The sequence below is a fragment of the Callospermophilus lateralis genome, unplaced genomic scaffold, assembly GCF_048772815.1.
Source record: "Callospermophilus lateralis isolate mCalLat2 unplaced genomic scaffold, mCalLat2.hap1 Scaffold_312, whole genome shotgun sequence".
NCBI classification, from domain to species: Eukaryota; Metazoa; Chordata; class Mammalia; order Rodentia; family Sciuridae; genus Callospermophilus; species Callospermophilus lateralis.
In genome coordinates, this window is record NW_027513736.1 from 1,400,287 (window position 1) to 1,472,375 (window position 72,089).

Genomic DNA, 72,089 nt, shown 5'->3' on the forward strand with positions numbered 1-72,089 from the left:
TCTGGTGAATGCTTGGCCCAATAAACCACTCTTAGTTTAGACAAACAGAATTGAGCAGTGATCTGATCTCCACCATTAATTTGTGTTCAGCCTAATCAAACCACTAGTACATGTAGCCAATCAGAAGTTATCCCTGCTCTGAAACTCAAGAAACTGAAATCCATATCCTAGCTCTACCAGTTCTACTCATTCAAGAAATATATCTTAGCTGATGTGGTTCCTAGTATGCATTGTAGATCTAGTAAAAAATAATTTTCCAGAAACTAGAAGCATATTATTGGTTACAAATGTATATCCACTGACAAACATGTATATATAATACAGTTTTTAAAAAAGCTAGCATTTTCAGAGTTAATTCATTCACTGAGTAACATCCCCAGCACTGTTTTGTATTTCACTTAGAGGCAGAGTTGCTTAACTCCTTGTTATGTATTTGAACTCAGGGTGCTTCTTCTCAGCCTCCAGATCTGCTGGGATTGCAGGCATGTGCTACTGAAGCTGGCCCCAAATTTATTTTCATTTACCAGTAAAATATCTGTGGGTAGTTCTGACTGAAGCACAGCTGACTTTAGGAATTAGTGTCTTTTCATCTCTCACTTCCCATTTTATTTTCTGGCCTCCCCTGAACCCATAAGTTGGCAATAAGCTTTCCATTTTCAATTCCTACAGTTATTTTGGGGCCTCTGGAACAGTCTGTCTGGATGAGCTAAAAACAATTTGGAAGAGCCTCTTGTTCAGGGGGATTCATGCTATGACTTTTTGGGCTGAGTATCCTGTGTAACTCACCCCACATGGGGTGGAATGCAGAAGGGAAATCCCCAGAAACAACACAAGCAACCTCTGGAAGAAGAGAAAACAAACACTGGAGACAGATAACAGATCAGACTCCCTTCTGATCTTCAGGGGAGTCATTGTCTATACTGTACAGCTGAGAAGTCTATCTATGTCAGTTTTTGACACTGTCCAAGCACTCAGGGTTCAGGACATCCCCATCTCATAGATGAGGAGACCAGGGCTCAGAGGGAGTTAAACTTTCTGTCCAAGGCCACTGGCCTTGAAAATGATAGGCCTGAATATGAAGAGAAATCCAGACTGTTGTAAATAAGTCTTGACTTTCCAGCTCACTGCTAGTCTCCCTCAAGTATAATAAGTTTATCATTGACATAGAGGAGGAAGAAGGGAAGCAGGAAGGATAAAGATTCCCTGAGAGAACTTCACAAAGACCCTGTGCTGGTAAGTTTGTTGCTGAGCTCGAGAGGCTTTCTGCCTACCAATATCTTCTAGTGGTTGATACACATATTTATTTCCACATCACCTTTGCAATTTTGGCATTACTACTGTTTTTGGTTTACTTATATTTCTTAAGTCAACTTGCCTGTTATACTTACAGAAATGTCCTCAAAACCTTAAGTGTTTCTGGCAATTTTAAATCAAAATGAGTAATGCTTGCCTATAATAAAAATTAGCTTTAAAATCTCATAGAAGTATTAAATGAAAGGCTAGCCATCTGTTCACCATTCAGTATCATGCCACAACAGAGGTGGAATCCTCAGACTCAGTTTGGTAAATTAGAGCAACCAAGTCACACCAGAACACAAATTACACCTAGGCTCTTTCTCTGCATGCAGTTTTCCATTCCTGATATCTCCTCTGCACTCTGAGAGCAAGGCTAAGGACATAGCAGCCCCTTTAAAACAGGATGCCAGGTTGTTCTACCATAGATGTGTCCAAGTCTCCATACCTCATCCTAAGGCTCTAGGTTCTGGCCACTTCACTCCTAGTTTCTAAACACATACTTTTATAGGTGTATAAATTTAATCAGAGGCCTTGGTTTCTTCCAGCACTTTTTTTGCAAGAACATTGAATTATGTTATAACTCCCATTTTACCTTTTCTGTGATTATTGCTTTAAGTGCCCTGGGAAGAAGACACCAGATTTGTATAGTATGCCCTTGAAGCAAAGCAGTGCTATGCTGTGCAGTTTTCCCACTTTCCTTCTGCCTACCTGCTGTTCAAATATGTCTGAAACCATTTCCAGGGGAAGACAGAGAGGTCACCAACTCCCAAAGCATGAAGGGTCTTTGAGAGAAGGGAGCAAATACCAGTCACTGTGTAGAGAAGAAAGTCAATTCTAAGGGATCTGTTCTAGCCATCTCACACAAACCTCTGTGACAGAACTTTATTGGATCAATATCTTCTGACTCCAGGCACAAGGTTTTCTTTTATTAAACTGAGATTATTTCTATCCCAAATGATTGATCTTCTAGCTCCAAGGACAGAGCATGCAAACTTCTCATTCTAAAATTGTCTAGTTTCTATGGAACAGCCATGTTGTAATAATGACTTTCTCTCACCTAAGAGATGAACCACATGACATCCTACAGGCCAATGATCCTATAAAAATGAAATTTTTTAAAAATGGAAAAATCAAAAAGATTCTAGAGACCCCCAATACACCTTGCCCTCATTCTGAAGACTCCAAGATTTTTATCCTGTGAATGGAGAAGGCTTTGTGTGACTGCTTAAACCAGAGGCTGCACATAAACTACATTACTCTGTCTCAGAAAGCAACATGAAGTCATTGTGTCTTCAAAATGGCAGGTTGTGGCATGAAATATTTTCTCTCACAGTTGGCCACTTAGCTCCCTTCTGCTCAACCCTGTTTCACAACTGGGTTTCAGTCTGGCCTCCTCTGACTCCTCTCTCAGTGCTTGCAGGGGTCTCCCTGGGGGTTATGCATCCTACCTGCTTAGACTCAGCCCAACTACACCAGAAAGACAGTTGTGTAGGGGTGAGAGGTACAAAGAGACTAAGGAGAAGAGGTCCAAACAATTTAAGGACAGAGCTTCTCCCCAAAACATAGAATTCCAAGAAAGTGTGGTCTTCTTGAAAAGGGATGAAAGAGAACAGAAATCATTCCCCAAACAAGAAGAGTTCCTCTATACTCACTTCTCATTATATTGTTTTAGTAAGATGTTTATAATATACAGATTATTTTCAGAATAGCTAAATCTATGAGGACCCCAATTATCCAAGATACCAACATGGCTGGGTAACTATGGTTCAAATGTTCTACAAGCTCTTATGCAGACCTAAGAATGATGGTTTAAAAATATGGATGGTTCAATTCAGATAATGTTCATATGGAAAGAAAGAAAGAAAGACAGAAGAAAAAATAGTTAATTGCATGTGTGATAAGATTACTACTGTGCTAATTGATGTTGCATTTCTTGAGAAAGATGTTTCAATCATTGTACAACTATAGTGGTCCTAGTGAACTTCTGAGCCAGTGCTTAGAAATATAGAAATATATGACCCAAGTATAATCCCTGTTTCCACTCAGAGACTCAGAGTGGACTGGAACACCCAACTCTGGCCTGCATGCCCTACACATCTGTCCCTTAGAATTAATGCTAGGAAACTCAGCTCATCCAGGTGTGCCAAGCCTGTCCTGATGCATAGGAGGTGTCACACCAAAAAAAAAAAAATGGCACTGAGTTTTGCAGAGTACATGTGATCTTGAGTAATATTTTTCTAAAATTTAATGCTTGGAGTGGACATTCATATGAGAATAAATAGGTCAGTGTTGCTTGGGGGTTGAGCTCTGACCCTGACCTCAGGGGGTTTACAATTCAGGGTGATTATTCACAGGTTGACTCTACCTCTTGCCCCTTCTACAGGATTGTAAGAGACCTGAAGGTCATTAGTACCTGCCAAGTTGCATGGCCACAGTTCTCTGTGTCTTTTTCTCTATCTTTTTCTGTGATTTCTACCTTTTTCAGCAGAATCCCACAGGGAGTTTCTTCATCAGCACTGCGCAAGATCATATGTTGACATGCTGCTTGTTAACACTGGGATAAAACTGGAGCTTTGGTCCCTTTACTTGTTGGGGCTGCTACATGTACTGGCCAGAAAATACTAGGGGAGTGTGGGCCATGTCTGCCATGACCAAGAGTCTGTGCCAGCATTAAGCTCATCTCTTGGACCAATGTGCCCAAAAGAAGTGGCTACATTAATTTAACCTCAAAAATTCAAGAGATTATTTACCTCAAGTTGTGATTCCCAGAGATACATGGCACACCATAGCTGGAAGGATCTTGGGCACATTGTGACCATCTCACCATGGCTTAGCTAAGGAACAGGTCTTTGATGAAATGGCCCATCCCTCTTCCCAAGATCTGAGGACCAGGCCTGATTTCCATTTACCTACACTTCATTGGGAAAGATGTGGTTTTTGGCTCCAGTATGTTTCATTTCTTTCTTGCTCCCTCCTCTCTTTTTTCTTCCCTCCCCATATGTATTTTTTCTCATAATCATGGGCAACATAACTGTGTACAAGTCATCGTTGGACTCATGATCATGTGACTTAAGCTTCCCAGGCAATCCTTCAAGTGAAATCTTGTCCCCACTTTATAAATAAAGCAAAACTGCTCCCAGAATATCATGGATGTTGTTACTGAGAAGCAAATGTCAAAAACATTGAGAAGTCAACATCTCTAGCAATTAGACAAATGCAAATTAAAACTACACTGAGATATCATCTCATTCTAACTATAATGCCAATTATCAAGAATATAAATGAAAACAAATTTTGGTGAGGATGTGGGGGAAAGAAAACACTAAAAAATTGTGGTAGACTGCAAATTTGTGTAACCTCTCTAGAATGCAGAATGGAGATAAAAAAAACCCAATAGGATATAAACCTGCTTTGAACCAATTATCACATTCCTTGGCATAACTACAAAGGATTTAATATCATCATACTACAGTGACACAGCCACACCAATGTTTATAGCAACCAAATTCATAATAGCTAAGCTATGGGACCAAGCTATATGCCTATCAACAGATAATTAATAGAGAAATTGTTGTATATACACACACAATAAAATATTCCTCAGCCATAAAGGAGAATGACTATATGACATTGCCAGTAAATAAATGGATATGGAGACTGATATGCTAAGTGGAAAAAAGAGAATTCCAAAGAACAATAGGTGAAATGATTTTGCTGGCATGTCCAGGCTAAACCACAATAAATGAGGGAGGGAAAGTGGGGAAGTTCAGTAGATAATCCAAAGAAGTACTCAAGATAGGTAGAGTAGATAGGAATATAAATGACAGTAGAATAAATCTAACATATATTAGATTGTATGTTTATAAAAATATATAAATAAATTACACCATCATATCCACCCACAGCAATGAGATTCATAATTAGAATGATTATGAATCATTTTTTAAATAAACACATCTTTATTTATTTATTTTATTTTATTTTATTTTTTGTGGTGCTGAGGATCGAACGCAGTTCTTCACATGTGTGAGCCAAAAACTTTACAGATGAGCTATAGGCCAAGCCTGAAATAATTGTGAATCATAAATAGGAATTCCTATGCTTGTTTAATTTTACCAAAATTAATTCTATGTCATATTTAATAAGAAGAACAACTAAAATAACATAAATTTAAAAATAATTAATAGGAACATAGAAAGAAATTGACAGCATCATAGCCTGATGGTGAAATGTCTTTAAGTTTATTCCAGAATTCTCTGAATCTTTCCCCAAGTGGAGTTTGCAAAGTTGTTCAGATCTGAAAATAAGGTAGAAGTTTAGGATGCTGCAAAGAGAGCAGAAGGGACTGCACCCCTGCTGCATTCGTATACAGGTGAAGGGATCCAAGGAAGCAGGTAATCTGAAGGCAGCTCATGTTTAACTAGGGCAGAGAGGAGCAGGGTACCATGATCAAGAGTTTGTGCTTGCATTAAGCTCAGCTATTTATTCATTGGCACGTGTATGGAGTTATTTATAGAATTAGAAAAATCTGGAATCAGTTTTTCTGGATTCACAATGAAAGCCAAATATTCTTTTTTTTTCCTTGCAGAGAGAGACCCTTGACCCTCTTTTAACAATAAGTCTTGTCTGTGTGATTTTTTTGCACCCTGATATTTGGGGAGCAAGATACAGAACACTGTTTTGATCAGATCTGCTCTGTTTGCATCAAAACAAGCAGGCAGAGGTGAGAAGTTAATAATGTTATTTTTTTTCTTTGTAAAGTTCAGAGTGTCCAGCTGCAATTATGGATGCACCCCTGGGAAGAGTATTTTTGACTTTTGTAGGTAGGCAGGTGAGTGCCCAGGTCCCAAGATCCAGGTGAGTGGTGGGAGTCAGACAGAATTACCAGATTTGCCTTTGTCTGTGCAAATCTGCCATCAAGTGGCCATCACAGGTATTTCTCTCAAAAAATGCCTCACCAGAGAGCAAGGGAGCCCAGGGACAGCTGGGTTGTATAAATGTCTGGCCTCTCTTATGTCCCTTCTGTTCTGATCTTTTTTATTCTGTCTCCAGATTAAATGTAGAAAAAAATCAGGTCCTAATGTTGCCATGCAGGTCAAAGTCTACTCTAGGGCACCTGCCGAGCCTGCTGGAAGCCTTCACCAAAGTGAGCACACATCATTATCAGGGTTTGTTGGAGAATTAATATTTCTTTTCTGTTGCTACTGTTTTTGTTTTAGCTCCCTCCCCCAGGTAGCCCATGTATCAGTCAACTCCACTGAGCTTTTAGTCATTTTACAAGATGTATTTAGAACTTCCCAAGAGACTAAAAGACCACATCAATTTGTGTATTTTTACACAGATAAAAAAATAAAAATTCAGCAGTCTAAGGAATTCTTTGTGGTGGTCTTATTATACGAAGTGGCCAAGGTAATGAGACTTTGAAGAATCAACCTCAATTCTTCTGCAATTAATCAAATAGAACTTAGAACTCTGGTGAACAGGCACACACATTCCAGAGAGGGTGCATTATTCTGCTCATTTACATGGAGATGCACAAGATAAAAATATGTTTTTATGATGTATGAAAACCTTCCAGGGTTCTAGGCACAAAAATGTCCTGAGCATATTTACATGTTGTCTCACCTTCACACCAGGACCTATAACTATTTATCAGAAAGTATTTACAGGTAAAGGAGAGCAGTCCAGAGAAGAGCAATCCAGGCAAGTCCTCATCTTGGATCACAGCTGGAAAGTCTTTTGACCTTCCCCTTCTCTGTGTGTGTGTGGAGAAGGGCAGTAATTGCAGGCATCTGCAATGGCAGAATTAGGTTATATCAGGACATCTGTGGTAGGGTGGATATTTAAATATTGGATTCTACTTTTTCTACTGAAATAAATATCCAAAGGCCTTATTCTGTAATCCAATGTATGGAGGTCTATGCATACATTCATCTATTTCTAATCTGTGTATAAAAATTTTCAGTGGAAGTGTCACCTGTGGAAACAGCCATGATGGTTAGTGTTAATTGTTGTCCTACATGTAAGACAAACTCTTTTCAGAGCTTCTTGTAGACCATCAAAAAGCTACATTTTAATTCTGTCTCCTGTGGAAAGAGCAAGTGCACCACAAAACTTACAATGATATTTGTGGTCTGAGGTTAGCTGAGCCTTCTGGAGAATTGTCTCCACAGGAAAAACCTGGAGATAACCAGAATATGCCAGAACAAATACCCAAGATTGGGAATTCTCTAAACTTTTAGAACTTTACCACTTGAATGACCTACGTACCCTTTCCAAAATAATATGGAGTGTATTATTTCTCCTGACAATATAATAGGTGTGTTATTTAGATTACATACATGTAGAAATAACAGAAAAATCAATATCACATCATTCTCAGTATTTATTGGGCACTGAATATTTCTTTTGTGATGTTACTGTTTTTGTTTTAGTCACCTGCCTCAGGCAGGCCATGTACCAGTCAACTCCATTGGCCTCCTAGTTCTTTTATGAAGATTATATACAAACATCCTCACCCGAAAAGTTTTGACACAATGAAAAGTGAGAGTTACACTAAAGAAGGAGGTAAAATAGTACATATTTTGTATTACTGTGCCATATCACAAATCCACAAATCTCTATATCCCAATTGTGTAAGGAGCTGTGTTTTTGCATACTTTAAAAATATTCAAGTAAGAAATGTCTTTTGTTGTAGCAGGTCAGCTTTTCAATGCTGTTGAAAGGTGATGTGACCTAATTGAAAATTCATTCAGCCAGGGGCCAGGGACAGTGTATGTGCTTCCATTAGTTTCACAGGGCTGTTGTAAGAAAATGCACAGTTGGGGTTACATAGAAATTTATTTGTCCTAATTCTAGAATTGTATATCAAGGTAATTGCTGGAATAATTTCCACTGAGGTGCACTCTTTACCATGTAGATTGCCATCTTCTGTCTCCATGATTGTATGAAATTTTCATGGGTTTCTCTGTATTCTTAGAATTTAAATTACTCTAAACATTAAAGTTTGAGACACAATTGATTATACTTGCCAGGACCATTTGTATATTAAGTGTCCAAATTAAGACTACCAATGATTTGAAAAAAATATTCTCAATTAATAGTCCTAACTCAGTCTTTAATAAAGAGCTGTTTTGAGAATAACTAAGTCATTTTTCACCCAGTGCCTATTCTTCAGTGTGTTGCATACCCTGAAACTAAAAAAAAAAAAAAAACACTTGCCTTCTCTTTTTAGCCCATTGTTCTATTCTTCAACAGATGTATAGGTGTCATTCTTATCCACGAATTGTGTCTAGCTTCTAGTACTTGTTTGACCAGGCCTGTTCTTTACTTGTACAGCTGTGGGCTTTCCCTCCTTTTTTTTTTCTTTTTGATCTGTGTTGGATATAACTTTCTCTCGTGACAAAACGGTAATCACTGCTTATTTCTCTTTATTCTTTTATATTTTCATGACAGTTTTATTTACTTTTGTCTAATAGTAGCAATCTAATACACAATCTTAACGTTGTGATTAGTTAAGCATTATTTCAAGGCGTTCTTGCCTATCTCACATTCAAGATATTTGTATAATGCTAGACAGGTTTTCTTTATTTGGAGATTTAAGTGGTTAAAAAGAATATTTGGTATATATTTTAAAACTAGTTATATTTAATCTAAAGACAATATTCTTCATATAAAGTATTATAGATGATACTTTTCAAAAAAATCGTGAAATGATGTAAGCTTGGGGTAAAATATATTTATGCTGCCAAGAGGGTGCACTTATGTAAAGATTTATGAAGAATTAAGAAGAACCTTTTTTTGTTTTGTTTTTCAAAAGTGATACTTCTAAGACAATTTACTAAATAGACAAATCTTCTGAAATAGAAAATGAGGACAACCACCCCAATCACAATATCCTCAAAAAAAAAAAAAAAAAAACCCTGGGAATCAACCTAACAAAAGAGGTGAAAGATTAATAAAATGAAAACTACAGAACACTTAACAGAGAAATAGAAGATCTCAGATGATGGAAAAATATACCCTGATCATGGATAGGCAGAACTAACATCACCAAAATGGCGATATTACCCAAAGTTTTCTATAGGTTTAATGCAATGCCAATCAAAATCCCAATGGCATTTCTTGTAGAAATAGAGAAAGCAATCATGAAATTCATATGGAAAAATAAAAGACCCAGAATAGCAAAAGCAATTCTAAGCAGGAAGTGTGAATCAGGCGGTATAGCGATACCAGATTTCAAACTAATTACAGAGCAATAGTAACAAAAACAACATGGTACTGGTACCAAAACAGGCGGGTGGACCAATGGTACAGAATAGAGGAAACAAAAATCAATCCACAAAATTACAACTATCTTATATTTGATCAAAGGGCTAAAAGCATGCAATGGAGGAAGGATAGCATCTTCAACAAATGGTGCTGGGAAAACTGGAAATCCATATGCAACAAAATGAAACTGAATCCCTTTCTCTGACCATGCAAAACAGTTAACTCAAAATGGATCAAGGAGCTTGATATCAAATCAGAGACACAGCGTCTGATAGAAAAAAAAAAAAAAAAGTTGGCTCCGATCTACATACTGTGGGGTTGGGCTCCAAATTCCTCAATAGGACACCCATAGCACAAGAGTTAATAACTAGAATCAACAAATGGGACTTACTCAAACTAAAAAGTTTTTTCTCAGCAAAAGAAACAATAAGAGAGGTAAATAGGGAGCCTACATCCTGGGAACAAATCTTTACTCCTCACACTTTAGATAGAGCCATAATATCCAGAGTATACAAAGAACTTTAAAAAATTAAACAGAAGAAAACAAATAACCCAATCAACAAATGGGCCAAGTACCTGAACAGACACTTCTCAGAGGACATACAATCAATCAACAAGTACATGAAAAAATGCTTACCACCTCTGGCAGTCAGAGAAATGCAAATCAAAACCACCCTAAGATACCATCTCACTCCAGTAAGATTGGCAGCCATTATGAAGTCAAATAAGAACAAGTGCTGGCAAGGATGTGGGGAAAAGGGTACACTTGTACATTGCTGATGGGACTGCAAATTGGTGAGGCCAATTTGGAAAGCAGTATGGAGATTGCTTGGAAAGCTGTAAATGGAACCACCATTTGACCCAGCTCTTCCCCATCTCGGACTATTCCCTAAAGACCTTAAAAGAGCGTACTATAGGGATACTGCTACATCAATATTCATAGAAGCACAATTCACAATAGCTAGACTGTGGAACCAACCTAGATGCCCTTCAATAGGTGAATGGATAAAAAAATGTGGCATTTATACACAATGGAGTATTACTCTGCACTCAAAAACGACAAAATCATGGAATTTGCAGAGAAATGGATGGCATTAGAGCAGATTATGCTAAGTGAAGCTAGCCAACCCCCAGAATACAAATGCCAAATGTTTTCTTTGATATAAGGAGAGCAACTAAGAACAGAGCAGGGAGGAAGAGTATGAGAAGAAGATTAACATTAAACAGAGATGAGAGGTTGGAGGGAAAGGGAAAGAGAAGGGAAATTGAATTGAAATGTAAGGAGACCCTCATTGTTATACAAAATTACATATAAGAGGAAGTGAGGGGAAAGGGAAAAAACAAGGGAGAGAAATGAATTACAGTAGATGGGGTAGAGTGAGAAGGAGAGGAGGTGAGGGGAGGGGGGATAGTACAGATTAGGAAAGGCAACAGAACACAACAGACAATAGTATGGCAATAGGTAAAAAAGTGGATGTTTAACTGATGTGATTCTGCAATCTGTATATGGGGTAAAAATGGGAGTTCATAACCCACTTGAATCAAATGTATGAAATATGATATGTCAAGAACTATGTAATGTTTTGAATAATTAATAATAAAAATTTAAAAAAATAAATACAAATTCTAAAATTACTAATGACCTTAGAAATGTGATAAATGTTATCAGTTTTTTTTTTGTTTTATGAAAAGTAATTTAAATATTCACTTTATATTGATTTTAATCATAACAGATGCTTTTCAAGTTTGGGTGAAACAAGAAAAATGAAGAATCCATATCTCATTGTCTTAAAAAATTGTTAGGCTGAACAAATGGTAGCGCAGAGATTTATAGAACCATCCTGGAAGATACCACTCAGAGTTTTACATAAATGTTCCAGAAGTTTGCAGTGTTGAACACAGTATAATAGATAAAGGGGTCAGAATTGCTAGGGAGAAATTTGTACTAGGGATGGGAAAGTAGATTAAGTTAAGCTTCTTCTTAATTATTATCAATTGCAGCATAATTCATGGAGAAATAATCATTTTATCTTGATAGCAAATAAATCTGTATAAATTTATTAACTAGTGATCTAGCTTCATTTATAAGATAATGTTTATTCAAGAAGTGTGAAAGGGTATAAAATGAAATAACATTGCTTTATGAGATTTTTTTAATTTGCAGATTAACTCCAAAGAGTGCTTAATTTCTAATAATCTAATGAATAAAAATACTGTTAAGGCTTTTTTGTACCATCAAACAAATGGTAGAACATTGTGGTGGGTAGTTATTTTTTTAAAGAGATAAAATGAGAATGATTATGAATATTTACAGATCTGCCAAGCCATTTAGGTTTCTAGTGTCCACCAGAGTATCTGCCTACTTCTTGGCTGGCTTGGTTATGAAACATTTTCGAAAGCCCTTCACTATTATTTTACAAACAGCTTTCTAATTTTTTTCATACAAATCTTCATTAATTGCATTTTTGAAATTAATCATCCAGCTAAGGAAGGGAGTGTTACACTCACTACCCAGTGTATGTATGTATGTTTGTGTGTGTATGTGTGTGTGTGTGTTTGTTTTCAAAATTTTATTCAGAAGTGGGGTAAGAGTTTCAATTAAGTAATGGCCTCTTTCTACACCTGTTGTGCCTGGGATGCTTCAGGAATCCTTACTAATATTGCAGGTATGTCTTTATCTTTTCTATGCTGTGATTATTGTAAGCCAATAAATAGAATAAATATATCACAGATATGCCAAGTTTTATCTCACTTATAGTTGCCCATTGGGCATCTGTAGGCCTAAGTGAATAATCAGAGCTTTTTGACAAAAGCAGCTTTTAAGTCCCTTGATATGAGGAGAATTTGTGGCCATTTAGCAGAACTTGTCCCCATGGATTATCAATAGAATATGTATGATATAACATGATGGCATGACTTGGTAATAGGAATAAATGTAGTTTTACCTGATTTATTTATTTTTAATTATAAATTTCATAGATATTTAATTATACATAAAATTGTATACTTATATATTTATAATCTTGAATATATGTATATCTCTGTCTCTCTCTCAGACACATATATGTTTATAATATTGTCTTTAAATGCTCTGCAAACCACTAAAAAGTGAACTACAGGGTGGCAAAGGAGAGACCTTGAGATTTGGTGCCATAGTGGTTTCTGATTATCTCAGTGAAACCCCTATTCTTAGGTAGTCGATCTGAAGCCAATTGGATTTTTTTTTTTGGGAAAAATTAAGGTCAGCATAGTGAAGACAATAGCTGGAGATGATTTTTCTTATTGTGTAAAATGAGATAAAGGGAGACTTAGCCAGGTGTTAACATTTTTGGTCTCTGAGATGTGGGGAGAGTTCATTCCTGCAAATGCTTGTTTGTGGCTGCAGAAATATTTTTTCAATTACCATGTTTGCCCCCTACACCCTTGAGTTGATTTGTTAAAAGTAATATAGAAGCCCAATAATAATTTCTGGAGAGTAGGATGGGTGCTGGGGCAGGGCAAGGTATGAAAGTAGAAGATAGATAATTAGATATAATCACTGTGTACCATGCATTTGGAAATATTATGCTCAATTCCATTAACATATGCAATAAATATTTGTTAATTAAAAACAAATTAAAACTAATTATTCTATTTGATCAATGAAAGGTAGGCACTCAACATTGAGGGAGAGAGTATCCTTATGGTTTGTTTCCTGCTTGTAAAAATTGTCCCTGTCAATAACCTGTAAAGAGAACTAATTAAATAATTGGAGATTTCTTGGAAAGCTGAGAATAGAACCACCATTTGACCCATCTATTCCCCTTCTCATACTATATCCAATAGACCTACAAAGAGCATACACTACAGGGACAAAGCTGCATCAATGTTCATAGCAGCACAATTCACAATAGCTAGATTGTAGAACCCACCTCGATGCCCTTCACCAGATAAATGGATAAAAAAGGTGGCATTTATACACAATGGAATTTTACTCAGCACTAAAAAATAACAAAATCATGGCATTTGCAGGGAAATGGATGGCATTAGAGCAGATTATGCTAAGCAAAGTTAACCAATCCCTAAAAAACAAATGCCAAGTGTCTTCTCTGAAATAAGGGAGGTGACACAAAACTGAGTAGGGAGGAAGAGCATGAGAAGAAGATTACCATGAAACAAGGAAAAGAGGTGGGATGGAATGGGAGGGAGAAGAGCAATTGCATGGAAGATGGAGGAATATCTGAATGGTTTCACAAAATACATATTCTGACATATACGATGGTTTGAGGGGGAAGGGAAGAAAAAAAGAGAGATAAGTGTCACAGTAAAATGGGTAGAGAGAGGTGATGGGAGGGGAGGGAATGGGAGGGGGGATAGGGAGGGCTGAAGAATTCAACTGACACTAGGATTGCTATATGTATACACATGGATGTATAACCAATGTAATCCTGCAATCTGTACACATGGAAAAATGAGAATTAATACTCTATTTGAATCAGATGTGTGATATGTCAAGAACATTGTATTGTCTTGAGAAACTAATAAAAAAATAAAATTTAATTTAATCTTAAATAAAGCTATATATATCAGTTTGATTCAAGGTCAAATCTTTATTTTCTTGAACTGGGTGAGTTAATTCTCTCCATTGGGGGAAAAAAAAACTCATCTTTAAAACATTTTCAATATTTTCAAGGCAACAGTGCCACAAATAATCAAGGTCTTATATTAATGATATCAACTTGCTGTCAACAGAATTTGCAGGAAGCAAAAAATCAAGCCAAATGCAGGTAAAACACTGGAAACTATAAAAACAAATAAAAATAAACCAAAGTTTTTCTTGTTATCAATTTCTAATTTTATTACACTTTTTCTGAAAAGTTACTTGATATTATTTCAATTTTTAAACATGTGTTGAGACTTATTTTGGTGCCTATTATATGATCTATCTTGGAGAATGTTCCATGCACTGATGAGAAATATGTGTATTCAAGTTTTCACCAGACAGCTGGACCTGCTAGCATCTTGATCTTGTACATCCCAGTCTCCAGAACTATGAGAAATTAACATTATATTATTTGTTAAAAAATAATAATTTTGGAAGGAATAGTATGGATTTGAAATGCCTTGTTGTCACAGCATGATGAAATTACCTGATAGTCACTGAAATATTTAAAGTGCTACAGTCCATCCATTGTCAAAATAGTTTGTGCGATGTTCATTCTTTGGGAATATAATACTTTTTACTTATTCCTTCATTATTTGTTGAAATAAAGTCACTGAATCTGCCCATCCATAAAATGACAAGGATACTAAGCTCCACATGCAGGAGGGGATGCTATTATCCTGCATTGTTTTGCACTCTTCTATATAAAAGATTTGTCTGTTTCCATCACTTTTTATCAATGAAGTCAATTATGTTTTATCAGTAAATATATATTCATTTGTTGCTTTCACTTATAATTTACTGTAAAAGGTTTTTGTTTTATTGCTCATATTTTTCCAACATTCACTATTTCAGGATCTTTTACCTCAGTTCTTATGTCACTTTTCAGAAATCCACATATGGGACACCTTGGGAGAATCTCCTCCTACTCTTCCTTCTCTTCCTCCTTCATATGTTAAGGTTCATTTTTAATTTATCTTACCAGATATTGGAATCAGCAATTTCACCAGGGAAATATACACCTTTTTCTGGTATTTTTAGGGTAACTTGTGTAATTTTTCAGGCCCAATGCAAAGTGAAAACTTAGAGGGCCTTTCTAAAAGCAGGTGACCTGTGCCATTGAAATCATGCCACAGAAATCGAATTCTTTCTTATGTGATCTCTTCACATATCATGGTACACTTTGTCTTTTAATTGTCCTTTTTATTACAATATTTTAAATTATTAGCAACACTTCTAGCATTCATCTTTAAGGGTGCCATATCAATTCTAAATGCAAACTTACTAGCAAGTCACATTGTAGAGCTTGCACATACATGTTGTGTTTATTAATACCAAAAAAGTGAATATGTTACACAGAACCAGTGCAATAGTTTTTACTACACCTTGATAACTGTGAAAGTTTCTCTACCCGGTTTGTTAATGAGTTTGAAATAACTGGAAGAAAAGTGACTATGGTTTACTCTGCTTTCCCTAACCCTTTACATCCTCAGCTGGAGAGGTGGGCTAACACAGTGAGGTACCTTGAGTGACAAAGTTGTCTTTTTTCTGTATTTAAATCTAATTCTGGTTGGACATTAATGTGTAGTCTCCCTGGGTTTTATCACCCTCCCTTTTTTTATTTATGTGTGGTTAGGACACGGTCACATTGTACCCAACTCTCTCTTAGCTCCCATATTTCCTTGGCCCACTGGACTTCTACAATAATGAGAATGAAATCTCAGTGTACATGAGGTGGCCAATTGCGGTATACCTGCAGGTATACCTGCTGTGTTCATACTTGTGGTCCATTGTCTTTTTGGAATTTACTTATGAAAAGTAAGTAGTAATATTTAATCAATAAAAATTATGATAGCAATAGCAGAATATTCAATAAAGGACAGGTCCATTTTGAGCAGGAATCCTAACTGTGTAGAAAGAGTATCATGGGGCTAGGCCTCCTTTCTCTGCCTTCTGCCTCCTCCTCTGTCTCCATCATTTTTTCTTCCCTCCATCTCTTTCTTCCTTCATTCCTCCCTTGCACAATAGTAAGAACACTAAGTAGGATATATGTACTTTGAATAACTTTATAGTATAGTAAAGTGTAAGTATAGAAGTATTCTGCAAATATCTAGAAGTTGTTTATCTTATATTATTAAACTTTTATATCCATTGAAGATTAGCACCCGTTTTACCTGAACCAAATTTCTTTAGAAACAACATGCTTCTCTGTTTCCTTTTGTTTTTGCCACTAGGAATTGAACCCAAAACACTTAACCACTGAGCCACATCCCCAGATGTTTATTTATTTATTTATTTTTAATTTAGAGACACAGTCTCACTCAGTTGTTTGCTTAGGGCCTGGCTAACTTGATGAGGCTGGTTTTTAACTTGTGATCTTGCCACCTCAGCTTCTCAAACCACTGGTATTCAAGGTATGTCTCAGTGTGCCCAGCTTGTGTACTGGTTCTTCATATGGATTTTTGTGTATGTGTTTTAGACTTTATACTATTCTCAGGTGATGTGTAAGTAATTTCTCTCATTCTAACAGTTAAATATTTTCCCTATTCATGCATTATTGTGCTGTGCAGAAGCTTTTGGTTTAATGAAATTATACTTGTCTGTTTATGGTTCTGTCCCCTGTCCTTTTACTGTCATAGCCAAAGGACTATTTCCTAAAGCAATGTTGTAAAGTGTTTCCTCTGTGTTTTCTTTTATATTTTGCTCAAAAACTTATGCTCTTTTTTTTACTAATTTAGATTGAAAAATAGTAACTTCATTTGCTTTTGTGGTATAGCATGATATTTTGATACATGCAACAGTGTGTAGTGATCGAATCAGAGTAAAGATCATATTTGTCACCTTAGTAGGATGGGAAGATATTGGTAAATGGAACCCCAGTATTTTCTTCCAGGAATTTTACAGATTCACATCTCACTGTTATATTTATTTTTCTCTCTGACTTGATGTTTTGATATGGTGTAAGAAAAGTTTTGGTTTTCTTTCTTCCCCATGTGGATATAGAGTGTGCTCAGCACCATCTGTTAAGGAGGTTATCCTTTATCCACTGTGTATTATTGACCCCCTCCTCAAAGATGATTGTGAAGTGAATGTCTGGGCTTATTTTTGTTCTCTTTTCTGTACATTAGTCTGTACGTTGCCTTCTATTTCAGTACAACAGTGTTTTAATTTTTATAGTTTGCAATTTGTTTGATTCTACCTTGTTGGCATTTGTTACAATTATCTATACATAACAGTGTAGTGCATTGGCAAAGCATGCATAAATGGAGTATAACTTCACGTTTTTCTTGTTGTACATGATGTAGAATTACACCAGTCTTGTAATTGTATAAGCATGCAGGGTAATAATATCTGATCCATTTCATTATCCTTCAAAACCTCATACCTCTTTTCCTCCCTACTCTTCCCTCTATCTAATCCAAAGTGCATTTAATCTTTCCTAGTCCCTTTGATTGTGAATTAGCATCTGCACATCAGATAAAATATTCAGCGTTTGTAACTTTTCTGTTGGTTTATTTATCTTAGCATGGTATTCTCAAGTTCCATTCATTTGCTGGCAAGTAGCATAATTTCATTCTTTTTAGAGTTGAGTAATATTCCAAACATACATGCACACACACACACACACACACACACGTGTGTGTGTGTGTGTGTGTGTGTATGTATGTATGTATGTATATATATATATATATATATATATATATATATATATATATATATATATATATCACATTTTATTTGTCTATTCTTCTGTTGAAAGGTACCTAGGTTAGTTCCATAGTTTAGACATTGTGAATTGACCTACTCTACATTGATGTGGCCACCAGCAATGTATGAGTGTACTTTTTTTCCATATCTTCATGAACACTATTATTGCTTGTATTCTTGATAATTGCCATTATTACTTTATTCTAGTGAAATGAAGTATTGAAATAGTTTTGACTTGGATTTTTGTAATTGCTAAAGATGATGGTCTTTTTCATATGTTTTTGATCAATTGTATTTCTTTTGCTATGAAGTGTCTGTTCAGTTCCTTAGTCCATTTATTGATGGGTTATGTCTCTTTTTTGTCATTAAGTTTGTTGAGGTCTTTATATATCTTGGAGATTACTGCTCTATTTGATGGGTATGTGGTAAAGATTTATTTTTTCCATTCTGCAGGCTCTCCCTTCATGTAGTAGATTGTTTCCTTTGCAGAGAATAAGCTACTTAGTTTGAATTCATCCCATTTATTGATTCCTAATTTTACTGTTTGTGTTTTAGGAGTCTTGTTCAAGAATTCAGATCCTAAGCTAACATGTTGAGGATGTGGACTTTCTTTATTTTCTGTTAGGCACAGGGTCTCAGTTCTCATGTCTAAGTCTTTGATCTACTTTGAGTTGATTTTTTTGAGCAGAGTTTTAATTTCATCTTTCTACATATGGATTTTCAGTTTTCCCAGCATCAATTGTTGAAGAGGCTATCTTTTCTCCAATTTATGTTTTTTGGCATGTGTGTCTAGTATAGATTGGTCTACATGTCTTTTGATATATTTTTTTCAACTATTTCTCTGTACTATAGTTTAAGTTCTAATATTGTGATGCCTACCGATTCACTCATTTTATTGAGAACTGCTATGGCTATTGTGGCTCTCCTATTTTTTCAAATTAATTTTGTGTTTGCTTTTACTAGTTTTATGAAGAATGTCTTTGGGAGTTTAAAAGAAATTGCATTAAAGCTGTATAACTATTTTGTTAGAATGGCCATTTTGACTGATCATTCTGCCTTTCCAAGAAAATGGGACATCTTTACATCTGATGAGCACGCAGTTCCTCTACTCCAAGGTAGCGGCAGCAAGGAACAGGAGTTCATGAGGAAATTGTCGAGGCTCTGGAGGATTTGCACAAGCTGAACCAGCTTGGTGTGGCTACTTGAAGGAGAACCCTCTGGCAAGGAATCAGAGGCACTGCAACCTGCAGAGAGCTGCCCCTGGCGGAGGGCGCGCCAGAGGCACTGGTCTAAGCAAACCTGAGGAGCTATGCGGGTGGCGCCACTGGCGCTGGGGGCGCTGTAAGGCCCGCATTTGCTGTCTTGCACGTTCACTTCCCACCATGCTGCCCCTGGCGCACTGGGACCTGTATGCCTGGCTGCGCTTAAGGACAAGCCTCAGATGATGCCCCTTGTGCCAAGTTTGGTGAGAGCCGGCTGCCATCGCCCATCCGCATGGACTTTCAGGAACGCATCAAGGTGTATCCCAAGAGGCTGCTCAACAGCATCACAGCTTCCAAGTACCGAAAGCATAATCTGGAGCTCAACTCGTGCCTGGAGAAGAATGTGAAGATGCTCAAGAACCAGATCACGGAGGTGGCGTCCCATGTGAGCCTGTTGCGGGGGCAGGTGGCACATCACAAGCAGAAAGTCCTCAGTCACGTGAACAGTGGCTGCCAGCTTCTGCCCCAGCACCAGGTGCCCGCATACTGATCCTGAGCTTGGGGCGCATAGGTGACCTTCTTCTTGAGGGACGGGTTGGTGAGGGGGGGAGCTTGGGCTCCCTGTACTTGGAGAGGGTGTGGCCCTGGCAAATCCCTCCCCGAGGATGCCCAGGACTTGGAGAGGGCATAGTCCCCAGGGATATCCTGGGGGTGTCCAGAACTTGAAGAGGGCGCCCTAGGCTTTGACAAGCTGGACCCCCTGCTCCTTAGGGGTCAAGCACAGGTGCCCCCTTCACGCTGCCTCTATTCCCCCTCGAGCTGACTCTGTTGCCCACACTTCCCTGTGTTGCACAAACCTGAGCGCCCTGGCTGCTCCTGTGGAAGTGGGCTAATGTGGCTGCAGCCTCCAGCCTGCCTTTTCTTTTACTTTTTTTTTTTTTTTGCCTTTGAAAGAGAGAACAGAGTGTTAGATTTTGCGCTATTTATATTTCTAATAGGGAACAAATGGTTGTGTGTGCATGTGTGTTTTCCTGTATTTGTTTTTGAAAGAAATGGGAAGAAGAAGAAAAAAATACTATGCCTTTTCCTTGCTCTGGCTACCCCACTTCTGTCCTTTTGACATCCCTCCCCCCTGCCTTTTTCTTCTTTTGTTTTTGTTTTGCTGTGAGTCCACATTCCTATTTGTAATCCTTTGTTCTCCCAGTTTTCTGTTTTCAGTCTAAGTTTCCCTTGTGTTTAGGATAGACAGCTTTTATACTGTTAAGATATATCTCTACTATTCATAGTGTTCTAGTGTTTTGACCATGTATTTAGTCAAATGCTTTTCCTGCAATTATTGAAATAATTTTCTGATTCTTATCTTTACATCCATTTATTTAAAAAATGTTAATTTATTTCCATGTGTTGAACCAACCCTGCATCCCTGGGACAAACTCCACTGATCATGTTGTAATATCTTTTTAATATGATTTTGTATGTTGCTTGCCATAATTTTAATGAGAATTATTACATCTCTGTTCATCAGGAATACTGGTCTGAAATATTCTTTCCTTGATTTGTCTCAATCTGGTTTTTGCATCAGGTTGATATTAGTTTCATAGAGGGAGGTTAGAAGGTTTTGCTATTTTCCATTACATAAAATAATTTTAGAAGAATTGGTGTTCATTCTTTTTTCAACTTCTTGTAGAACTGGGCTGAGAATTCCTCTGATACTGGGTTTATCTTAATTGTTAGGCTTGTGATAAACACTTTCCGCAGTCTCTGGCTGGGCACAAATCACGAGTCTCCACCAGCTTGTAGATTCAAACAGCAATTCTTTATTCCCGACCTCACGCCGGCCTTCTACAAACACGTTCTGGGGAAATCCACGTTCTCTGCCCAAATCCACACCTGGGCTTCTGTCTCCCAAATATATCGTCTGACCCTAAGAACGCTAGAGGAACTCAGGCAGCAGGATACGCCCTATTCTAAATGGGGAACACCCTAATCTCCTATTATGCTAAACCAGGAACACCCTAAACACGGATCTGCCCTGGTCCTTGAGCAAGGTCACCTTTCAAGAGTCCTTCCACTAGACAGCATGGGAGTAAGCTGGCAAGGAAATTGTCATACCTACTTGGCTGATGGCTCCCAGCAAACACTGGCTTGGGAGAACTAATGTAGTACACTCACGACTTCATGCTTTAGAGGACAAATGACTACCCTAATATTAGCTTGCTTTGACAAATGTTAGTCATCAAAAAACAATATATTTTTATTTTTTTTGTTTTCCCCAGGAGAGGACACCTCCAAGACTCCATTTTTTTTTAAATCACATACGTGTATGTCTGTGTGTGTGTGTGTGTGTGTGTGTGTGCGTGTGTATCCACAGTTTTGTGGTCGCTTAGTAAAACTGCATTAAATAACACAGCCATGACTCCATTTTGGGTATTTTACTCAAGGTTTTTAGACCACATGTTAAATTTTTGATCCAAACAACACTTAAAGTAGCTATAATTTCTATCAGAGTCTCTACATGGAAGTATGAAATGATGGGATAAAATATTTTAACACTCTAACTCTCCAATATTATCAAATTTATTTCTAATGGAATTTAATGTTATTCATACTCTTGACATAATGCTCCCGAAATAAATGGAAAAAGCTTTGAAATTAAAAAAAAAAAAAAAAAAAAAAAAAAAAAAAAAACATGAGTATCAGTCAAGGGAAGTGACAGAGTTCCATAGGAGCAGGATGAAGATTATGAAATGCTTCTGAATTAAAAGCTAAGTTCCATGAGAAGTGGAATCAACATTTTTCATGTGTGTGTATGTGCATTGGGATAATTACTACACTAAAATATTTAGGTTTTTGTAAAGTAGGAGAATATAAGATACTATCACAGTGTTAAGGAATAGGGAAATAAGGAAGCACTATCATAAACATCATGCTGAATTTAGCTGGAAATCCAAATGTGAAGCCTAGACATGTTTTGTAGAAAGCCATAAAGTTAAGCAAATAGAACATCAGTTCTCTTTCTGCTGAGGACAGAGTAGAAGGCAATAGTTTACACACATATTTTTAATAAATTCAATAAAAATTTTTCATTTCAAGGACAACTAATAAACCAGGCTGTGGTAGAAGAAACTGTCAAGTTATACTTTTTAAACTGTCTTTCACACATCTATGATAAAGAAGGAAAAATGACTATTTCCCATGAATCAATTCAGTAATAACAGAAAGTCTTCTCAGATAAATGGCTACACTTTGATTAATGCTGCAGTATTCATTAACTCTGGTGCCTCATCTAGAATAGTCACTCAGTGCCTAAAAGACTCAGGGCTACAAAGTAGGTACCCAGGGCTTTGAGATTTCTTCAAGAAAAATTTTTTTTTTCCCAGCTTTGGCCATCCTGATATCAATATATGGAATCAGATATTTGGGGCAAAGTTGTACTCTGATGATCAAATTACCTTTCTCCTTTAAAATTACAAAAGAAAATTTATTGAAAATGCTTACTTTAAGAGTAAAGGAAGGAGAATAGGGAGAAGGAGAAGGGAGAGAAGGGGAGGGACTGGCGTCTGAAATGGAGTAAATATTTCCCATGCATGTATGATTATGTAAAAACAAACCCAAATATTATGTACAATAATACAAACAAGAAGTATATATGTAGGGGCTGAAGTTGAGACTCAGTAGTAGAGCACTTGCCTAGCATGGGTGTGGTACTAGGTTTTATTCTCAGCTCCACATAAAAAAAATGAATAAATAAAGATCCATCAAAAAAATAAATAAATGCTTACTTTACCTGAACACCCAAAGTCTGTTGTCATTCATTAAATGAATTTAAATTGTCTTTGAAAAACATTTTTTTAAAGTTTTCAGTGAACAAAATCATCCTTTGGTAGTTGAGTGAAAAAATCAGTAAAAATTCATTTGAAAGTTTAAATATTTTTCAAGAAGTGACAAAATAACTTTAAATTATCATAAACTTTTTTATTACAGAAAAGTCAGTAATGTGATAGAAAATATTTGTTTTTTATTGCTGTTGTCATGATTTTTTTTTATTTTTATTTTTGTTCTGTTCCTAGCAAAAAATGTAAGGCCTCTCACTATACCCCAGACATTGGTGTATAAGAACATAAATTTTTATAAACCCCAAACTAATGTTTCATGTGAGTGTGTATACTCTTACAAGATATTTTTTTCATGTTTTTCAATTGGAAACAATTTAGAGTAATGACACCCTATTTTGGATATGCCTCCCATAGAGATTTATTTTCCAAATGACAATTCTTTGAGAAGTAAACATGGAGAGTGAACTGAGACATCTTCTTTTAGAAAGAAATCAAGGAAGAGATGGAAAATAAGAAATAAGAAAAAACCAATGAAATGAGGAAGGAAGAAACTAGACAAGAGAGAAAGGAAAGAAGAAATTTGACTAATGGTTTTTCTTATTTGGGAATGAAGATAGGTTAAGGCACCTTCTTCCTGAGGGAGCCAGTTTTTCTTCCAATTTCCTCTTTCCATTGTAGTCTATCTTCTCATTCTCTCACTCTCATCATATTAAATATTTAGCAGATATACATTGTCATTATGAATCAATCTGTGCTTGAAGATAATTTCTTCAGAGTAATGACAGTCTACCTTAGCCATGAGGAGGTAGTTTAAGAACTGTGAAAAAAAAATCATCGATGCCAATCATGCAGGATTTTGTCTTTCCCATTCTAGAAACCAAAATGTGAAACTCTTTCCTGTTAACCTTGTCTGAGAAATGTAAGGGAAGGTCCTGACTGGCCCTGGTCATGTCCAACCCTACTAAATATTGTTGTTAGCATAATGGAACTTGATCTGGAAAGATATGACTCACAGACCATGTTATCTGTTTCTGGTAGGTTAGTGTTAGTAAATACCGTAGCTCAAAATTGCAAGATCTACATGGGAAGTGTTAAGTTATTTAAAAAAAAATGGAGAAAGATTATGGAGCTCTCAGTATCACCAAATACCTATTAATTATCTGATCAATAGGACTGTGTTTCTCAGTAATATCACCCACAATTTATCTGCCCCTTAATGTGTATCAGCAAACCCCTTTACTTGGACTATCTTCATTTATTTAAACAAGAGGTATATTGGGTGAGAAAAAGAAAGTAATCTCATTTTATAGGTAGCATATTGGAAGTTAGGTAGACTTAAAAAAATATATCAGATAATTTTCTCATAAATATGAGTTTAGTAAAATAAGTTTAGAACATCTTTTCCTTAGTATTTAATGAATTACTACCTATGGAGCAGAGTGATAAATAATTATTCTTATTGATGTATAAGCATCTTTTTAATGTAAGGTACTAGTTTAATCACTAAGGGCTTATGTTCACTGTTCTCTAAAAAGATAATAAAAATAGAAAAAAATCGATTTTTCTTGACTTTCTTATTGGAAAATATCAGCAACACTTCGCAGAAAAATATACAAAAAAAGATAAATAAAAGAAAAAGAAAAAAAGAAAGAAAGGAAAGAAGAAAAGAAAGAAGAAAGAGTTGTTGAAAATTATTAATTTTCAGTAGAAATTTTATTGTTGAGGGCCAGTCATAGGGCTGGACATGTTTGAGGCTAGGAAAATAACCAACCCTTCTTTGATTGTTTTAATAAACAAACTTTGTTTTAAGGAGAGTTGAATGAAGAAAAATGAATCACATAGTACCATGTTCCCATATGTCTTTCCTATCAGAGTTTCTACTATTTTTTTCTTTGTATATTTCTGAGAAACATTTGATGTAAGTACAAAATCAAAATATTTTGCCAATAGTGATGGTACTAAATAATTATTAATGGCAATAGATAGTTTAGTTATATATTAAAACATTAATTTTACAGTTTTTAAAGCATTGAGAAAGAATAATGTCAATTTTCACCATGATGGCATCTTACAGAGTAGATACACCATGCCAGAAGTCCCTGTTCTTAACCTCTTTAACATCTACTCTGCTTGATTTCTTGGCAATGTTTACCTTTTTTAATGTTTGACTTTTTCAGAATGTCATAAATTTGGAATTACACATATGTGGCATTTCAGACAATATATTCTTTCTGGCAGTATGTATTAATGATGCCTCCTTGTGTTTTCATGTTTGATAGTAAATTTCATTTTATTAAATTTTTTAGTGACCCTCCAGTGTTTGGATGTATCAAAGTGTTTACATTAATAACAGGCAAATGGCTACTGAAATCTCTCTTAGCTGCTTTCTTTCTTGGCAATCATAAGTGAAGAATCTGTGGATGTTTGTATGTGGATATAGCTTTCAATTCCATCGAATTAACACTGAGAAATACAATTAGTGGGCCATATTAAGTGTATATTGTGATTTTTAAGAAGCTATAAAGCTGCCTTCCAGAGTGGCTGTCCAATTTTTTTTTATCTCCACACAAATGTATGAGAGTTCCTTTTGTTCCCTATCTTTGCCAGCTCTTGATATTGTCAGGAATAAAATTTTATAAATTTTTATAAGTGTGTTTAATTTGTAATTCCTTTTTTTCTCCCAAAACTTATTTATTATACCCAACAATTAGAATAATGCCTGAATTTAACATGCACCAGCAAGAAAATTAGTAATCCATTATCTTGGATAATTGGGGATGAAGAAAATGTTGACATGCACCATAATTTTACCTTGAGAAAGCTTGTTTAAGACATGGCTTATGCATTGTTGTATCCTTGCAACTCAGCACAGGTGGGCAGATAATAAAGACATCCATAGAGTACAAGCCTGTTCAATAATTATAATATTTTTCTTATCACATTACACATTTATTGATCATCAGGCTGCTGAGCAATTTTATTTTATTTGGCACAGCTTTGTCAAAAGTCCTAGCTCAACAAACTACTCTGGGAATAGGTAAAACATACTCTTATTCAGTGTCCTTGGGTTCAGAGACAGAATAATATAGCCAGAATAGAAAGGAGGATGCTATTTTCTGGGAGCAAGAGATTAATACAGCTATTAATTTTTGGCACCATCAAATCAGATAATAGATAATGGTGGGAAAAGAAGGGGGGTCCCAATGTATAAGTTAAACCCAATAAAAAACAAACGTGCCTGTCATGGATAGAGAAATGACATGAAAAGAGCATTTGAATAGTCAACTTGGAGTAAATCTAAGCAAGATTCAAGTACTTTCAGTCTGTGTAGTGTGTCCTAAACATATCGAAGTAAAGCTAGTATTCAATCATACATCTTTATTGCCTTATTTTAACATTTCTCCAATTAAAAACGTTATATCTTTATTTTAAAATCTCATCTGCCAACTCATTTTCCACCAACTCAGAAAGCAGAAAACTTCTCTGGTTTCACAGCCTTTTCCTGAGGCGCTGCCTTTGTGGGACTCTTAGCAGCAGCCATTGCCATTTTTTTAAATGCCTGCTTAGATAATTATTATTATTATTATTATTATTATTATTATTATTATTATTATTATTATTATTATTATTTTGCTTCCTTGGCAGCCTAAGAGCTTGCTTTCATTGAGCCTTTTTAACTTCTGGTTTCTGATTCCTCTTGGCCATGATATCCGCAAGGGATGCACCAGTGATGGCCCTCTGAAATTTGGCTTCAAGTTGGGTTCTCTTCTTTTGAATTTCTTCTGACTGGCCTTTTTTATGCTTTCTTCTGTAGAGGACAGTACAGTTTAACTGCCAAAGATTCCTCTTGGATAGGAAAGCTGACTCACATTTTGCATTAAGAAATTGGAAAACCTTTCCTTCAGTCCTTGCATAGTGACTCCTGTATATGGATTATATCTGGTACCCACTAAAACTGCACAGCTTGAACTTCATGGCAGTGGCTGATTTGTAATTTCTTAATGACATATAATACTCAGCATCTTTTCCTATGCTTTCCGAATATATAGTTTGTTTTTCTGAGGAATATATTTATTTCTTTCATTCAATTTTAAAACAATTGCATTAGGGTAATACTGAAATACAATTAAGTATACATATATACTTCATACATTGTCATGTTTGCACATACCTATTTATCAGTGTAACAATGACCACAATCAAGTTTTTAACATTGATAGTTTATGCAGATGGTTCTTGGTGCCCTGTTGTATTTTTACCTCTTGTTTCCTCCTCCAAGGGGGGGGGGGCAAAATAAAACAAAAACAAAAAACAAAACAAAACAAACAAACAAACATAAAAACCTGACTGATTTTGTATTGTGATACATGATACAGTAAATTGGAAATCACACAAATTGTCAAAGCCTTAATATGCATAGATAGTAATCTTGGAACAATTAGTCACCCCTCAAACTTAGTTTACTCATCTGTAAGATCAGAAGTCTTCCAATCAGGACTCATGATGCTGGAAAAATAAGGACAAAGTGAATAATGAATCAAGAACACTGCCTGACATAGAGAAGGCTCTTGATTTCTGGTATTCAGTGTTACCATCCATGCTTTAGTTTGGTGATGCAGAGTACATGTGGGTGACTATAAATCCATAGTTTCTTTCTTTTTATTTTATTTTATTTGTTATTTTTAGATATGCATAATGATAGAATATATTTTGCCATATATTACATATATAGAATATAACTCATTGTATTTAGGATTCTACTTTTGTGGTTCTACATAATGAGGTTATTCTGGTCATGTGTTCAAATACAAGGATATGAAAGTTATGTTCAATTCCATAGTTCGTTTCTGCCACCTCTAGCTATAATTGTATAGACTTCAGTGTTTTAAAGATTTTTTTCCTTATTGGTGTTATTGAGGTTGAATTCTCATAAAAGAGCCCATCAAAAATAAGTTAAGTAGTGACATTTATACTTTTGTGGTATAATTACCACAATTATTTTGATTTAAACATTTTAATTACTGAGAATAAATTATATAATCAGTGAATCAACCACTCACTTAAATGCCTTCCAAGCCCCTGGCAACAAACTCTCTCTTTTCTAACTCTATGATTTCCAAATTTTGAGTATTTAATATAAATGTGGTAATAGCACATGTGAAATTTCATGTCTGATTTTGTCTACTTTTCTTAATATTTTTGAGATTTGTCAACATGGTCACTTGTATCAGTATTTCATTTTTATTGAAGAATAATATTCAAACAGATATATGGATGCTATATAGAGATATATATTTGTTTATATGAATACATATATACACAAGTGCTTATTCAGACAAGGATACATGTAAATACATAGACACATTTGTTTTCATTCTTAATGGAATTTTGGATTTTTATATATCTTCTAGTGGAAATGGTGATGTCATTGATATTCATGTTCAAGTGTTTTAAAATCTGTTTTCAGTTCATTTGAAAATGTAGCTAGAAATAAAATTGTAGGTCATGTGGTAATTCTGTTTAAAATTTTAATAATCATCAAATTCTTTTCTATACCTACTATACTCTTCTTTATATTCTTAACAGAAGTGTGTGTGGCTTCTAGTTGGTTCACATGGTGCCCAACACTTCTATTTTTCATGTAATGCCAGTATTCTCTTGTTCATGAAGTACTCTTTCATGGTATTTGTTGCATTTCTGTTGTTCAGTTTGTTGTTGTAGTGGTTTTGTATAGGGAAATGAACCTCTAAGGTGGTCCACCAATGAGATCCTCTTCTACCTGTTGTGTTCATAGAGTCTCACTAAGTTACCCAAGGTTTCCACAAACTTGCGATACTACTGCAGACTCCTGAATAGTTTTGATATAAGCATGTGCATATTAATAGACAAAAAAAGAAAAGCATCAATATTTCTCTAATATAATTTCTCTGAAAGAAATATCAGGAACTTTAATGCAGGAAGACAAAAAATAGACCAAATATAAATCTCTAAGATACAAAGTACATAAAAATTTACATAAAAAGTACATAAAACTTTATGACATGCAAATGGTGTAAGATACAGTGAAAATTAATGCAAATGTTGAAAAAACTGATCCAGATACAGAAAAAAATATCCACAATCTATTTGTTATCTATTTAGATAACATTGTTGTAATAAAAAAATTTAATTCTATTTCATTGATTTTTATGAGGTAAATTTTCTGAAATAGATAATATTATTTTAATAAGAGTGACAAAGTTGCTTTTGATCAGTTTAGTCAGAAGCAGACTTTTTTTCTCTATTTAATTTGCATAGATTTATTATTTGAGTGTCAGAATAGATCAGCATTAAAGGACTGAGCATGCCATCACCACTAATACCAAGCCTTTGAAGACATCTCAAGATGAGATAAGTTGCTCACACTATGCTTATTAACAGTAAGATAATGGAATTCAAATAATACTGGATGTCAAAACACATTATGGGCAGCAGAAGAGCATGAGTGGCTTTTTTTTCTGGGGAACTTTATGGAGAAAATCTGGAGCTTTGAAAAAACAAGATTGTTGTTTACATCAATGAAAGATTATTATTATGTATCTGCTTGAAAGAACCATAAGTCTCAAAACTAGAGATCACTGAATGCCATCAGTGGAAAAAAGAGGATCCTGTGCTTGTAGTTCAGGAGCAGAAAGGAGCAGGGTTCAGTGAGAAATAGAAGACCAGGCTGCATTTTATTTGGTCTGGCCACAGTATAAAAAAAAAACTGGATTGGCATAGGTGGAGATGGTGAGGATTAATAAGAAAACAATTAGCCACTGGATGGTATTTGTGGTTTTTAATTTGAAGCAGGCCAAATAGGAGCCACTGAGGTGGTGGTGATGGCCTAAAGCACACCCAGCATGTGGGTGGTGCAGGTGGAGAGTCCTCTCTTGACCTTGGCCAGGAAGAGAAGCACATTGCATTTGAACTGACATGAACTGTCCTACACTTCTTCAAAATCTGTAGATACCAAAAGTCCCATGTATAAGGAGCATGAGGATCTGTGTTAGAGCCATGTGGATGATTGGGAGGTCAGTAATCCTGGGTTTGGGTCCCACAAAGACAGTGACAATGTAAAGGCAAAGCAGAAATATGTCTTCTAAGATTCCAATGCCAGATTAAGGATAGAAGGTATTTCTTATGGAAATACAACTCAAATATTTGTTCATCTTTATCTGGATTCTTGGAAGAGAAATAGGAGTATTTGTTTGCAGCAGGATTTTTATTGACATGCTTTCAGTCAATCTATTACCCTCTATATAAAGCAGGATTTTATTCTTGATCTAAATTTCATGTCAAGAGCTTCAATGGTCTACCACAAAGAAAGCCCTTATTACAGCTCAAAAAGAAAAAAATGAAACAAAGAAAAGAAAATAAAAAGTAAGTAAAAAATAAATTTTAACTCAAACATACCTCATTCTTCAGAGTAATATTTTTGTTTACTTCTGTTTACCTCATGAAATTGCTCAGCTCTTACCCTTGTCTTTGAGCCTGTATACATTATGTTTTACTTTCTATCATGTTATATTATTTAATGGTCAGTATTTGTTTGATTTTCAATCTTCCCTGCAGATTTCTTAAAATTAAAGATGGTGTCTTATTTTGCTTGTATCTACAGTATCTGAAGTACTTTTGCTTACATAAAATTTATTTACCACAAACTGTGGATTTCATGTTTGGATAAGCAGAAATAGAAATATTGGGCTGGGGTTGTAGCTCAGTGGTTAAGTGCTTGCCTAGCAAGCATGAGGCACTGGTTTCAATCCTCAGAACCACATAAAAGTAAAATAAAGGTATTTTGTCTATCTACAAATAAAAATATTTTTTAAAATGAAATAGGAATCTTCTAGGGAAATGATCCGAACATGCCCATTTCCAAGTCTTTTTTTTTTAAATTTCAAGTGCTTAATTTAAAATTTACAATATTTTTTGTTCATCCACATGACCTTCATTTAAATCAGATCCTATCAAACTCAGAACCTATTAAATTCAAACTGTAACATTGCAGTTAGACTATGTATCACCAATAAAAAAGAACTGTCTCCAATAAACAAGTTTAAGAAAAATTGGAAAACTTATGTTTGTATGATGCTGGAATATTTGTCATATGACATTCCATATATGACTTCTCTAACATCATATTCATTGAGGCACTGAAACAACTGGGGTATTGTTTCTTCTTTACATAATCTGCCCCAAGTTTTCAAACTTAAAGTCACTCTTTTATCAATGACTGTATTTAGATTATTACTAACCAGTGTGAAAAACATCCCCACTCTTATGGTATAGTTACCATTTCCTTCTTCATCTAAATAAAAAAAAAATTCCTGAAGGTTTTGGTTTATGTACCTTCATGAATAGGCAAATGTGACTTGATCGAAACTGCACTTGGAAAATATTTTTGTTAAAACGACTTACTGAGAACACCATCAGTCAAGATTTGAAAGGAAAAAAGAAGAGAAAATAGTTCTCATGAAAAAAAATATATTTTCGCTAGGTTATTGTAAATTGCTCTTCTTCATTGCAGAAAATTTATTGAAATTATAATAAATCAATTTGTCATTTAAGTTTAAAAAGCATTTATATATTTAAAATAAGCAAGGAGCTGGGTTTGTCACTCAGTTGTAGCATGCTTGCCTAGTACTTGTTAGGCTCTGGGTTCAATCCTTGGCACAACATTAAAAAACTAATTAAGGGCTAGAGATGTGGTTCAAGCAGTAGCATGCTTGCCTGACATGCATGCAGCCCAGGTTCAATCCTCAGCACCACACACAAACAAAGATGTTGTGTCTGCCGAAAACTAAAAAATAAATAAATAAATTCTCTCTCTCTCTCTCTCTCTCTCTCTCTCTCTCTCTCTCTCCTCTCTCTCTCTTTAAAAACCAATTAAAGATATTTAAAAAAATAAAATAAGCATTTTTAAAATTATTGGGTCTCTTATATATGACAGTAGGATGTATTTTGGTACAATTATACAAGAATGGAATATATCTTATTCTAATTGGCACCCCCACTTTTGTTAATTTACTTGATGATGTTATTCACTGGGGTAGATTCATTTATGTACCTGGTAAAGTTATGTCCAATTAATTGTTTATTGACAATTCTCATAATTTTATGAAATATTTACATGATTATACATCAGTAAAGAATAACTCTAAATCTCATAAAATATCTGGGAGAAGAAAATAATTTAGCCTCTCTACTGGTCTCAGCCATGGCAATCACATAAAAGAAGAACAAAGAGGTTTGCAGATAGGTAGTCAGAGACTGCAAAATGTGTGCACTCTTTCTTCCTATTGATGGTTTACAACCGCTAGAGTATATCTCAGAGTTAAAATATAATGCTTTATGGCCAATGGATTCCAATAATTATGCATTTTTTGGAAATGTAAGTATATTCATGCAGTCATTGATACCTATTCAGGCTGTGTAATGGCCACAGTCTCCACAGGAGAAATCACAAAAGAGGTCCATCTCCCATCTACTTAAATGTTTTGGAAATATGGATATTTCCACATCTGTTAAAACTGACAATGGGCCAGTTTATACTAGCAAGACTTTTCAGGTAGTTTGCAAAGATTGGTATATACTCCATGTAACTTGGATCTCCTTTAACCCTCAGGCTCAAGGCATCATAGAAATAATGCATGAGAAATTAAAGATAATGCTACAAAATAGAGGAAGAAAACTATACAAATCCCCTCTTGATGCCTTGAACAAAACTTTGTTTGCTTTAATTTTTATTTCAATGTCAAAATCTTGTATAGAAACAGCAGCCCATTAACATTGGGTCCCCCTCTCAGGGTCCTATGTTCTCATGGAAGGATCCTATAACTAATGCATGGGATGGTCCGGGGCTCCTCCTAACCATGAGTCGAGGGTTTGTATTTGTTAACAGGAGCCTCACCCCATCTTGATGCTTGCCATAAAAGTCAAATCTGGACCCTCAAAACCATCAACAAAAAGATGAAGAAACTAACTCTGTAGAAAAACTATTCAGGCAAAAATTCAACAATGCAAATGGACCTCACCTAAATAACCTGGGTAATATTAAATACCTTTATGACCAAGCCACCAGACTGGCCCCTTGGTCTGTTGGCAACCTCATTCCTGGACCTATGCTGGTGAACATATTTTATGCACCTATCACTGCTAAAAGTTAGGCCTCACATCAGGTAAATAGAGCTTTGGTCACTAAGCCACCACCTTTAGCAGTGGCCAATTGTGAAAGAGATGTACATAAGTTTTTCTCTAATAATTCCAACCTTATTGATTCTGACTTATCAATTTAAGAGCTAAACATAACCTGAAATTCCAGCATATCCATATCTACTCTGCCCATTTGTTTCTCTATAGTAGATGTAATGAAATCTACAATCCCGACAGCTAAACCCTCTGTTTTGCTCTTGCCAATGAAACTAATGTAGATAACTATAATTAGTCATGTTGGGCTGACCTCAGAATTTTAGATAATACTACCTATATCCATATACTTCCCCTTGTCAAAGAACAGTAGATTAAAGAAATGGGAAGATGGAGGGAGGAGGGAAGTTCTGAGGAATAATATTTGTCAAATTATATTGTTATACTGTGTTTATGTAAGAATATATAACAACATATTCCACCATTATATACAAATATATGCACCAAAAAACAACAAAAAAAAATAGAGAAAAGGACCCTATTGCAATAAGAGAGTCATTTTCTGGTTTGCTCAGTTTTATAGATGAGGAAACCAAAGACAAAAGGGGGGAAGTGGATTCTTGGGCACCATAGGTACCAATTGACAGGTTCAATATAAATTTGTAGAAACTGCACTATGAAAGAGAGATAAATAAAACATTATGTGAGCCAGGAATAGTGGATCATGCTTGTAATCCAGCTGCTTGAGAGGTTTAGACAAGAGAATGTCAAGTTCACAGCCAGTCTCAGCAAAAGTGAAATGCTAAGCAACTCAATGAGATCCTCTCTCTAAACAAAATACAAAACAGGGATGGGGATGTGTCTCAGTGGTCAAGTGCTACTGAGTTCAATCTTCTGTAGCAAAAAAAGGATTATCTGAGTCCTAGATTCCCTATGATGAAGCAGTATCTTCAATGTTGCCTTGGTCCTCATATTGTGAACCGTGAAGCTTATGTGACATGTGATTTTAGTACTCCTAGTTCTTTCTGCTATTAAGCAGGAACATAAACATCTCTGAGTCATACTATTGTATGCAGTGATATGCAGTGATTAGCTGGCAGATGACAAAGGCTAGTGTGGTGCTTAGTATCAATGCATTGATTACTATCACTTGTTCATTTCCAAAGTGGAGCAGAGTATAGTGATTAGGACATTTGTACTAGACATAGATTACCTGGGATACGATTCTATCTCTTCATTTAGTAGCTGTGCAACCTTGAGTAAATTATTTTACCAGCATGTACCTCAAATGTTTTGTTCATAATATGATGATCATAATTCTACCACTTAATAAGGATAATGGGAGGAAAATGAGAAATTAGTTTCTCACCAAAAACAATATCTGGCATATAAATAGTCAATAAGGATTAGCTGCTATGATAAGCATCACTACAAGCAATCCAAAAATATAAGGAAAAAAGGCAGGAGTGTATACAGACAATAAATTTTAAAAAAGGAAAATATGCTTAACTTTCTATGTCAAAGGATGTCAAGCTGCACGCTTCACACAATGTGAATCAAGGCCACAATAAAGACACTGCCTCTTCATGGGGAACCCAGGACTCAGATAATGCTTTTTTTTTGTAAAGGAGATTGAACTCAGGATCCCTCAATCACTGAGCCATATCCCCATCTGTGTTTTGGATTTTGTTTAGAGACAGGGTCTCACTGAGTTGCTTAGCACCTCACTTTTGCTGAGACTGGCTTTGAACTTGCCATCCTCTTGTCTCAGCCTCTTAAGCAGTTGGATAACTATAACTAGAAATTATTCACATCTTCACGCATGGGTAAATGCAAAAATCTTACAATACCAACTGCTTTGTGTAAGTGAAGGTTCAAAAGGAACTCTCATTCATTGCAAGCAGGATAACAAAATTGCACAGCCACTTTGGAAAGGTTAGGCATTTTCTTACAAGGCTAAACACAGTCTTAACCACAATTGTCACAACCACATTTATAATATTTATCTAATGGAGTTGAGATCTAATGCCTACATGAAAACCTGCATGAACATTTTTATAAGGTCTTAAATTGTGGATACAGCTAGATGGTACTGCCCTTGCCTACTGTGCATGAGTTCCTGAGTTCCATTCCATGATTACACAAAAATAAAAGTATTCATACTTTCTTTATTCATAGTAGCCCAGAAAAGGAAGCAAACAAGATACCCTTCAGTAAGCACTTACATATTTTTAATTAAAAAGTGTCATTTCCATCAAATGATGTGTTGTTCAGAATACAAATCAATGGGCTAACAAATATGAGAGGACACACAGGCACATTTAATGCATACTGCTTAAAGAAGAGCTGGTTTTAAATGCCATACCTGTGTGACTTCAACTATGTAACACTGAAAAAAGTGAAAGAATAGACAATAAAGTATTAATGATTCCATAGATTCAGGGGCAATAGAAGACAGTGAAGAGATGAAGAACAGAGAACTTTTATATTCTGACACTGATAATAATAAAGCATAATGGTAGACACTCAATAGTATATTTTATCACTTTCTTCAGAAATAAGAAACAACTGTTCCCATTAGTAATAAGGTCTTGGTTGCCATTTTATTATTTCTCTAATGATAATCAATCTAACAAATATGCAAGATGTAAATAATAGGAAAATCTGTGTGTAGAGCAGGCATATGGGAACTCTTCTCTATATGCTAAATTGCCGTGAAAATATAACCATATTTGAGAAAAGCAATGCCTGTCTACTAAAAAAAAATAGAACACACTGGGGGTTCTCATACTTCACCTATGAGCTATGCCTGGATGGCCCTCAGTCAGTGACATAGATGCCTTCATTTTAAAAATTAATGACCCACCACAACTCTGTCTTTATTTCCATGTATTTGCATATGAGGTTTTGGTAATCCTTTTGTGAGAAATAGAAAGTCCAGTGGTCCATTTTCAAAATAAAGTATTTCAGTATTAATTTTCAACTCACTGAGAATATACAAATATCAGAAAAGAGAAAACAGAACAAAGGGTCACCAGCAGGGAACACCTGAGTGGAAGTGAGTGAAAATAGTCTTGCCTGACCAACATTGATCACCATTGAAGGCCTTCCCTCCACAACACAACAAGGGAGGGAAGACAACTAAGGGGACATTTATTTAAATAATCCAATAGAGAGAGTTAAAGTTAGGCAATGTTCAGGAAGACTGTACATCCCACATATTCATGAGGAACAAGAGGAAAGACCTTGTGAACTAGAGAAGGAAATTCTGATTGTTTCTGCCTGTTTACCTAGACACTGGATATTACAATATTATCAGGAAAAGCCTCATCTAATGCTATACTTTTTGTCTCTATGAGTACTTGAGCTTGTTTTTCACACTCTCCTACCAAAAACATTGTCAAAATTTTTAATCTCTTTTTACACAATGGTAAACAAAAGACCTTATAGGGAAACCAGTATCTTACCTACTCAAAAAATTGATTCAACTTTAACTCAAACATGAATGACAAGTTATCGTCCTGTACAATAACCAGTACTTCCTTAAATACTGATAATATTTGCTTCAATGTCATTTTACTACATTCATACTGAAGAGAAAATTATTTGAAATGGCATTTTCCACAGTCCATATCAAAGTCAGGCATAGTGGTACATGTCTGTAATTTTGGTGTCTTGAGAGGCTGAGGGAGGAGAATCATGATATTAAAGCCAGCTTCAGCAACTTAGCAAATTAGTCAAAAATTCTGTCTATATTAAAACTGGCTGAGGATGTTACTCAGCAATTAATACTTCTGAGTTCAATTGTTGGAATAAACAAAAAAATTCCACCATGTAGCTGGGGTTGTAGCTCAATTGTAGAGTGTCATGTCTTGTGAATTAACACTCAAGATAACTCCAAGTAAACTGTACTGGATGAAATAACCACACATAGAGAGAAAAATACCTTTTTCTTGGGGGGGGGGTCCTGTGATGACTCCTCTGACCTAAGTTTGTCTGTGGAAATAAAGAAAGGAGCAGGTGATGAACACTTTTATTGGGAATAAGCCATTCAAATGAGGGAAATGGTAGGATTACAAAGGAACAAGTGAGTGTAACTCGCCCCTGTGGGTTATCATGACACATGTAGACCTACCTTGCTATTTGAACTGGGAGAATTCCCAAGTCACCAAGAAATGTAGTGACTGGTCAGAGCCTTGTGTGTCAGGGATGGAATGTCTGGTCACTCAGAGTGGCTATCCACGTATTCCCCCTTTTTAAATATAAATTCAGAAGTCAACTGGGGAATTACATCTTTCACTCACTGGATTTTTGATCCAAGATCATCATGACCTACTGTTGAAACATGAAATGAATTAGTAGCAAATATAAAATTTCAAGAACATAATCAACCTGGAAGATCCAGGTTATTATTGTTACTGTGTCAAACACACATCAAAAGATTTTTAATTTTTTCCCAATTTTATTGCAAAGCATTGCATTTGGCCATAGTAAAATGGACATTTTTATTTAGCATGCCATTTAATACTTTCCACAAGCCATAGAGCAGAGAGCTCATTCACATTATTTACCTCAGTTACTTCTAGAGAATTTTAAATTAATTTTAATCCTTCCATCAGAACAATCTGACTATGAAGAATCTTGGAAGTAATTTGAGTCAAATATTAAGAAAATTCACTTTTTGTAAGTTTTAAAACATAACCACAAAAGCTGTAATGTAATGGCAAGGAATAGTACTTATGCATAGTCACTTCAAGGATTATGAGATCAGATTCAGAGTTTGCCTAGGTCTTGTTTATTGGCATGCACCTCTTTCAAAGGCTGATCATTAATTTTAGCACATTGCAGCTCTGAAATAGTAGCTGGCAATAACTAGTGGTAAAATAAAGTAAGTTGTATTCTTACAGGCTACAGGATATCCATCATCCTTTCTCTTAATTCTCACATTTAATGAACTTATTTCGTCTGTCAGTAATGTAAATGTTCTGAAGGTAGAAGTCAAACAATAAAACACCCTGTTTGGTGTCATCTTGCTGAGGGTTAGGGTATTACCAATAAACCTCCAGCATCATGGCATCCCTGTATGGTCATCTTTTTCAATTCTGGGAGACCAGTCTAAAATATACCCAGTATTTCTAGACAACTTATGTCATACTGGCAAGACATTTGCAAAATCTATTCACTTAGGAATGGTGTCAATTTCTATTGTATAATGTTTAGTACAAAAATACATTGGAGGCTATTTTATGAAAATAATTGGCTTGTATAAGAAAGTTCTATTTAAATAATCTTTCTGTTTTGACAATTTTTTTCAGATACTTAGTCTTAACATAAGAACCAGCATAATTGGCTGTCTTAGATTTCTTATATGTTTTCTTTTTCTCAAAAAATCCTCCTAGACATCCTGTTGTTGATAGGATCAATATATACAAATAACTGACAATTAGAGTCAGTAAAATTAATCTAGTTATGTTGGAGGGCTTTCAAGTCCACATTGCAATGCACATTAAAGGTGAACCTGAGAAATAAGTTCATTGAACTTGTTCATAATTTTTACTTTCCTAAAGAAACCATGAAGATACTGTCTATAAACTCTGCATTTGGGAGATTAAATTTTCTGTGTCAGATTTTTCAGTCATTTTCACAATTACTGTGTCAAACTCTACCTTTTGAAATCTGATTAATTTACTGATTCATGTTCAGTACAATAAGACTCTCAGTATCACAGTTAAGAAAATTTTTGTAATATTTGTAAGAAATAGTGTGTCCTATGGGGTTCTTTTCTTCCCCATTTCCTCACTTAATAAAATTGAGAAAAGGCCTGGTGTCAACTATAGTATCATTAGTTTAGGTTATACATAATAGTACACATATTTAAATAATAAGAAAAGATTTACCATCTGTAGTTGGTCCTGGATTTTGACAAAAGTTATTTAAATGGACCATGACAAATAGGTATTTAGGTTTTACTAAATGTATAATTTTATTTTGACTTTAACAGAATTATCAAAAATAAATAATACAATAAGTTGTATATGAAAATTTGTATTTTGAAAGTAAGTTTAGATTAACTCAAATAATTATCTTAATTTGGAATGTTGTTTGTGACAGAGTTTTTAACTTAAAAGCAGTGGTCTTTATTAGGGGTATGAGAAATTATTCAAACATCTATCCAAAATAAGAAATACATATGTTAAATAAATAAATAAATAAATAAATATATACATATATATATATATATATGATATATACAAATATATAAGAGATATATATTTGCTATTTATATATAACTAATATATATTATTTATGTATTAATACATATATAATTTATATTATTAAAATAAATTAATACAATTAATAAAACTGAATAAGAAAAGTTAATATTCTTTTGTCTATCAATCCATGAAAAACTGTCATTATTATTACAAAACTTAGTATATAGGGGGTGTTAGTATCTCAGATATCAATGGGTAAAAATAAGGAAATAATATTGTTTTAGATAGTGATTTAATTAGAATTTTATGGCATTGAAATAGAAATTACCTTGAGAGATCCTTGTTAAAGCAATTTTGTTTATAAATAAACAGTTATATAAGTATTTTAAATAAGTATACTTAATGTACCAAAATTAGCTTCAATAATTATGTATAGTTTGTGGCCTTACTAATTTTAAAAATATTATGTATTCAGTGTATTATATCATACTCTTAAGGTTGAGAAAATAGTCACCATGTTAGATTTCTTATTGAATTAGCAGATTTATTATTGGCTGTCTGTTCTATATTTAGGGGTAATTGTTTTTAGGCTTTTTTTTTTTTTTCAGTTAAAAACTGTTGATAGGGTTTTGGAATAAGACCCTGTTTCAATGTTTAGAGATCTCTAAAAATTTTTTCTACCTTAGAAGAAGAGTACAATTTTTAACTAGAAAGCCTATTTTTCTTGCCATAAGATTAGCATTTTAATTCTTTTGTCTGTAAGTTTGCCTTTTTTTTTCTTTGTTTAGGCTTCATTTAATTATGGTGTAATATTGAAAATAGACTAGAATTATGTTAACCTGTGTAAATGTCTTGGAATTTCTAGGGATAACAGGGTGGTAAACTCATATTTTGAAAATGGGTGACCCCTTCTAAGTTACAGGTGCTGCATTGTCTCTTTAAGTCTCTCTATGAAAGCAGTAAAATTTTCTAAAGGGTAAATAAACCACTTTTAGACATTTTCTCTATTTAACACCAATATTTCCCAGGGAATTCTGTGTTCTTCGGACTGCCAGACTTGTCCATATTGTGTGTTAGTTGAACATGGTTAAGATAAATTTTTTATAAAACTGTTTTTGAGATGACCATCTATTTTAATGTTTAGCTAAGTAATATACATCTGACATAAATTTTGAAAGCTACAATATATGAGTTTGCATTTTTTGAAACTCTCTTTTAATTTCTGTTGGTCTGTATTAATTTTGAGTGGTTTCCTTCAATTTTAGTTTCCAGTAGGCAATTTTTAAAGGTCATCTCTGTTAATAGTAATTGATGATAGTTATGAAGATGAGACATCTTTTATTAATTACTGTAATTTTTTGTATATAGAATAGATGATTTATTTTGATATTATGTGTAATTTGACAATTTAAAAGGAATCCTCAATATCCTTCTGAGAGAAGATTTCAAAATATCTTTATCTCTTAGAATGTTATCCATTGAATAGGTGCCTCTTGATTGTCTTCTAGAAAATATGATTAAGGTAACTTCCCAGTGTAGGAAGTAGTATATACATATTACCATATTTTTATGGATAATAGGTCCTGTCAGAGAACTTGCATATTGCTAATAAATTTTCATCAAATTTTGTAATTTTTATTGATTAAAACTAACATAGGACTTTAATTTGGAAAGCATCGGTCCTAATAAAATGTCTTCCCATAACATAAAATATCCAACCAACAGAGGTAATACACAAGAATCAGCAGTGACTTTGAATTAATCAAATTAGTCTTCAAGGAGAATTGTCAAAATTGTAATCTAAGTCAGTCATTTAATATATTTAGGGTTTAATCAAAAACAAATTTATTTATTAAAATTAACTCATTAAACAGTAACAATCATTAGGCAATAAAGTCATTCCTTAAAGAAAATAAACTTAACATTTTAATAGGTCTTTATTATGTCAAAATATTGAAAAAATCTTATATCAGCATAATTAAATCAGGAAAATAACCTGAAATATTCTTGAATTAATCAGTTTATATTTTTATAATCAGCCCAGTTTCTCAATTGTTTTAACTTTCTATATTATCTGCATTGATACAGATTCTTCTAATTAGGAAAATAATTTTATTATTAAAATTTAGAATATAAAGATTTTGTTTTAATCAAAGAAGATTTCTTTCTTCTCTGTGAAAGTACCTTCTTTTCGCTTTAGAATTCTTACTGGTTATATTCTGGAATAATTTTTGAAAATCTTAGAATATAAACAAATTATTGTACATTGATAAAGAGAAATAAAATACAGTTAAATTTTAATTAAAATATAGTTAAAGCCCTTAGATATTTTTGTAGGAATAATTACATTTGTTTTTCAACTTATAAAGTTTCTTCAATTATTTGAGAATTAAAAATCACTTGACTATCTCTTGAAAGTAAGTTTATAGTAAAATACATTTATCTTAAATATTTCTAATTATAGATAGAGAACATCATATATATAATATGTATATCTATATATATAACATCAGATACACATATCTATATATATAACATCATATATATATATATATATATATATATATATATTATATATATATATACATATATGTATATATTTCATGTTGAAGAAAAATGATTAGATAAATATATATTAACTGAATAATTAAACATGAATGAAAATTATTTACTGGATTAGTAAGTATTGGTTATCCAAATGCCTAAAAAATACATATTGACAATAAGGGCATAATTTGTAATTGTATTAACTTTTTTAAACAACGTGTTTCTTAAGACATTTGAGTCCATTTCAATTTTCCTTGGATTAGTAGTGCACTTTTTTTTATATTTGTGAGGTCACATAGTAAGATCTTTGTGCATACATATACTTATTTCTTGTAATTATACAGTCAGTGATGAGAATAGCATTGTTTTGCTCATCACAGGTCATGGCTGGCTTTATTTCTTGTGGTGAACAAATGTTTTCTTTTAACCTCCAAAATTGAAAGTAAAATACAAACAAACATATATTTGATACCTCTCATTAATAAAAAATTATTTAGTAACAACCATATAAAGGAGAATGTAAAACCCTAAAGGAAGCTGTTGAGGGATAAAAAACAATCAAGTTGTTTAGTCTTGAGAGCAAGCCAGGCTTAGGGCTGCAATGTAGAAACCTGTAGAATTAGATTTTGCCTAAAAAAGATACATTTTGTTAGCACTTACAGGTGGAAATTCATAAAAATGTAGGCTCTATGTAGTTTCAGTAGCAGGTCTGTGTGAAATTGAAAGTACAGTTTAGTGTCTGGAGGTAAGATCAGATGTCCTGGTTGAATGACAGGGGAAAGACCAATGGGAAGCATCCAAAAATGTGAAAGGAGGAACCAGGAAGACTAATTGGCTAGCCACGTTTCCTGCTGTTACTGTGGTGATGGAAACAGCTTGGAGCTGGTGGCTCATTGTCTTGAGAAAAGGCTTCAAGAGCAGGTTTCATTCCATTTGATTTGTTTGTATTTATCTGACTAGTGTGCAGTGGCTTGCTTTGTCTTTACCACCTGTTCTTGCACTGTGTGTTGTCTTGTTCTTTGTATTTTTACTTGCAGCACATGGGTACTTTAAAAGTGAGTTTGAATGGCAGATGCCAGTGTTACTATCAGATCTTAGGGCTGTTTGCATTTGGCATCCAGGCCAGGTTGTTTAATGGTTAAAAGCACTGTTGATGGTGGGTCTAGTTACAGACCCCATAGGAAAAGCAGCTAAACTCTTTTGTGCACAGAGGCTGGGTTACAGCCATTCTGATATTGTAGGACAAGAAATTGGTAAAAAGATTTAATATAAATTGTTAGAGCACCTTTATACAACAGCAAAATAACTAAAAAATTAAAAAAATAAATTCCCTCTCAAGAAGTAGAAAATCTTTCTTATAAAATCTCATCATGAATAATCATAATCATAATCATAATTCTTTTACTCTCTTACACTTTCCAAGCATGGATTTCTAGCATATAAAACCCAAATCTTTACCTATTTTTCTAAGATGTAAAGATTCACAAACACAATCCAAAAAAGTCCATAAAAGTGATTTTCTCATAAGAGAGGACTGAACTTAACAATATATTCTATTAATAATCTTTATAATCTTTAATCTTTAAATTTTTAAGGTCTCTAACATTGCAATTTTTATCTTTCTAAAGATAAAATATTCCCAGATATTAAAAAGTTTAACATCACACATTTTTCTTCTAATTCACTTACTTTCAACAATTGTGTCCAAAATACTTTGAAACCTTAAGTGCACTTAACTAAAGGAGAGATTCCAAACCCATTAAATTTTTAAGATGCACCCTGGAGACACAGTATTGTCCACCAATTGTCAGGTCTAAGGACTAAACCCTCAAGGTGACTATTGGTGAACTGGGCTGCATGAAATAACCATACAGAGACAGAAAAATACATTTTTCTTTACTTCTTGTTCTGGGTTCTGTGACCTATGGGGTTTCATGGATAGAGAGAGAGAGGAGTATTTGCTTAATCCTTTTATTGGGAAGAAGCCATTCAAATGAAGGAATGGGTAGTGTTACAAAGGAATAGGTGAGTGTAGCTCAAAGCCCTTGGTTATGACTACACCTGAAGACCAGCCTTGGCATCAGAGCTGGGAGAATGCCCAAGTCAACAAGAAATGTATTGAATGGTCAGAGCCTTGTGCTTCAGTAATGGGAGGTGTGGTAATTCAGAGAATTTCTTCACAGTAGAATGCTTGTTTCACATGTGTGGGGCACTGGGTTCAATTCTCAGCACCACATAAACAAACAAAATAAAGGTAGTGCATCCATTTACAAATAAAAATATTTTAAAAATAGTTTTCTTCTAGCACTTGATAAGATTTGATGGGTATTCAGCAGAATAATTTGTGTAAGTAAAAGTGCTGGGACACATTAAATGCAGTTTTGTCTGATGTTATAAACAGAGCTGTTGATGAAAAGAGTAATTGATATTTGGCATTGGGGAAGCCCCACATTTTTTTCTCCATTTATTAAATAACATAATCTTTCAACCTGTGGGAGGTCAATTTATGAACTTTAGTAGTAACTGAAACTATCAACCAGAATCAGGGCCTGGGAATCAATTCTGTTCCAATAGGTGGACACACCTATGGCTAGTTATGAGCTTGCACTGTATTAATTTGCCAAAGTTAACAGCAATGACATTACTTTTACAGAGACTACAGTGAGAAAGACAGAGTATTCTTGGACTGAAATCCAAGGTTCTCACATCACCTGCTCTTGGCTAAGCTACAATCTATAAAAGCTACAGAAATTACCTCCAAGAAAAGCCATGGCCAGTGTAGCTTATGTGATGTATTTGAGTACAACAAAGAGAACAAATTTGAAAATTCAAACTTTACTTGAATGAGAGAAGTGAAGAAATGGAGTAAAATGGTAGAATAACTGAGGACCCACAGTTATTGAAGGAAATTAGAATCACCTCAGTGCAGAGAAACATGGCTCCCTCACAGGCAGGAGGCCTCTTTACCCTGTCTTCATGCCCGATTATCAAAATCCCATTGGTCATGAATTCCTTCATTTCTTCCTAATTTTCTTTCCTCTCTCTGTTTTTTCTCCTACCTATTAACACTTTTCGTTTCATTCTAGAAGTAGTTGTCCCAATCCAGTCTCCATGTTTTCTTCTAACAACCAAAGCATATAGAATTTAAATCTCACTGTGAGGTATACAAATTGATAATTGGTGTCTTACTCTGAGCTTTTTTTTTTTTTTTTGAGACACATGTGATGTCATCAATTGGTTTGTTATGATTAGTACCCACATTAAAACCTGGGGTCACTTACCTTGGAAAATGAGAAGTGCAATCAAAATTTTTATTCAGATGGTGCTTGTTTATAACTGAGAATTAAAAAAAAAAAGTTTTCTCTTTTCCACTGGGGACTCCCTGTCTGTCTACAGTAAGACATGTTTTCTCAAACTAAGATTTCCAATCTACTGAGATGAGCTAAAGCTATTGGTTCCATATAATCCCATCCTGAAAGCCTCAGCTGCAAATCTGGATAGAGAGGAAACAGAGAAGTCTTCTGGGTAGGTGCTAGAGGAAGACATTTTCAAGTCTATTACTACATCTTATCCAGGACACAGATATTTATTCCCAACATGGTACAAATTTTACTTGAATGAAAACTTATTCCCTTGTTTTATAAAATTACTTTTGCTATTACTATAATGTGTAACATGAAAATATTATCTTATATAATTAAATTATCTGACAGAATTTATTCATCATAATGACTCACAAGTAATAGAAATACAAATGGCCAGTATATCTAGATTTATGTAATTATGTAGAACTTGAGATGCTCAGGCCTGAGATTGTATCTCAGTGGCAGAGTGCTTGCCTAGCACCTGTGAGGCACTAGGTTTGATCCTCAACACCATGTAAAAGTAAATAAATAAAATAAAGGCATTCTGTCCATCAAAAAGATGTTCAAAGCACTTAATTATATTGAAATGGTGAATTCAATAACAAAACACATGAGAGCAGATTCAGAAAATATTCTTCTTTTATAAACTGAATTGTACAGTAACTCTATGTAGAAAAATAGTGTGGTCCATATGAAGTGTGTTGTGAATAGAAGAGAAAATGACATGCATGCAGGGCACCACTGAAGTTTCAATGCACTAGCAGCATGTTGGACCATCAGATCAAGATAACATCCAGCATGTAGTATGTTTTAGCAAATCAAGTGCTTCTGTTGTTGTTTTGTTATGAAGTGTTGATATTTGACCTCAGGCTTTATACATGCTGGGCAAGTATGCTACCAATGAGCTACACCCGCTTCTCCTGAAAAATATAGTTTTATTGAAATGCCATCATGCATTAAGTTACTACATATTGCAGATTTTAGGGTATGAGTGCAGCGAACTTCTGGTCCACACAGCCTAAAATCTTCATGATGTGGTCCTCTGAAGAAATATTTTAGAAAATCCATTGATATAATTTTAATACCACCAAAATATTGACAGGTATTTGGAACATGGATCCCTATGTGCAATCCCCAACAGCATTCTAGTTAATTTTGGAGTCAAATATTTCAGCATTTATCTGCTGGTAACAAAAATTTAAATCTAATTATGAGTAAAATTGAGGTAACCAGGTTGAGTGCGAGTGTGGCAGGAAGCTTCTTTCTGCATCTTGGCAAGTTTAGAAATATTAGAATAAAAGAAACTTCAGATGTGTTATCACACTTAGTATTTTATTTTATTTTATTAGTTAATTTAATCATTTCAACAAAATCTAGAATTGAGCAGAATTCATTCCCATGAAGCTAAGCAATTTGCCAAATGCAAGTCAAAGTATATTGCCCAAATTGGACCTACATTTCTAGATATTTCTGGAGTTTTAAAAAAAATCTTGGGTGTGGAGTTGTAGCTCAGTAGATCATATAGGTAGTATGCATAAGTATATCCAGCACCAGGGAAAAAAGAGAAATTCAGTCCTGTCTTAGACCAGCTGAAAGAGTACTCATAATTCACTAATGTTCCTTGCTGGTAAAGTATGGGACCCTGTAGGTGGCCACTGAGGCCTATATGAAAGATAGACAAAAAGAAGTTGAAGTGTCTCTCTCTTTTTTTTCTTTTAGTTGTAGACCTTTTTTTTTTCTTTATTTTGCTGAGGATCAAACCCAGTGTGTCACACAAGTGCTCTACCACTAGCTCCCCTTGTACATCTTGAAGAGCCCTCTATTCAGTCCCCATGTGTAGGCTTGCTTCAGTTAGTTTAACATTTGTGAAGCACTTAGAAAAGTGTCAGGAACATGTATTGTCTCATTAACTTCAATAAGGCCCTCTTAAACAGGTCCTTTAACTATGATGCAAAAGTTAATTTAACTTGACAGCTATATGGAAAGTAATATTTTGCATTAAATTCTTGGCAGTGTCTGTAACCAGAAAGTACTAAATAAATGGCAGTTGTCAGCAGGAGCCTGGCTTGATGATACAACTCAGGAGGCAGAGGATCACAGTTCAAGGACACCCTCAGCAACTGAGACCCCTCTGAATAATAATAAAAAAGGGTTGGGATATAGGTAATTCACGGAGTGTTCCTGGGTTCAATCCCCAAACCAGAGGCTTGAGGCTGGGTCTTGCTTATAACTTAGCATTCAATTTTTGGTGAGTAAAGAACTGGGGATTCCAGCCTTATCCTGCACCTTTTCCATTTAACCACCAGGAGGAAGCAACAGGTCTTTTCCAATGCCTGCTGTGGTTCCCCCTGGTGCCCACCAGAAGGCGGCCCCTCAGGGCAGCTGATCTTGGGGTCATAGTGGCAGCATTGCTTCTCTCAGTGGTCCTTTGCATTGTTAGTTCCAACCTCCCAGGGCCTTAACTAACTCGGAGGAGACAGGCCAGAACCAAGTTAATAAATACAATTCAGAATTTATTAAATATCAGAGCTCCCATTTTGTGCCTTCCTGGTGCTAAGGAAATAAATAACCAGAAGGGACACAGCTGGGGAAAGAAAATCAATCTCAAGACAGATTTTTTAAACTACACCTCCCTTCCCAACCCCTCCCCCTATGGCTCTTGGGATATAGCACATGAGCAGGTACCTCAGTCTAGGTAGAATGCGGGCGGCACCAAGGCATACCTTCCCTGCCAAGGAGGGGAGACAGGTCCTGGAATCACTTGTTTCCAGCCCTTGAATCCCATAGACCTGCTTCCAGCAGGGGCCAGGGCTGAAGCATCAATTGGAGGCACCTGTGGGTGGTGGTGGTAGGGGGAGAACAGGGTAACAACCGAGGCAGCATAAGCAGCTGAAAGGGGGGTCCAGCCCCCTCTCCAGGTTCAACCAGTAGCCTGATAAGTCATGTCCCATCCATACCCCCTTCTCCCCTTGAGCCTGCAATCTCGGCACTCAGCTGAGGATCTTCCTGGGCAGTTCAACAGAGGCACGGATGAAAACTGCATCGCATTGCACAGTTTCCCTTTCGGATATCTTGGTGGGAGATGAACTTGGGATATCCAAAGCCCAGAGAACTCTCATTTAAGGAGCTTCACCACGTGCCTTGCTTTTGAAAATTTTTCCAGTTTGAGTCAGAGTGGAAAGTCTCAATGAAAGGCTATGGATTAGCAAGCCCTGGGTTGCTCTGATTTAGCAGGGAGAACGTGACACGACGGGCAAAATTCCACTCAAGGAGACTGTCAAAGGTGCCTGGTAGCACATGAATGTACAGAGAGAGATGTGTGCCCTCACCACTGCCATTGCCAATGAGGAGTGCAGACACCTGTAGTTTGTAACCATACTTATGTGTTTTGAAGGCTGGGCTGAAGCACTCAAGGTTGGGCTTGGCCTCTCCTAGCCTCTGCCCATAGCTGCCAATCTTCCAGATGAGCACTCCATCACTGCCTACTGATAGTTCCTGCAGCTCTCCATGCAGCTCCTGAAGCTCCTGTCAATGCTGGCTCACCAGAGCACACTTCATAGCCAGAGGTGGCTTCACACTCTCCTCCACATGCCACAACATTCCCAGCTTAAAGCACTGTTGGCAAAGCCCCAGGCAATGAGGGAAGGGAGGACTGTTACCAAAAAGGGAAGACACAGGGGTAGAAGGCGCCCAACTAGGCATAAGGAAGACAGTGTCCTAGGAAGCATCTGCAGCTGGACAGCAGGGGGAAGGAACTCAAAGAACTAAACTCCCAGGAACCCTAGCCTTCATTTAGGACTTCATGGCCTAAAGAGGGGTTGACAGGAAGAAGGGGCATCTGACCCTGTTCATGTAACCAGAGTATTTGAACGGGTATAACACCAAGGTAGTCCTACCGTTGTCCGTCAGATGATTTGGCAGATACTCCTGAGCCACAGTGCCCATGCCACACTGGTTAGGGCAGGGCACAGGCAGCCTTGGGCACTGGTACTGGTGACTCTGTACCTATTGACTTCCTTTGTGCAACAGGTACAAGACTGGGTGCACTTGGGGCACTCAGAATTTGCATGCTGGGCCAGTAGTCACCGCATCATGCAGGCACCATGCTTGTTCTCACAGTACGCACTCTCTTGGGGGCACATACCCTCATGGCTCTCAAAGTCTTCCTCACTGAAGTCAAAGCCACAGAACTCGCACTTGAGGCGCCACTTGGGGCAGTTGTGTTGCAAGTTTGCAGGCAGATCACAGTGACTCAGCTTGGCAGGACAGGGATTGGGGCAGGGAAGTAAATTGAAGCTGCAGGTATTCAGGTGTCTTTGTAAATGACAAAGTGGCCCACTCCAGCAGCAGCCCTCCTCACTTGCATGTAGCGGATAGGCAGGCCTACCATCTGGACCTCCAGCTCTGGGTATGGGTAGATCTTGGCATAGTCCAGTGGAAGTTGATCCTCAGGGCATTTGAAGACTCCTTCACTGAGGAACTCCTGCAGACAGGTGTCACAGAAGTGGTGGCCATAGGTAGAAACCTGCAGGGGCTTGCACATGGGTTTCCTGCACATAGGGTACAGCAGCCGGCGCTTGGACTTCTCCAAGAACTTGTAGTGGAAGCTGCGCATGGCGGGAGAGTGGCAGACACTGGCAAGCAGGGCTGGCAGCCCCGCCCAAAGCCACTAAGTGTTTGAAATATGCTTTATATTTGAAATACTATATAGTCTATAATCTCTCTTCAATTAAAAAATGATTGCATACTACATTATTTTACAGATGTAAAAACAGAATTCTTAAAGAATATTTGGACTATTTCTAATTCATAAGAAAATTCTAAATTGAATAATTTTTACATATGCATATGTAGTATATCAGTATAAATCTTTTTATATGAATATATACATGCAAAAGCAGGATATATACAAAAGATTCTTGCATGTTTTTTATATGAAATATGCACATTTGGGGGTTATGGTTCAGTGGTAGAGCACTTGCCGAGCATGTGTGAGGCAATGGGTTTGATTCTCAGTACCATACACCAATAAAGGACCATTACCAACTAAAAAAGTATTAAAAAGAATATATATATATATATATATATATATATATATATATATATATATATATATATATATATACACACACACACACATACATACATATATATATATATAACTGTCCTTAACATGAAAACTCCAAATGCAATACTGACAACCATCACAAATACTGGTCAGACATTTCTCCTCTAACAGAGAACAGACCTTATAGGATAAATGGCTAATTACAGGTCTGGAACAAAAAAAATAAATGATGTGTTTGAAACACCTTGTTTTGTGAGAAACTGAAAAGTACTCCAGTATAAATGGGAACACATCAAAAAGATGTGTAATCAGCATTAAATAGCAGCAGGTGTTTATATATAGGCATGTGAGTTCCAAAATTATAAGCTTTATCTTCTTGCCCACTTATGGTTAGTTTTACTATATTTGTTTTTGTAGAATCAAATTTAAAAAATTATAATTTGGCCACCACATATTAATCATTTGACACAAGGAGGAATTATCCATAAAATATTAATTCTAGTGGATGAAAATTTAAGGACCAAACAGATATTTATAAAGTCACAAAGTGACACCATCCAAAATATTTATGAAACACAAAGGGTATATAAATACTAGGTTTATCATGGACCAACCTGGCAGATACTTCTTAACCAAATAATTAGCAAAAAATAACCAGTGATGGAACAAAGTGACACTACATACTTCCACAGTTTTTTGTGCCTGTGTCATTGAGGCCCTAGATATTTGCTTACTTTTAAGTAGAGGCTAACTCTAGATCCTACAAGTTTTCCACCATTAATAGAGGCTGACCATAGTTTGTGACCATGTCTGTCAGTGCTGCCAGAATATGCTCTAGTGTAAGAACTAGGCATTGTATGCATGATGGTCTTCCTCTAATGGCATGATCTGAATTCACTCATGAAAACATATCATATGATTCTAAACTGAAAGAAAATTTAAAAAACTACTACTGGTATACAGCATTCAAAATCATAGATAACATAAATAGCCCATAAAAACTCACTAATTGTCCCAGATTAAAAGAAACAGAAAAAAATGAGACCACTGTACACAGGGAATAATTGTTATTAAAATTTCCAAAAATTGAATTTATTTTGGTTCAAAGACAATTGTTGAAATAACTGACAAATTTTGACTAAGGTTTGTAGAGTAGATATTCATAATTTAATTTTCTTATCATGTACCTTTTTTGAAATGGAGAAAAAGAGGTAAAACAAGTTAATAAAATAGTAACATTTGAGAAATATTTCCTAGGGATTTTTTGTACTGCTGTTATAAATCTTCTATAAACCTGAAACTGTCAAAAAAAGAATATTTCTGAAAGAAAAACATTTCTTTAAAATATTAACAAGTAACAACATACTCAATAAAATAAACCGTGAATCTGTATAGGTATAATTAAATAAAAAAATAGTGGTTGATGATTACAAAGATATTTATAGTCTCAAACTCTATCCCTACAAAAAATTTAATTACAAAGTAAAATACTGCAAATACCACCTTAATAACCAATATTACCATCAGCAGTAGTGAGGATATTATATGTCACATGATGTGACTCAAAGAGAAAATCAGAGAATTGATTCTATGATACTCTTGCCAAAAAACATGTGATCTAGTTCCAATCACAAAGAAACCAGAAAATCCATCTTAAGCACATTCTACATGCTTTCTCCCTGAGAAGAAAACTTATTTGATTAACAAGTATTCTGTTACTTGGCAATATTTGAAAAATCATTGATAATGAAGGTTGTATTGTAGTTATCTAGCATGTTCTGATCTGTAGAAAATACTAAAAATATCATAAATGACAGCATATATCAGCAATTCATTTTAAAATTATTCAGTGAACAAAAGTACTTTATATTAGAATCTGAAACTTCACTATTATTTTCCAAGATTTTATAAACAAAGAGAAAATTTAAAAAAAAAAACTATTAATCAAATACTGATTTTATTAGAAAGAAGTCTTAAGTCAATGCTTCAAATAAAAATTATAAAAATTGAAAGGCTCTATGTTTGATGACAATATTAAAATTCTAATTCATTAACCCATTAGTCAATATAGTAAATGGAATACCAAAGTAATGTTACCTAAATCTCTGGATCCATATTCAGGGATACATTTTTTAAATACATATTTTCTATTATTAATATGATATTTAGATTTACCAAAGTAGTGTTGACCATTTGCTTGATGAATGAAGTTTAAATGTTAGCATTTAGACAATTTGAAAACATCTAAATAAAAACTGGTTTGCACATGCACTTCAAATTTTCTTACAGATGTATATAAAGCTTCATATTTTGAGAATTTCATTATATATATGATACACATATCCTTTTCAGTAAAGTTTTTACAACATACATTTCATCAAACAATACAAATATTATATCAACAGTTTGAAAAACACAATATTATTCTTCTTATGTTTTTTTTAATATCTCTGTATATCCTTATAGTTTTTTTCAAAAGTGGAACTTGTCTTGGATTATTAGTAATTGTTCAGGCAGAAGCTCCCATAATCAAGATTCAAATTCTGTAGCAAGAGGAGAGAAAAAGAATTATAATTTGTCTCAAAGATTTTATAATCATGAATCAGTAAAAAAGTTGAGAACTTTTCATTGATCATAAGAATGGAAAATTGATATGTATGTCCACAATACAAAATTACTATGAAAAGAAATATACCCATATTTTCATACAAAGTTATCATTATGACTGTGTATCAGATCTTTTGATTTTCCACCACTTATGCATGAATTTGACAACCATATTCTAGGGTATTCTGGCAAGCTCTGGGATGACAACATGGAAATGATAATGGAAACCACTCAACAGCCATATACCATAGCTTGAAAATCAGCAAGCAGTTGATTTAAATAGAGTCATTGGCATTATGACAGGGATAAAACAGGATACTACTGGAAACCTTAGAAGGGACTTCTGTCCCAAATTTGTTTCAGTGTTTGAGGTACTTCAGTGGAACTGATATGTAATGTAACACTTGAAAGAAAAGAAGAAATTGTGACACAGAGAGAAGAGGGGCATGAAGACAATGAGATAAGAAAGAACACTTGTGGAATCACCAGTGGTGCAATATCACTAGAATCTAGAGCAATGAGACAGTAATGCAAGTGTGGAGAGATAAATGTGAAAAACCTGACAAGAATCCAGTTGATGTTAATTTTTTTCTAAAAAAAATTTATACTTTTCTTGAGGGCAAAATGTAAACTAATGACAGAGTCATGACAGGGTATTTAAATGCTTTACTGTTACTAGGTCAGTCTTGGCTTTTGGCCATAAACCACAGAAAATGGGTGATGCTGGTTTTTTCCACAGAAGACTTTCAGCATACATGCTGAGAGTTTCATTGTGGGGCAGAAGCACAAAAGAGAGGCAGTTTCAAATGTAAGATCTTTTATATGCTGATTTTCAGACTTGAAAAAAATACATAGCTCTTTAATTGTAATTTATTTTTTCTCATAAGATATGACTAAAATTTTGGAAGCCTTTGGTTCACTATAGGTGCACACTTGATGAGAAATGTGTGAAAATACTTTCAACTCTTGTATAAGTGTCACCATGTAGAGTGTTCTTTGTATAAAAGTTGTTCCCTTATTAATTCCCCAAACAAGGTCAGAAATAGATTACTGAACATAGAAAGTATGTTGTAATGATAATAATAATGTGACACCCAATTCCTTTACACAGTAATTAGATGTGATAAAAATGATTTTGATTGACAGAATTCCCATTCCTTTCTTTCTCTTTTTATTTCCTTTTTTAAGTGAAATTATTTAAAACAAAATGCTTACTGGGGCATTTAATTATACATAATAGTGGAATTAATTATTAAATATTCACAGATTCACATAAAAATAATTTGATCACTCTTTATCTATAGTACCTTTTTTCTCTCCTCTCCTCCCTTTACCTTTGAAGGCATTCTACAGTGATTAAGAAGACATATTTTTGTCTCTTGGTAGAAGAGTACTTTTTAAGCCCTCTTATTAAGGCTAGCATGATATGGCCAAAGATTGTTCCACAAAAAATCTACAAAATATTAGATTAAGTTTTAAGTAAACTAGTTTATGAATAACGAAATAATAAACATAACTTTCTTCCAGAAATTATGGGAAAATAATTGATATCCTTTTACATTGTGTCTACATTTACACACTATTTATCACTGTTTTGTATAATCGTTAATTATCTCATTTTTCTGGTAAGGACTAATAAGAACAACTTATACTTGTAGCATGCATAACAACTAAATTTATTGGTTTTTTTTGTATATGGTCATTCAATTTCATGACTCTTAAGCACTTGAAATCTGATTCTCTCTTTTTTTTCTGAAAAAATATTTATGTAAGCTTAGAAACTGATATATATATATATATATATATATATATATATATATATATATACCTGATATATATAAATATATATATACATATATTACATATATATATATATATATATATATATATATATATATATATATCAGTTATTAAATTACATTGTAGTTTGTGTAATAAAACCTATTTCTTCCTGTCAAAACTATTTGACTGCAGCATAGTCTTTAAAGTTTAGATTTTTTTCTCCTGGATTTTTTTAGGTCAAAATGCTAAATAAAAGAATAAGGTTGAGACAATATTTAAAATAGGCATGCAAGGTTTTACTGTGATTTAAGAAGTTCATTAAAACTCCATGGAAGCAGGACATGCCGGTGCACACCTGTAGTCCCCAGTGGCCCAAAAGGCTGATACAGGAGAAACTTGAGTTTAAGCCAGCCTTAGCAACTGTGAGGCCATAAGTAACTCAGTGAGACCCTGCCTCTCTATAAAATACAAAATAAGTATGGGAATGTTGCTTAGAAGTCAAATGTCCTTTAATTCATTCCCTGGTACCAAAAAAAAAAACCCACAAGGTAAACCCTAAACCAACATGCCATAAAATGGTTATTCTAACAATAATAACACCCAATGAAAGCAAAAGGCAATTTTTAATTTTTTTTAATTTTCAAACAGATATTTTATTGTTGGAGTATTTGTGCTGATTTAAAAATGATTACATATTATAGAAGTATCTTCAAATGGTTCAACATAATTAATCATTATTTTTTTATCAGCTCTTAAAATATAGCCTATCATTGTTTGCATAAGATTTAACATTCCCAAGTGAAGTTTTAGAATGAAGGAAATCACATTGATATATTGAAGGGCTTCTGTTACAAAATGCAACCCTAACCCTAACCCTAACCATAACACTTCAGATAGAGCTCTAACCTCTATAGTACACAAAGAACTCAAAAAGTTAAACCACAAAAATAAATAAATAACCCAGTCATCAAATGGGCCAAGGACCTGAACAGACACTTCGCAGAGGAGGATATTCAAACAATCAACAAATACACGAAAAAAAGCTCATCATCTCTAGCAATCAGAGAAATGCAAATTAAAACTACTCTAAGATACTATTTCACTCCAGTAAGTATGGCAGTCATTATGAAGTCAAACAACAAGTGCTGGCGAGGATGTGGGAACAAATGTATACTTGTACAATGCTGGTCAGACTGCAAATTAGTGCAGCCAATTTGGAAAGCAGTATGGAGATTCCTTGGAAATCTGAGAATGAAACCACCATTTGACCCAACTGTTGCCCTTCTCAGACTGTACCCAAAGACTAAAAAGTGCACACTACAGGGACACAGCCACATCAATGTTCATAGCAGCACAATTCACAATAGTTATACTGTGGAATTAACGTAGATGCCCTTCAATAGATGAATGGATAAAAAAAAAATGTGGCATTGATACACAATGGAATATTACACAGCACTAAAAATAACAAGATCATGGCATTTTCAGAGAAATGGATGGCATTAGATAGGATTATACTAAGTGAAGATAGCCAATCCCTAAAAACAAATGCCGAGTGTCTTCTCTGATATAAGGGGGGTGACTCAAAATGGGGTAGAGAGGAAGAGCATGAGAGAGGATTATCACTCAATAGGGAAGAGAGGTGTGAGGGAATGGGAGAGAGAAGGGGAATTGCACGGAAGATGGAAGGAGACCCTCATCATTATACAAAATACATGTATGATGATGTGAGAAAAAAAGAAATGTGCACATTAGATTGGGTTGATAGAGGTGATGGGAGGGGAGAGGCAGGAAAGGGGGGATAGGTAGGGCAGCAAAATAAAATACACACTAGTATGGCTGTATGTATATACGTGGCTCTATAACCAATGTGATTCTGCAACCTGTGTACTTGGAAAAATGAGAAATTATACCCCATTTGATTCAAATGTATGATATGTCAAGATCATTGTATTGTCTTGAACAACTAATAAAAATTAAAAGATTATAATATATGGAAATTATATACATTAATTATTTAATTATCAAATTATCAAATTATCAAATCTAATTATCAAAGGTCAAAAGAAAATAAAATATGAATACTGGTTTTCTGGTACACTCATGCACATATGTGCAGACACACACACTTTCAGATACATTACATAGCTTTACCATGTAAAATGAGACACATTTGTAGGATACAGAGGGCAAAATATCTGTCATTGCTGCTGTGCACCTCCTTCTCTGACATAGACTGTGAGTGTGGGACCCTTTCTCAGAATAACAAAAAAAGAAGGTCCGGATCTCCAGTACCTTCTCTGTCTGCTAAAACAGGGTCTTGAATGACAAACAGCATCTTTGAAGGGTTGTCCACAGGATGGGTTTTCCTTTCAGTGTTAATATGGAAGGTGAGAAAAGAAAGCAAAGAGAAGATGTGCTTTTCACTTTCAGTTTCATACCAAGAATCAAACCAAGAATTTTCTGTAACCAAGAACAATATCATTTAAAAAGCACTGAGAAATTTGGATAGTACCTTTAAAACTGCAAAGCTCAGCTCACAATGCTTATTTCACTACTACTTCATCAGTTTTTTTTTACCTACTGCTATTATGAATTTAAATTGTTAAAAAAAAACATTAAGAAAATAATTTTCATTTCTCCAGTCATATAAGAATAATCAGAAATGCAAAATTTTGCTTGTACTAATTTGAACTAACCCCAACAGAAAAATTCCACCACTGCCTCTTTCTGTCTTGAAATCATTCAAAAAAGTAATAACACAGCCTTTATCCCCCCTGGGCTCCAGGGTATAGATGTTTCAAGACCTCCCAATAGATGTCTGAATCCATGAAAACTATAAACCTCCATGCACAAAAAAAAGGATTTTTTTAGATATTCTTTATGCTTTCCCAGAGTACAGGAGTTAATCTTTTCTTCATGTTTTATGCCCTGATACCTCATTTGCATCACTATTCATATGCTTTGGGGGCAATAATTAAGTAAATAGGCTTATTTGAGCACAAAATATTATTGCAACAATCTGATAACACCCAGATTGTGTATAAAACATGAAAACACTTGACAAAGTCATCATTATGTCCTCAATGGAAAGAAACAACATTTCATCACTATAAGACTAGCACATATTTAAAACTCATGAATTCTTTATTTCTGGAATTTTTCATGCAACAATTTAGGACTGTAGCTGACCTAGTAACTAAAATTATGCAGAGGAAAATGAATAAGAGACCTCCTGTAATAAAAAAAAATAAAGATAGCAATAAAGCAATAAAGCAAGAAAGCAAGCAAGAAAGAAAAAGAAAGAAAGAAAAGAAAGAAAGAAAGAAAGAAAGAAAGAAAGAAAGAAAGAAAGAAAGAAAGAAAGAAAAGTTAGGATGGTCTTTCTATGACCTAGGTATTACTTCAGGTCCAAAGATTTACACATTAATACACATTTTTGAACAGGTTATCCAACAGCAATCCTGATGCAGGCATTATTATTATTATGCTATCTTTACTGAAAAGGAAACAAAAATCCTGAGACGTTGACTAGTGTGCCCAAGATTATATGGATGTGCTCTGTTAGAGCCAGGACTTGAACCAAGACAGTCAGTCAGATTTCTAAGTACACATTCTTACCTACAATTTTGTATTGCCTTTTTTCAAGGTTTAACTATTATATATTCCTAAAGACATTAAGAAGTGTAGTAATAACAAAAAATTGTAGTAAATAAAGGATGGTTTTTGATGAAGAATTCAGAAATAGGTTTTTTTAAATTTTTAATTACTAGATAATTTTCAATATTTACATGACTGCAAATATTCTTTATTTCATCACAAGATCAAAGAAATTATTTCTTTGTACCCAGGGCATTTACAATTTATTCAAATTCATAAAGAGTCTAGTAGATGAAGCCTAAGCACTAAATAACTAGATAGTCCACTCACAACCAAGGATCAGAGATCAGCCAAAGGCAGGTTGCCAATGCCTCATTTCACTTCAAATTGAATCCATAAGTACTTTTTCACATTCATTTCTACGGACAAAATTCTTATATTTAGCAAATATATGACTAAGTAAATTCAGTCGAAATATTGTAGCTTCACACCAGACTGAAATTAAGAAAAATGTTAATAAAAGTATCTGGAGTGAATTAATTTTCCAAAGTTCTTGGCATGATGTAGATTTTTTGATATAATACCAAGTTCTAAAAATCACTGGTAAATGATAATTAAGAGTACTAAATTAGGCAATAATGGTATATCAATGGTTTCATAGAATGAAAGATAGGTTTTAAAAAGATCATGAACACAGACTTCATAAAGGTGAGATTCTAAATACCAAAAAATACTCACCATAAGTCATTCTAAAAATGGCTTCATGCATTAAGTTATAGGCTCCAATTATAAAAATATACACATTGTACATATCACCAGAGGACATAATTTTTCTCTCAAATAGAATAATTAACCTCTTCTAATAATGAGTGTGCAAGTCTAGACTGAAGGAAAGATTCATGCTCTCAAAGATAAATAAGTTCTAAGAATGCCCCCTAATTTATAATCATTCAAGGTAAAACAGTATAGTTTTGTGAGCAGGCTCAAAAACTAATCACTAAATCATGAAGTATAATTACACTGGGTAAAGAAAGGATGAACTAGTGCTGCTAGGGTTGTCTAATCCAAAATTTCCTAATCTTTTCACAGCACATTTTTCCCAGGAGGCTTTCCAATTAATAATTGTGGTGAGAATGGAGCTGAACTTTTACCAACAAACCTGTTGAGCTAAGTCTGTTAATAACAGATTTTATTCAAATATGAGGGATACTATAAAGTCAGGCTCGCCCATGCCTTGCTCTCTGCTTCTCACTCTTCTACCTAATGACTTCCATTCTCTGCCTCTGCTTTGTGGATCTCTTATTTACTTATTTTGTACTGAATTTACTCTTTTTTTTAAGAGAGAGTGGGAGAGAGAGAGAGAGAGAGCGAGAGAGAGAGAGAGAGAGAGAGTAAGAATTTTTTAATATTTATTTTTTCGTTCTTGGTGGACACAACATCTTTGTTTGTATGTGGTGCTGAGGACCGAACCCAGGCCGCACGCATGCCAGGCGAGCGCGCCACTGCTTGAGCCACATCCCCAGCCCCCCTGAATTTACTCTTTATTGAGTCAAGACTCCTAAGCTGGGATGGAATCACCTGAAAAGGATGCTTTCTGGTGCCTGAATGCTACCAAGCTCTCCGGATACCTCCTCCCCATCTGCAATCTTGTGGTATCTTATCTGTGTCCTTCTCCAAATATGGCATATTCTCAGAGCCTGCATTTTTAGATCTGAAGCTTAATTTTGCTATAAATAAAAATCTTGGTTGGAATCCAATTTCTTTTATAGCATGATATATGTTATTCCAGGACCTCCTGGCATTGAGAGTCTGAGTTGAGAAACCAGCTGAAAACTGAATTGATCCCAAACCATATGTATTTTTTCAGGCTTTAAAATTCTATTCTTATTCTGTTTACTATTCACTCTTATTATAATGTGCCTTGGTGTGGTTTTGCTGTAATTTTGTACAGTGGGAGTCTTGTAAGCCTCTTGTAGTGGATTCTCCATTTCATTCTTAAGATTTGGAAAATTTCTCTGACATTATTTTTTAAATAGTTTCTGCATTAATTTAGTTTGCAACTTCAAGCCTTCCTCTGTTTTAATAAATCTTAAATTTGGTCTTTTCAATGTATTTCATATTTCTTAGAAATCTGTTCATGATTTCTTACCATCTTCTTGGTGTAGTTAACTTTATTTTTCAAGAGTATATACTTTGTCTCATTACCTGATATTTTTTTCCTTCTAAGCAGTCTAGTCTGTTGGTGATATTTTTCACTGAAATTTAAATTTGGTTTATTGTTTTCTTCATTTGAGGAATTCTACTTGATTTTTTTCATAATCTCTGCCTCTTTATTAAAGTGATATTTTACTTCTTGTATTTCCTATACTATATCATCCCTCATTTTAAAGTTTGGCCTAATTATGTATCTTCTAAATTCCTTGTCTGACATTTCTTCTACTCTGTCATTTATGGATTCCATTGTTGGAACATGTTGGTTTTTTGAAGCATGTTGATCCCTTGATTTTCATGTTGTTTATGTTTTTTCCCACCTAGCAGTATAACTCTGAGGCAGTAGTTTCTACCCTGTTATCTTATAGCATCCCTGAAGTCTCCAAGTACCTCACCTTCAAAGGAGAGACCAATATTAATAGCAGCCAATGCAAACAATACAACTTTAATTTTAGTAGCTCCTATTAAAGTAGCTTTAGTTTGTCAGAATATACAGAAATAATGTGTTAAATTGTTATCTACAATACAAATAGTAAGTTAGCTGAAAGGGTTCACACTTTCAAATTATGGGCACTGAGGTAACAGAAGCAATGTAAGATGTGTGGTTTTTCAGTGAGAAGGAGAGAATATAGAGATAAAAATTTACAGTAAGAGTGAGAAAAGAATTACTAGAGGTTTGTTTTAGTATGAGAGAAGAGAGAAAGAGAATCCATGGAGACAAAGAGGTGAGAAAAAAATATATATATATATACATATATATATATATATATATACACACACATATATATGCATACAGATTTGGAAAAAAGAGAAATATATATATATATAAATAGAGAGAGAGAGAGAGAGAGAGAGAGAGAGAGAGAGAGAGATAGATAGATAGATATAGATAGATAGATATAGATAGACAGCAAAATTTTAATATATTATTAAAACATCCCATTCCTCATGGAGAAAAAGAGGTGAGGAAAAAAATATATACACACACACACACACACACATACATGCAGATTTTGGAAAAAAGAAATAGATAGATGATAGATAGATAGATATAGAAAGATATAGATAGACAGAAAATCTTTAATATATTACTAAAACATCCCATTCCTCAATAAATTGATAAAAAAAATTTGCATTCAAATAACATAGAGATATGAGAGAGAGGGGGAAAGAAGGAAAATTTCAATTTATTATTAAATGTTACTTTTTATTGGCTTTTGAAATTTTTTCTGAACATTCCTTTTTCACCAATAGGTAGAATTTTCTGAAGTTTGATGGTAGCTCCATTCTGGTGGGTTGCAGACAAGTTGGGTATGTGAGCAGATAGCAAGATGCTCCTACTCCCTCTTCAAGTCTTTTCACCCATTGTAGACAGCCCTTTCTCTCCCCATGCATTTTAAGACTCACTGAGCTTGGGAGAGCCTGAGTTTCTCTAGTTTCTCCAACCTGAGCTCCCTTGAGGAACTGCCCCTAGTCTCTGGCTCTCCACAGCTTGACAGATTCAGACTGGTCCACCCAAACTGAGTTGCAATCAGGTGAACCTGTTTTTCAGCTTCCCCAGATTCAGCTTTGCTGCAGTTCTAAGATTTCAATGCCATTTCATCTTTCAGAGAGACCAGAGGGATGCACTTACACAAAGGAGTGGCCCTGCAAAAAGGCATTCATATGGTGGCCGCTAGCACACCGAGCAGAAAGACCTCAGATGCAACCAGACCCACAAGTACCATGCCAATATATTTTCAGTCCCTGTCCAGTGTCCCCAGACTGAAGTGGCCATGCCTGGAGGTGGCAGTGTTGATGGCAAATGTGTAGTCTCCAGTGGGTATCCCAAGATGATTGTGGTCATGGGTAAACAAAACAGTGGGTACTGTGACAATGGACTTGCATGCATCAGGGGGCAGTGATCAATGATCCAACTACTTTCTGAGAGCAGTCTTCAGACTAACATTGGGTAATCCATGAATGGGTGGCATGTGACACGTGATGCACAGGCAATAGGCAGGTAAATGGGCCTTGACATAGCTTTTTCATGTGTCCAATCTGCTTCATTTCTTCTGTCCTGTTTTGTACAAGACTGCCAGTGCCCTATTCCAGGATCTCTGCAAAATCTCCTCAAAACTTGTTTCCACCTTGATCTTTGCTACCCATTATCCACAGGGCAACCAGATTTTATTTAAAGAAATCAGATCATAGCACTCTCCTGTTTTAAAACCTTATCCTGCATCTGAAAAAAATCCAAACCTGTGTTGAATGACAAAGCCCCAGGTAATCTAGGCCTGTTTCTCTCAACTGTGCCCACCATCCTCAAAGCACTGCAGCCACTCTGGCTTTGTTTCAGGCCTTGAAATTCACCAGACACCTGCTCACCTTAGCTCCTCTGCAAATGATGTGCCAAATGTCTAGCCCCAATGTTTTGTGTAACTGGATCCTTCTTCAAATTTTGTCTTAAATATCTTATCTTTGGAAAAGGCTTCTCTGATCATTTGATTATGTTTATGTGTTTATGCTTTGCTTATTTTTATCATTTTACCTTCATCAGAGTATTAATTTAGTATCATGGACCAGTGAAATGTGACAAAATGAGGCTTCTCATAAGTACTAGTTGAGAAAAAGTGTGGCTTTCCTTTATTCCACAGAACACAGGCCATAAAAGTAAAAAAAAAAATTGGCTCAGTGAAGTATAAGATGGTGGTCATCAAAAGATAAGAGAAAAGAAAAAGAGATGATTAAGGCCAAAAATGGTGTTAAAAGGCCATGCAGTGTATGTTCATCTGTATTACATCTTCTGAGTGGAAAAATCAATAAGAAAGAAAAATTTATGGTTCCTTGAGCTAGAGAAGAAGTAAGAATGGGAATGGTTACAATTGAGTAAAGGGTTGTCTTTTGGGGTATAGAAGAATTTCTGATAGACAGTGGTGATAGGTGCACAACAGTGTGGATGTGCTAATGCCTAGAACAAGAACTGGGCACTTCACAAGTGAATTTTATTTTGGGTAGAGTACATCTTAATAATGATATTATTTTTGAAAAAGGGTACATGAGATGAACTGCTGTGAAGCTGATATATATTCACACTAATGGAACCACGAGTCCTCAAGAGTCAGTCAATATTATTGATCATTTTGTCTGCAGAACCTAGTACATAGCTGGTACTTACTGCCTGAATAGTGACTGGATACTTGGGACTGTCATTTGGAAGCAAATACTCTAGCCTTTAGATCCAGCAAAGCTTTGTTCAGCTCTGATTTCAACAAAGAGTGAGCCCTCATGAGAAATAATTTCACATTAACCAGATGTGAAACTTAGTAATCCACTAAAGACTCCTAAATCTGTGCCAATATTTGATAATTATGTACAAATATAAGGTCCTCTAAGGTTGGAAAGTGCACTCACTATCCCTGAACTCCACATAGAGATAAAAGAAACTAAGCAAAACTTAGCATTCACCTCTGGAACATGGCTGAGTATGATATCACAATTCCAGAGGCTGGGTAAAGTGCCTTCTGCCATATCTTTACTCTCATTGAAAAGTGGAGATAAACTCTGTCACAAGCATTCACAAAAATTACCAGAAAGATACTATTTGAACACTGAGGACCATACTCAGTGTTAGAGCTCCAACTCTGACATATTCTTTGGCTTTAAATAACGTAGTTACTTTTCTTCCCCATCTAGTAATCCACAGAATCTTTGTCATAAGATTTCTGCTATTTCCCTTCATAGTATACCATGAAAACTGTAGAGCAGTCCTGCAGGCAGGTAAGAAAAGTGTTTTCCTCCAAGTCATTTGCATGGGCCTCATGTTTCCCACATCTTCTTCCAGGATATTAGACTCGTCATCAAAGTTAAACACTAAATTGCCAACTCAAATGGAACCAAGTTTTTCTAAGGTTCCACCCTTCTAGGGATGTTCAGTCTGCACAGAAAGTGTTCCTGTCCTACCATACATCACCAGTAGCATCATGGCTTCAGCTTCCTTTAGTCAACAAGAGAAATTTCTAGAGATCTCCATCACTCCAGGTGCACTCAGCAGTGATGCAGACATCAAACTTAACCATGCACCTACTGCCAGGCAGTGCCCATCACCTGGTCTAACACAGTCAGTGAGGCATCCCCTATCATGCCTCCTGAAAAAAAAATGAAAGAAAATATGAAGTTCTCAGAATAATCTTGGTCACAGAGGCTTTCACTATGCACAGTGGGATTTTGTGTAAATCACATAACAGGCAACTGAGTCAACAGGCTGAATTCTATTGCTTGAACCAACATAATACTTTCAACTTTTACTTACCCACTCCCAGGGACATGATTTTTCTCAGAACATTAGTTCAGACTCAACCTGGATGTGGTCACAAGAGAAACAACCAAAAGAACTTTCTGCACTTTAGAAACCAACACTTGGAAAAGCACTAAGAATATTTTACAGGAGCTGAGGCTACTGGGGCAGAGGAACTGTGCCCTAAGCTGAAGCATATCTTTTACACAACCAGTCTGCTATGAATCACAGAAGACATGTGCACAGCCATGCACAGAAACCCATCTACAGCAACCTCATGTCTACATGCCTAGATATTAGTTTTTTTTATTTTATTTTTTATCTATGGGGGGTGCATACAGCACAGATTTCACTAATTTGGACTCTAGTAGTCAAATTCCTTTCTTGCTTGGCACCTAGTGGTGAATATGACTACTCTATCTCCATACATCATTCTCCATGCTCTGTAAATAAATCTAGAGTGCCCCTACACACATTGCTCTTTGGTGACATTCCAAGCTGCCAGAGAATGGAATCAAATGCTCACAGAGGGAGTTCCAGGAGGTATTTGGAGCACCTTGTCTACCCAGATCAAGCTCCCACGAAAGTCATGAGCAGGCACTAGCCAGCCCTCTTGCCCTTTCTCTATACAAGTCCCAGATAACTTAAAGCCCAGGAAATCTTGAGTTTCTTCTCAGTGCTGTTTCTTCCAAGGCTCCAAATGCTCCTCTTCCCATTCCATTTTTCTATAGCTCCTGATCTTCACATCCCACTTATTATTATACTCACTCTAACACTTGCTTAGGAATGTTAGACTTCCCACTGCTCTTAACTTTTTCCTCTTTACTACCTAAGCACCTTATTATCATGGTCACTCACTAAAATTTGTCAATTCTTCTCAAGTGCCATCCTGAAGTCCAGACTTCAAATACCCCAAAAGTTATTCTATTCCTGGAAAGCACAGCCTTTGCAACAGCCTGCACATCAACTGTTTATAGACATGGTCCCAGAACATCAGGAGGAAAGAGTGAACAACTCACAGGGAAACCTCAGGAAGGGACATGGAGCGAAATTTATTTTCTGATACACATGCATTCAATTGTTCTACTTCTGTAAGGGACGAAATTCATCTATTAAAAATTAAACTCTACCATGTTCCTGGATTCCATAATATGAGCTCTTTGAATGGGGGGAGAGGCCCAATTTCTGGAAATGGTTGAGTGGTCTAGGTGAGAACTCAAAGACTAGGCCTATACACCCAATTTCTGCTCTCTGTCCACTGTAACTAATCATTCAATACACAGGTGCTTACAGTCTTCTACCTGTATCATAGTTGTCTAATTGTCATTTCATCAATTATATAACTCAGAGACAATTGATATATTTAACTCCCTTACAAACTTCCTTAACATTTTGTTCCTGACCCCCTTCATCTGAAACTCTTAACTTCACTGGAAAAAAATTTATCTCCATATAGAGTAATTGCATCAGCACTCAATATTTTGCACAAAATAGTGAGTTCCTTTGTTTAATATAGACTCTGGGTGATTATTAACACTTTCACTTCTCTTCCAGTGGCACATGTCACCCAGAACTCAAAAGCTCTTTGCAATATTCAGAGAGACTTCAAGTCCACAAAAAAACCATTGATTTCTCATGAGTACATCTATCAAACAACATACATCCATTCCTGTTTTCTAATTTCTGATCTGTTCAAGTGAAAGTGTCTCTGACTTTATTAAGTGTCTTAAAGCATGACCACATACAGCTATGAGATTGTACACTTCATAGCTCTCAGATCCTGGTCCTCTTCTGGGAATGGCCTAGTCCCTACCCCACATCCACTTCAAAAGAGTTTTGCTCCTCTTATGTATTCACACTCTCTTGAATCTCCATCAGATAATTTTCATTGGCATACAAAAATCATTGATATCCCTCAACTAAAGGGGTAATCACTACACTCACCTTCTTGTACCCACTATGGACACTACATTATACTCTGAGTCTATTCACAAGAGTGCCAAGCAGTTACTTTAATTTTCTATCTCCATCTTTTATATACATATATTTAAATTAGTAAAACTTTTCTAATTACAGAAATTAAATGAAGACCAACATTTCTAACACCATATTATATTCTAAATATAGTAAGTTTCCTCAACCTCAATTTTTCAGTAACCTGCTTAGAAATATAAATTTTCAGTCTTATATGAAAATGTATTCATCTTCTCTCTACTTTTGAATGTTGGTTTAACAGGATACAAAATTCTATTCTTACAGTTACATTTCGTGGTTTCCTGAAGGTATTATTACATTACCTTGTCCATTATTGCTGTCTGTTATTTTCTCATTGTTGTTCTTTGTGTGCTGTTTTTAAGATCATCTTTCTTGGACTGGAGATGTAGCTTAATAGTAGAGGGATTGCCTAGCATGTGTTAGGCACTGGGTTCGAACCTCAGCATCACATAATAATAAATAATTAAAATATAAGTGTGGTGTACAACTATAACTAAAATGTATATATTAAAAAGAGATCTTCTTACTTGGAATGCTGGTGAAAGCCTGTAATCCGAGCAGCTCAGGTGGCTTAGGCTCAAGGATAGAAGATCAAAGCCATCCTCAGCAATAACGAGGATCTAAGCAACACATTGAGACCCTGTCTCTAAATAAGATACAAAATGGGGTTGGGGTGTTACTCAGTGGTTGAGTGACCCTGAGTTCAATACCCAGTACCCACCTCCCCCAAAAAAATATCTTCATTGTTCTTGAAATTCTATAGTTAAACTGTAGTATATATGGCTTTCAATTTTTTCCTTGCTTCTTGACTCCAAAGATTCATCATTTTAGGAAATATTGTAGCAATTTTCTCTTTCAACATTATCTAATACCAATTCTCTCCAGTTTTTTTTCTGGAAATTTTCTGACATGCCTAGTGATTAACTTCCTATCCTCTTATTTTTTCTTTCATAGTTTTAATATTTCTATTTCAGTGCTTTAGTCAGAGTATTTTCCTCACATCTACCAGAATAACAGTTCTTATGTTAGCTGCATATTGTATGCTTTTTTCACTTAAGTGACTTTTTTAAGCCATAAATGGACACAATACCTTTATTTTATTTGTTTTTATGTGGTGCTGATGATTGAACCCATTTCCTCACATGTGGTAGGCAGGCATTCTCCCTCTGAGCTACAACTCCAGCTTTTAAATGATTTATTAAATGAATGAAGACCTTTTTTTACTTGTGTGACAAAAAAGAGAATTATGCTGAATACAAAATTCAACTTCAAAAAACTACCTACTGCAAGATTTTTCTCATACAAATTCTTGAAATGACGTGACTACCATGCCGGCATGTCGCTGGGCCTGTTCCAGGCATGGGTGGCAGCTCTGCACTACCCCTACTCCAATTAGGGTGACGTGACGTGTCTACCATGCCGGCAGGCCGATGGGCCTGTTCCTCCGGGCGGTCGCAGGTCTGCCTACCTTGCGGGCAAGGGCGGCGGCTCTGCTCTGCCCCTATTCCAATTGGGGTGACGTGACTGCCACGTCTGCGGGCCGCTGGGCCTGTTCCGGGCTCGGGAGGCGGCATTCCCTCTAAAATCTGGAACAAGACAGGGATGCCCTCTCTCACCACTTCTGTTCAACAGAGTTCTCAAAACATTGGCCAGAGCAATTAGACAGACGAAAGAAATTAAAGGCATAAAAATAGGAAAAGAAGAACTTAAATTATTACTATTTGCAGATGACATGATTCTATACTTCGCAGATCCAAAAGGGTATACAAAGAAACTATTAGAGCTAATAAATGAATTCAGCAAAGTGGCAGGATATAAAATCAACACGTATAAATCAAAGGTATTCCTGTATATCAGCGACAAATCCTCTGAAATGGAAATGAGGACAACCACTCCATTCACAATATCCTCAAAAAAAATAAAATACTTGGGAATCAACCTAACAAAAGAGGTGAACGACTTATACAATGAAAACCACAGAACCCTAAAGAGAGAAATAGAAGAAGATCTTAGAAAATGGAAAAAATATACCCTGTTCATGGATAGGCAGAACTAACATTATCAAAATGGCGATATTACCAAAAGTTCTCTATAGGTTTAATGCAATGCCAATCAAAATCCCAATGGCATTTCTTATAGAAATAGAGAAAGCAATCATGAAATTCATATGAAAAAATAAAAGACCCAGAATAGCAAAAACAATGCTAAGCAGGAAGTGTGAATCAGGCAGTATAGCGATACCAGACTTTAAACTATACTACAGAGCAATAGTAACAAAAACAGCATGGTACTGGTACCAAAACAGGCGGGTGGACCAATGGTACAGAATAGAGGACACAGAAACCAATCCACAAAATTACAACTATCTTATATTTGATAAAGGGGCTAAAAGCATGCAATGGAGGAAGGATAGCATCTTCAATAAATGGTGCTGGGAAAACTGGAGATCCATATGCAAAAAATGAAACTGAATTCCTTTCTCTTGCCATGCACAAAAGTTAACTCAAAATGGATCAAGGAGCTTGATATCGAATCAGAGACACGGCGTCTGATAGAAGAAAAAGTTGGCTACGATCTACATACTGTGGGGTCGGGCTCCAAATTCCACAATAGGACACCCATAGCACAAGAGTTAATAACTGGAGTCAACAAATGGGACTTACTCAAAGTAAAAAGTTTTTTCTCAGCAAAAGAAAAAATAAGAGAGGTAAATAGGGAGCCTACATCTTGGGAACAAATCTTTACTCCTCACACTTCAGATAGAGCCCTAATATCCAGAGTATACAAAGAACTCAAAAAATTAGACAACAAGATAACAAATAACCCAATCAACAAATGGGCCAAGGACCTGAGCAGACACTTCTCAGAGGAGGACATACAATCAATCAACAAGTACATGAAAAAATGCTCACCATCTCTAGCAGTCAGAGAAATGCAAATCAAAAACACCCTAAGATACCATCTCACTCCAGTAAGATTGGAAGCCATTATGAAGTCAAACAACAACAAGTGCTGGCGAGGATGTGGGGAAAAGGGTACACTTGTTTATTGTTGGTGGGACTGCAAATTGGTGCAGCCAATCTGGAAAGCAGTATGGAGATTTCTTGGAAAGCTGGGAATGGAACCACCATTTGACCCAGCTGTTCCCCTTCTCGGTCTATTCCCTAAAGACCTAAAAAGAGCATGCTACAGGGACACTGCTACATCGATGTTCATAGCAGCACAATTCACAATAGCAAGACTGTGGAACCAACCTAGATGCCCTTCAATAGACGAATGGATAAAAAAATGTGACATTTATACACAATGGAGTATTACTCTGCATTAAAAAATGACAAAATCATAGAATTTGGAGGGAAATGAATGGCATTAGAGCAGATTATGCTAAGTGAAGCCAGCCAATCCCTAAAAAAACAAATGCCAAATGTCTTCTTTGATATGAGGAGAGTAACTAAGAACAGAGTAGGGATGAAGAGCATGAGAAGAAGATTAACATTAAACAGGGATGAGAGGTGGGAGGGAAAAAGAGGGAGAAGGGAAATTGCATGGAAATGGAAGGAGACCCTCAGGGTTATACAAAATTACATACAAGAAAAAGCTAGGGGAAAGGGGAAAATAATACAAGGGGGAAATATGAACTGCAGTAGAGGGGGTAGAGAGAGAAGAGGGGAAGGGAGGGGAGGGGAGGGGGGATAGTAAAGATAGGAAAGGCAGCAGAATACAACAGACACTAGTATGGCAGTATATAAATCAATGGAAGTGTAACTGATGTGATTCTGCAATCTGTATATGGGGTAAAAATGGGAGTTCATAACCCACTTGAATCAAAGTGTGAAATATGATATATCAAGAACTATGTAATGTTTTGAACAACCAACAATAAAAAAATTCTTGAAATGACAAAATTATACAAAGAAATAGCAGATTAGTGATTGCCAGGGTTTAGATAGGAGTTGAGGCAAGAGAAAAAAATAATTGCAGCCATTAAAAATGTGGCAGATTATTGTATAAAAAAATATTCTGTATCCTATTTGTATCATTGTAAGTATCCTGATTGTCACACTGTGTTCATTTTTAAAGATGTACAAAAACTGGCTAAAGGAGACAGCATCACCCTGACTTACTTTCTGAAAGTGCATGTGAATTAAAAATTATCTCCAAACACTATTTAATTAAAAGTGAAAAATCGGACTAAAATAAAAAATACTATAGAATCTATGTAAATGAGGACCATAGAGCAGAAAATTCATAGTCAGAAAATAGAATGGTGGTTTTCAAGGGTTGATGAGAAAAAGGAACAAGGAATTAATGTTTAATGAGTATCAAGCTTCATTTCTCAATGTTATGGAGATGGATATTAGTAATAACTGCCAGACAATGAATGTATTTAATCCTCTTTTAACTACACATGTTGAAATGGTAATTTTCATGTTATATAGATATTTTACACAATTATTATTTTTTAAAAAACAATCTTTCAAAAAGTTCTAGATTTTAAAAAATAAAATCAATATTCCTTTCTAGATTCTGGGGCCTACAGGGACTCTAATATCTTTGTCCACCCATCTGTCCTGTATGAACACAATTGTCTGGCCATAGATTCTTAGTTTTGTAAATACATACAGCCCTTTCCTGAACCTGCCTGCCTTTATCCTCTACCTAGGTCATGCCTTCACTGGGATGTGCACTGCTAAATTTTAATCACCCTTGAATACCACTCTAATAGCCAGCATAGCACAGAGGGTCAAGTGTATTTTCAGGAATCCAAGTGCACTCTTGCTGCCAGACTCTTTGCCTTTCTTCTCACCAGTAATGTGAGAATCAGCACTGACTAACTGGGCTGTGGTAATGATTAAACAAATCATTATCTGCAAAACACTTAAAACAGTGCCTGGCACTCAAAAATTGTTAATTATTGTTATTACTAATTATCATGTTAGGAATAACACATAAATTATGTTGACTGAGTGAAGTTAGACATAAAGGATTTCATATTCAATGATTCCAATAGTATTAAATTTTAGGATAGGTAATAATTGCTAACCTAGGTAAAAAAAATAGATTATTGGCAGGGTAGGGCAGAAAGAAATGTAGAGAAAACTCTTACCACTAGCAAAGTGAGTTCTTCTAAGAATACAGTTGTTAAAATCCGTCAACCTGCATGTTTGAAATTTGTGCATTTTGTTACAAATTAAATATAAATTCATAAATAGTTTTTTATATGTCACTTCTACAAAGAGGCTATCATTTACACTTAATTTAAAGGATCATCACCCAGCTCAGTGCTCTTTTCCATTTCAT

General features: G+C 35.3%; 3 pseudogenes; 1 reads left to right on the plus strand and 2 right to left on the minus strand.

Annotated features, from left to right (window-relative positions):
* Window positions 1-19,005: 19,005 nt before the first annotated feature.
* On the plus strand, window positions 19,006-19,669 carry LOC143640497 (transcription factor JunD-like; annotated as a pseudogene).
* Window positions 19,670-26,403: 6,734 nt separating this feature from the next.
* On the minus strand, window positions 26,404-26,930 carry LOC143640500 (large ribosomal subunit protein eL24-like; annotated as a pseudogene).
* Window positions 26,931-48,239: 21,309 nt separating this feature from the next.
* Window positions 48,240-49,864, minus strand: LOC143640499 (TNF receptor-associated factor 4-like; annotated as a pseudogene).
* Window positions 49,865-72,089: the final 22,225 nt, after the last annotated feature.